This window comes from Equus caballus, chromosome 12 (assembly GCF_041296265.1).
Source record: "Equus caballus isolate H_3958 breed thoroughbred chromosome 12, TB-T2T, whole genome shotgun sequence".
In the NCBI taxonomy this organism is placed as follows: domain Eukaryota; kingdom Metazoa; phylum Chordata; class Mammalia; order Perissodactyla; family Equidae; genus Equus; species Equus caballus.
This window is the reverse complement of record NC_091695.1, coordinates 45740043-45809015: the sequence shown is the minus strand read 5'-3', so window position 1 is coordinate 45809015 and position 68973 is coordinate 45740043. Positions and strand designations below refer to the sequence as shown.

General features: G+C 56.1%; 2 protein-coding genes across 5 annotated transcripts; one reads left to right on the top strand and one right to left on the bottom strand.

Moving 5' to 3' along the window:
• Positions 1 to 8090: 8090 nt before the first annotated feature.
• On the top strand, positions 8091 to 16483 carry LTO1 (LTO1 maturation factor of ABCE1). 4 transcript variants are annotated; one of them, XR_011423743.1, is made up of 6 exons: positions 8101 to 8282; positions 9613 to 9718; positions 11310 to 11380; positions 13287 to 13559; positions 14347 to 14464; positions 14765 to 16483. XR_011423743.1 is itself a non-coding variant. In XM_023654620.2 (6 exons), the coding sequence occupies exons 1-6, from the start codon at positions 8233 to 8235 to the stop codon at positions 14831 to 14833; spliced, it is 507 nt and encodes a 168-aa protein (XP_023510388.2). In that variant the 5' UTR covers positions 8106 to 8232; the 3' UTR covers positions 14834 to 16483. The 4 variants fall into 4 exon arrangements, 2 of the variants coding, with proteins under 2 accessions (XP_023510390.2, XP_023510388.2); XR_011423744.1 differs by having other exon boundaries at positions 8106 to 8282; positions 13287 to 13471; XM_023654620.2 differs by having other exon boundaries at positions 8106 to 8282; positions 13287 to 13379.
• Positions 16484 to 25279: 8796 nt separating this feature from the next.
• Positions 25280 to 38304, bottom strand: CCND1 (cyclin D1). The gene is made up of 5 exons (XM_023654619.2): positions 37603 to 38304; positions 35807 to 36022; positions 35101 to 35260; positions 31202 to 31350; positions 25280 to 28560 (listed from the first exon to the last, which is right to left on the bottom strand). The coding sequence occupies exons 1-5, from the start codon at positions 37798 to 37800 to the stop codon at positions 28396 to 28398; spliced, it is 888 nt and encodes a 295-aa protein (XP_023510387.1). The 5' UTR covers positions 37801 to 38304; the 3' UTR covers positions 25280 to 28395.
• Between the last annotated feature and the right edge of the window lie 30669 nt (positions 38305 to 68973).

The following is a 68973-nucleotide window of genomic DNA, read 5'->3' as shown; positions in this document are numbered from 1 at the left end:
GTTCATATTTTCTTTTAAACCTTTATTGACTTGGAAAATCCCCATTCTGGAGACACCGCTGCCCCCACCCGTAGTGAACTCTGCATCAGTGGGAAACAGCCCTTCCTGGGTTAGGCCCCGAGAGGGCAGGTGTACTGTTAGCGCAGCACAGCCTGGCCCGAGCTGCCCAATAAGTGGGGGATGCAGTGGAAAGTCAGTCTCCCCTCGGCGGTCCGGGCCCCTCCGCGGAGGCACTGTGATCAGATCTGTGTGCCGCTTTCCCCAAATACTCTCTGCCTCTCTGGAAGCGTGTGTGCCTCTCCTGAGGCCAGCCGAGGGTTCGGGAATTCTGGGGGGTTGCCACCTTCTCTCCTTCGTGCATCTGGAAGCATGGGCTCTACCCCTGTGGACCCCAGAGCAGAGTCAGGAAGATGAGCGATTGGGAGCTGAGGGGCTGGGGCCACACGGTCTGACCCAAATTTCAGAGCTTGTCCCAGAGGACACGGGCCTATCCCATTCAGCCCGCCGCCGGGGCGCTGCTGCCCTGGTGGTGGGTAGGGCAGAGGCACACCCCTGCTGGCTGGGGCCCTTCTGTAGGGGCAGGTGCTCCCAGGAGTCCTGCTCTCGTCACTGGTCATGGCACCAGGCCCCCACTCCCACTCCAGGTCTCCTGTGCCTTGGTTGTGGGGAGCTCCTGAGGAGGCAGGTAGAAAAGCGCCCTCCCAGGCAGGCTCCCAGAGCACCTCCTTTAGGGGAAGGAGCAGAGGGGAATCAGCCCGAAGGCCGGGGTGGCTCTCAGCCCTGGGATGCTCTGCCCCGCGCCCCAGCGGGTCAAACTTGGATTCAAAGCCGAAAAAATGCCTCTTTTCCCAATTGCGGTTTCATTTATTTATGATGAATATAGAAGGAGAGGAAGGTTTATTTCCTGGAAGTGAGCTGCCCTTTAGTGACTTCCTTTTAAGAATTTGAAGTTGAGCTTTTATTTTCTTAATTGTGAAAAGCATCATGCTAGAAAAAAAAGTCACAAAACCCAGAAACGTATAAAGGAGAAAATAAAGATTACTCACAGCGGCATCCATACCATCCCTCCAGAGACGAGTGCTCTAACCATGGAGGCTTAGTTAATCCACATTCCGACAGGGACCCTATCCTTGCAGACCTTTTCTTTTTGGTGAGGAAGATTGGCCCTGAGCTAACTTTTGTTGCCAATCTTCCTCCTCTTCCCACTCCCACCTCCCCAAAGCCCCAGTACATAGTTGTATATTCTGGTGGTAGGTCCTTCTGGGACGCTGCCACAGCATGGCTTGATGAGCGGTGTGTGGGTCCGTGCCCGAGATCCGAACCGATGAACCCTGGGCCGCCAAAGCGGAGCGCTTGAACTTAACCACTTCGCCACTGGCGGCCCCCTTGCAGACTATTTTTAAACATATATCAGGGGGCTGGCCCTGTGGCCGAGTGGTTAAGTTCGCGCGCTCCGCTGCAGGCGGCCCAGTGTTTCGTTGGTTCGAATCCTGGGCGCGGACATGGCACTGCTCATCAGACCACGCTGAGGCAGCGTCCCGCATGCCACAACTAGAAGGACCCACAACGAAGAATATACAACTATGTACTGGGGGGCTTTGGGGAGAAAAAGGGAAAAAACAAAATCTTTAAAAAAAAAAAAAACATATATCAGAACCCTTTGCTTTGTTTGCAGGTTGCTTCTCAACCACCGTAGGAACAAATGCCATAGTTTGTTTTCAACCTGCTTTTTCAATCCTCGTGCAATGGATGCGTTCCAGGTTAACAGCTATAGATCGACGTGTCGCGTTTGGTTTGGTTAGTTTTGGAGGCTGCCTGGTATTTTGCTGGAGATATATAAACAAATTTTAAGTCACTTCCAAGAAGCGAACACTTTTCAACCCACCTTCCTTCTTTGTTTTCTGCCTTGGCTATAGTGACCCGGTTCTCTCTGAAGTGGTGCGAGGACACGTGAAACGTTTCTATCCTTTAAAGTGTGCTGTGTTTCTTAATATGGTGGCTTCCTGGGAATTGACTATATCATCTCGTTTATAGCTTTTGTTATAAATTCAAAGTTTAATAATAGTATTTTGAAACCACTGAATAAATATCCTCAAGGCAGCTTTCAGAGAAACTAAAGATTGAAGCTTAGAAAGCTCTGTACCTTTGGAAACCTTTTTAGACAGTTTTCGTTGTGCCTGTAGAAATTTATCGTTTCGTATTCCATTCAATTAAGTGGAGAAATTTCAGTTCATAAGATGTACACAAACAAACAACGCAATTGTTTTATGAAAAACTGCCAAAACAGGGGCCAGAGCGGTGGCGCAGTGGTTAAGTTCGCACATTCCACTTTGGTGGCCCGGGGTTCGCCGGTTTGGATCCCGGGTGCAGACATGGCACCGCTTGGCAAGCCATGCTGTGGCAGGCATCCCACATATAAAGTAGAGGAAGATGGGCACGGATGTTAGCTCAGGGCTAATCCTCCTCAAAAAAACCCCACAAAGGGCCAGCCCGGTGGCGCAGCGGTTAAGTGCGCACGGTCCGCTTCGGCGGCCCTGGTTTTGCCAGTTTGGATCCCGGATTCGGACACGGCACTGCGTGGCACACCATGCCGTGGCAGGTGTCCCACATATAAAGTGGAGGAAGGGGCCTGCCCGGTGGCTCAGCGGTTTAGTGCCCACGGTCTGCTTCGGCGGCCCGGGTTTCGCCGGTTCAGATCCCGGATTCAGACACAGCACCGGGTGGCACCCCATGCTGTGGTAGGCGTCCCACATATAAAGTAGAGGAAGACGGGCACGGATGCTAGCTCAGGGCCAGGATTCCTCAGCAAAAAAGAGGAGGATTGGTGGCAGATGTTAGCTCAGGGCTAATCTTCCTCAAAAAAACCCCACAAGGGGTCTGCCCGGTGGTGCAGCGGTTGAGTGTGCACTTTCTGCTTCGGCGGCCCGGGGTTCACTGGTTTGGATCCCGGGTGCGGACATGGCACTGCTTGGTAAACCATGCTGTGGCAGGTGTCCCACATATAAAGTGGAGGAAGGGGCCTGCCCAGTGGCTCACCGGTTTAGCGCCCACGGTCCGCTTCGGCGGCCCGGGTTTCGCCGTTCAGATCCCGGATTCGGACACGGCACCGCATGGCACACCATGCTGTGGTAGGCGTCCCACATATAAAGTAGAGGAAGATGGGCACGGATGTTAGCTCAGGGCCAGACTTCCTCAGCAAAAAAGAGGAGGGTTGGTGGCAGATGTTAGCTCAGGGCTAATCTTCCTCAAAAAAAACCCCACAAGGGGTCTGCCTGGTGGCGCAGCGGTTAAGTACGCACTTTCTGCTTCGGCGGCCCGGGGTTCACTGGTTTGGATCCTGGGTGCGGACATGGCACTGCTTGGTAAACCTTGCTGTGGCAGGCGTCCCACGTATAAAGTGGAGGAAGGGGCCTGCCCGGTGGCTCCGCGGTTTAGCGCCCACGGTCCGCTTCGGTGGCCCGGGTTTCGCCAGTTCGGATCCTGGATTTGGACACGGCACCGTGTGGCACACCATGCTGTGGTAGGCGTCCCACGTAGAAAGTAGAGGAAGATGGGCACGGATGTGAGCTCAGGGCCAGGCTTCCTCAGCAAAAAGAGGAGGATTGGTGGCAGATGTTGGCTCAGGACTAATCTTCCTCAAAAAAAAGAAAACAAACCCCACAAAAAACCTGACATAACAAAGGGAACGGCCACGTGACTTAGTGGTTAATTTCTGTGCATTCTGCTTCAGCAGCCTGGGGGTTGCAGGTTTGGAACCCGGGCGCGGACTTACCTTACACCACTTGTCAGCCATGCTGTGGCAGGCATCGCACATACATAGCAGAGGAAGATTGGCACAGATGATAGCTCAGGGCCAAAAAAAAAAAAAAAAAAAAAGAGGATGATTGGCAATGGATATTAGCTCAGGGCAAATCTTCCTCATCAAAAAAAAACAAAAACAAAAAAAACCCCTGACATAAGAAGGAGACATATTAATTCAAATTTTTCCTACCTACTTTTTATGATTTCATTTGCTAAAATGGACACTAAATTTGAAACTTATATAAGGACTTTGAAATAAAAAATGTTTGCACTTCAAAACTCTGCCATGTCTACTTTCAAGGCCCTATTCTTAAAGTCTAGTCCTTATTTGAAAAAGAAGCAATTTGCAAATACAATATTGAAAATCCAAGATGTCATAATCAGAGTTTTACCCTTTAATGTTAAGACAATCTGGGTTCAAAACAGCCCTTATGGAACAAATGGGGGGAAATCTCCTCAAAGCTTTATTTTCAAACTAATAGTTGGAATCAAGTGTTGATTTTTTTTTTTTTAAAGATTGGCACCTGAGCTAATAACTCTTGCCAATCTTCTTCTTCTTTTTTTAATTCTTCTCCCCAAAGCCCCCCAGTACAGACTTGTAGATTCTAGTTGTGGGTCTCTCTGGTTGTGCGAGAGTGTTGACTTTTGTCGCACATATAATCTTTCAGTGCTTTGCACAATGTTTTAAAGTTTGAAATTAAAGACTTGTGCTCTTCTGGACAAGTTTTTATGTTCATGGGTTTTGTCCCGTAATTGGTCTTTTTTCCATGCCCAAAGGTATAGCTTATTTAGCCGATAAAGTTTCTGGTCAAAGAATGTATTTTATATATGTAATAATACGACAAGAGTTCCCTTATTTGGGACGTGTCTGTAATATAATGTCAAGTGGGTGGGGGGGGGTGAAGATTTAAAATTGTACATATATTAACTTTTTCTTTTTGAGGAAGACTGGCCCTGAGCTAACATCCGTGCCCATCTTCCTCCACTTTATATGTGGGACGCCTGCCACAGCATGGAGTGTCAAGCGGTGCCATGTCCGCACCCGCGATCTGAACCAGCAAAGCCCGGGCTGCAGAAGTGGAACGTGCGCGCATAACTGCTGTGCCGCCGGGCCGGCCCCACTATTAACATTACTTTTACGTGAAAACTCAAAGTAAAAAAATGTAACAAAGATTGGTGGCCACAGTGGTGGGAGAGCAAATTTCTTCGCTTGCTTGTTTTTTCCTTTTTCCTACATTTCAAATGTTTTGCGATATCGTTTGCTTATTAAAACAAAAAAAGCTAAAAATGAAAAGACGTTTTAAGCACAAAATAATACAAAGTCTACTATTTCATCTTCCAAAAAATGTATGTTATTGGGCCTCTTAATGCTTATGAGTAACTCACGCTCATTGTGCAAACATGGAAAACTCAGAAAAAATAGAAGAGAGGAAATTTAAAAACGACTGCAATTCTGAAATCTAGATATAGTCCCCGTTAGGATTTTGGTGTACTTACTTTCATTCTTTTTAAAAGAATAATTGTTTAGTGTAATAGGATTTGGAGTATATGTAGAGTTTTCTTCTTTTTCCTTAAACGTTTTCCGTGATGTTACTCTTGTCTCGAATATTATTTTTTGTGATTGCTTAAGAGTCTTCAGCGTGAATATCCTATGATATATGTGTCATCATTCTACCCTCTCTCGTTGTAAGCTGCTTTCTCCTTCGGGCTTTTACGGATGATCCTGCATTGACTATCATCGTACAAAAAACTGTCACTTTTCTCTGATTATTTCCTTGAGATGAAGTCCCAGAAGTGAAACGACTAGGTCAAAGTGTAAAAACATTTAAAATGCCCTTTCTGTCTCTCCAAACTGCCTGACCAAAAGGTAGCTTTAATTTATGCATCTGTGGGCCATCGTAGGATCTTTTCATTCTAAAAGAGAAGTTTTTGGTTTTTTTTTTTTTACTATTTTAAGATAAAAAATGCATGTCGTTCTTTCAATTAGCATTCTTTTGATTACTAGGAAGGCTGCTGCTCTTTTCTGTGAATTATGTATTCAAGACCTTGGCCTATTATTTTTTCTGTTAGGGTGCATTTATTTCTTATCCATTTTAATAAGTTCCTAATAAACCAGAAATATTGTTCCTTTAGTTATAATATTTATGACAAATCTATCCTGAGATCGTTCTTTGGCTTTTCATTTTGTTTATTACCATTGTTGGCATGCACGCGTTTTCACCTAGTGAAATATATTGGTTTTCCCTTTGCGATTTCTTCCAGGGCTTTTCCTGTGTTAAAAATGCATCTCCAGGGCCGGCCGGGTGGTGCAGCGGTTAAGTGCGCACGTTCCACTTCGGCGGCCCAGAGTTCACCAGTTCCGATCCCGGGTGCGGACATGGCACCACTTGGCAAGCCATGCTGTGGCAGGCGTCCCACGTATAAAGTAGAGGAAGATGGGCACGGATGTTAGCTCAGGGCCAGTCTTCCTCAAAAAAAAAAAAAAATGCATCTCCATACTCACCTGAATGTTCCACCTACATTATTAAACGCCCTTTTATTATGTCTTTAATTTGTCTGGAACTATTTTAACGAATGGTGTGAAATATAAATGGAATTTGACTTTTCCCAAACAGCCAATTCTTTCTTTATACTGATTGACTGGTATTGCTTTTCCCCATTAATTTGGGGTTCTTCTTTTTATCATGTGAGAAGGTTTTACATTTAGCAGAGTCCCCTTCTGGGCCATTCTACTGTCATGCATCCGTCTATTCTTGAACCAACATTTCACTATATTTTTATTGAAACTTCATCTTTTCAGATCAGTATGGCAAGTTCTCCGTATCATCCTCTTTTTCAAAAACATCTTAGTTATTCTTATCAATTTAGTCATCTAGATGACATTTAGGATTTTGAGACATAACCCCAGATCGCGTGGAATTTTATTGGTATCACATTGGTCCCCACCCAGGGCCACGGCAGAGCTGTAGTTTACTCTAAGTAGATCCTGCTTCAATCTTATTATTTCTAAGAAGTTTATTGTGACTGTCGTGCTGTGGATTTCCCTAGTCATCCCTGCTCTCGGGCCACTACTATAACTATTGTTAGAATAACAGAAAGTAAGTGATTTTTTTTTTTTTTTTTGCTCTTTATCTTGTATGTAGCTACTTGCTTAGCTTTACCACCAATTCTGAGAGTGTCTTAAATACTTATTTTGGGGTTTCTGGACGGGCCAGAAACCTACAAACATGGATGCCTTGCTCTCTTCTTTTTGACAGTTACACTTCTGGCTCCTGTTTCATGCTTTATTGCGTTGGTTAGGCGTTGCAGAGAATGCTCGATGAGCATGTGATAAAGGCATTCTTGTCTGACTCCTGATTTTAACGGGAACGCTTCTGGTACTTCCCATCTATGTCCCACTGTCGCTGATGGTTGAAGGACCTTTTGAAAAACCATATTCAGAAAGTGTCTCTCATGGAAATGACAAAAGGCAGGACCCAAACCGGATGCTGTTTTTAAAAAAGGGGGTGATGCCTCCAGCTGGGGTGGGAGCGCCAGTTGTTCCTCATTACACACCCCACCCTTCCGCAGTCGTGGATTCTTGACTCTGCACGAATTATGAATTACGCTGCTTTTGCTTTTAAAAGCAACAGCAAGAATAAAAACACAAAAACTTTTATTTCCAATTTTCAAATAACTCTAAAGTGTCCAGAACGGATGCCAACGTTTTCTGCCGCCTTTCGGAGCAGGTGGGAAGGCGACCAGGCTGTCCCCGTCACCTGCTCCTCTTTGGGATTCCCAGGGGTCGGCTCAGCCTCCCGGTCCTGGAACAGGGGCCCGCGGTCCCGGGACCGCCGCTAACGTGGATTTGGGGGCATCTGGGGCTGGGTTCTGAAGCCCAAGGTCGTCCTTGGAGGGTGGCCCCTGCAGTGGATCGGGGTCAGCGAGCGCGGGGACGGCCAGCCTGCCTGTCCTGTCTCCACCGGGCAATTGCCCTTTCTGGAGGTTTCTCCCCCCAAAACCCCACGGGCAGAGCCTCCTGATGCGTCGATTCTCTGCTAACTTTTCCAGTCTCTTCCCCGGTTCCTTCCCAGCCGCTTTTGGCAATCCGGTTTCCCCTGCTTGAATTTTAAGAAATGTAAATATGGGTCGCCCCCCTCCTCCCCGCGACCTCCAGGAGGAGGACGTCACCGCGGGGGCCGCTCGGCCCATTGCCGAGCCGCGAGGGGGTTGGGGGACCAGCCCAGCTCCGCGCATGCGCCCTGGCCCCGCCCGTCGGCGCCGGCTGGACCCTCTCGCCTGCCGTCGTTTCCCGGCCTGCCCCGCGCGGCCGGCCCCGGAAGTGGGCCTCGCCTCCTCGGGAGCCGTGCGTCTGTGCCTGAGCCCAGCAGGTTGGCCACGGCGGCGCAGGGTGGCGGAGCCCTAGGGGTCGGGGCTGGCCGTGCTGCCGCCATGGCCGGGAGTCAGGACATGTTCGACGCCATCGTGATGGCGGATGATAGGTGAGTGGCGGGGCTGGGCCGGGACCCGGACCTCCGCCGGGTCGGGTCCGCGCTCGGCGGCTGGGCCGGGGCGGCGTCCCGTGGGCGTGGGCGTTGGGGGAGCGCCCTGTGGCGGCGGGCGCGTGTGGCGCCGAGATGCTCCTGCGTCTCCTTCACTCCTCGGTCCCTCCGGACCCGCCTCCCCCGTCCGGGGCTGCTCCGAGCATCTGCTCGGCTCGATGACTGCCTTTCTCCAGGTCCGCCCCGTCCTCGGATGGGACAGACCCTTGCCATCTGGGCGCTGCCCCTTTTCCTTGTTCCTGAGCAGTGGGACATACGGCAGCATTCAGGGACACGCTGATAAATGTGTCAGACGTCCTCCCTCCCTCCGGAGCCCCTGGGGAGTCCCTGGGGCTGTAACGGGGACGGGGGAGGAGCAGGGAGTTGCTTTGTGGCTGTCCTCCAGCGCCCGGCCCACTTGAGACCTCAGTAGATGTCAGTTAAGAAAGAGCGAGCGCTTAACCATCAGTCGCTGACATGTGTCTGGAGTTTCCTGTGAATCTGACATTGTGCTGAGCGTTGTAACCCCATCATCTAGTTTAGCCCCTCATGTCAAGTGGATCCTGTTCTTCACCCGGGCTCACAGTGGAGGAGGAAGGAAGGTCGCTCTCCGGGGTCACAGGGCCAATAAGCGGGAGCTGTACACTCTGCCTCCTTGGGGGCTCCGCACACTCCTTTCGTCTTAGGTGACTGCGGGTTAAGGTGATGGCGCGTCCGCTGTTGAGCCCTCGAAGTCAGAGCCTCGGTTGTACCGCAGGAACCACAGTCATTGTGCATTTGTGGTCATCTGCTGGCGTTCCCCTCTGCTGGTCTCCTGAGATGTGATGGCAGCCTTGTGTATATCGCACTTTTTTGAAGCAGTTGACCAAGTCGTGTGGCTTTACAGACTCCCAGAACTCTGACTCGCTAACAGACTAGACTCACCTAGGAGATTTGGAAAACTAGATTCCTCGGCCTTACTCCACGGTTACTGCCGGGGGCCGAGGCTCTTGAATTTGTACCTTTGAAATTTCCCGTTGGGTTTCCGGTATTCTGCCAGGTGTAGGAGTTGCTATTTTAGCCCACACTCCTCACTGTGAAAGAGGCAAATGGGACTTCAACAGCTACAGCGACTGGCCAGAGGAGAGACGTAGGAAGGGGTAGGAACCTAGGTTTTCTGATTCAGGTGGTGTGCTTCCTCCACTGTGCTGTGCCTTGTCTTGCTCGGTCTGGGTAATATGAGAGAGAAAAGATTTTCCAGGAAACGTACTTGTTCTCTTGTGTATTTGATCCTGCTTCTTCTCTGGCACAGGTTCCATGGGGAAGGGTATCAGGAAGGCTATGAAGAAGGCAGTACTTTGGGTATAATTGAAGGAAGACAGCACGGCACGTTACACGGAGCTAAAATTGGATCTGAGGTAAGCGGGAACCCCCATTAAGAAATGAATCCTTTTCATTTATAATTTATAGTTTACTTTGATGATCAGTGTGATGGAACCAGAACTCCAGGCCTCTTAAAATGGCAGTAGACTAGAGAGGATGCTGGTGGGGAGACATTGTTAGCACGGGATGGCCAGAGCACATTGCTGTAGAGACAGTGAAGTTCTTCTGGCCGGAGAATGAGAAGACAGGTCCTCAGTCACCTTGGTTTACATTGGCGCGTCATGGTGCTGCCTCGTGTCCTAGGCCAGCTGAATCCTCCTGCAAAGAATGGGGGCCCCGTGTCATGGGAAGACCTTCCATTTCCATTTCCATTGAAATCCTACAAAATTTAGAATTTTCCTTCTCTTCTGCCCTTCGTCCTAGATGGGCTCTTGCCTAGGGATAATGGGCCCTAAGTGGCCGAGTCTGAGGCAGTCATGACTGTATGAGATGCCTGTGGTTGCAAAGTGAATCACCACAAAACAGATGGGCCGAAGACAGCAAACATGCGGCTGCGGAGGATCGAGAGTCCAGGAGCAGCTGAGCTGGGTGCTTCTGGCCGGGGCCTCACGATGTGGGGTCGGGCCGTCAGCCAGGGCTGCAGTCATTTGAAGGCTCGACTGGGGCTGGAGGACCTGCTTCTAAGGGGGCTCCCGCACACGACTGTTGTTCTTGCCGTGTGGGCCTGTCCGCACGACTGCTTGAGTGTCGTTGTGACACCGGAGCCTGTGAGCCAAGACAGCAAGGCTGCAGTGACGTTCGTTGTCTGTTATGCCTGCCTCAGAAGTGTGCGCTGCCTCATCCTCTGTGTTCTTCTGGTTACACAGGCCATCCCGACACAGTTGGAGGGGACCCACAAGGGCATGGCTATTGGGTGGGGGCAGTGGGACCATCTTGGAGGCTGGCTATGCCATTGATGACTTGACCTCCAAACTTTTTTTTAGTGCTTTTTTTTTTTTTTTAAGATTTTATTTTTCCTTTTTCTCCCCAAAGCCCCCTGGTACATAGTTGTGTGTTTTTAGTTGTGGGTCCTTCTAGTTGTGGCATGGGGGATGCCGCCTCAGCATGGCTTGATGAGCGGTGCCACATCTGCGCCCAGGATCTGAACCGGTGAAACCCCGGGCTGCGGAAGTGGAGGGCGCGAACTTAACCACTCGGCCATGGGGTCGGCCCCCACCAGTGCTTTTTGATGAGGAAGATTGGTCCCGAGCTAACATCTGTTGCCAATCTTCCTTTTTTTTTTTTCCTTCCCCAAAGCCCCGGTACATAGTTGTATATTGTAGCTGTAAGTCCTTCCAGTTCTTCTATATGGGACACCGCCTCAGCATGGCCTCATGAGTGGTGCTAGGTCTCTGCCCAGGATCTGAACTGGGGGTCCCTGGGCTGCCGCAGCAGAGTGCACTTAACCACCATGCCACCGGGCCGACCCTTGACCTAACTTCTGTAGCCTGATGCGCAACAGCGTCTTCCAGAACAGCAATATGAGAAGCGCCACGGCCCTTCCTCTTGTGTTGAGAGCGGCATGGTTACATCAAGTATAGCGTGTTGCTTGTTAATCTCCCTCTCAAACGTTTTGTACGTTCACAGATCGGGTGCTACCAAGGTTTTGCGTTTGCTTGGAGATGTCTCCTGCACACTTGTGCCGCTGAGAAGGACAGGTAACGTTTGAGACGTCTTCCTCTTTCAGTGTGTGGGCCAGGAGTTCTGGTTCCCTAGCTTACTGTGACCGTGGCCGGTTAACGTCTCAGCCACCCCGTCTGTAAAATGAGAACATCATCAGGCCAGACTCACACGCCGTTCTGAGATATACAGAAAATAGCTCAAAAGCGTGGGCACGTGTTTGCTGTTTGATGAGCACCGGTTGCTATTCCTTCTTGGGTTCTCGGGTCCCACTGCCTTTTCCCTGGAGGCCTTAGAGCGCCGAGTGGCGCTTAGATGCCCTGGCAGCAAAATAGTGTTGCAATTGGCTATATCTTCTTGTTCATCTTTTCCGTAAGCTTCTGATAAGCATAGTGCAATGGTGTTGGTATGACTGGGGCTCAGGAATGGTGACTCGCTTGTTGCCAGTTTCGTTGTGTGTCCAGCCAGGTCTGTTAATGAGCTAGTGCGTTTAATGTGTTTCATGCCTGTCTGGTGCTTGGCTGTTTGTATTGTTTGTAGCCCTTAGAAACCGTTCTTACCGTGTGCCACCTGCTGAAGCCCCCGTGACCCCGGTGCCCCCGTCTTCGTTCTTAAGCTGGAAATGAACCCTTAAGTACAAGGCGCACGTGGTCTGGCCGTCCTGCTGCTCGGGGGAGCCAGACTCCGCTTCAGCTGGTACTCTGCGTCATTCTGGTGCCTGGTGGCTTTGCCCAGCCTGGGAGGGTGTGAGGAGACAGGGCAGGTGGCGTTCCCCTGTGCCTGGGGCTTATTTGAAGTATTTTGAATGTCTAGAATTCGGGCCACCCCTGTATTCTGAGGTCAGGAGCAGGATGCTTGCCGCTGAGCGCGGGTGCCTGGCGGTTCTCTGTGCCCCGCCTGGTCTGTGGTACTGGCCACGTCTGCGTGTTAGCTGGGAGCTGACCGGACTCGTGCGTTAGCCAGGGGCCCCAGGGCATTGTGCTCTGAGGACTCCGAGGGAGTGGCAGGGTGGGCCGTGATCTGGTTGGAACAGCAGTTGGCAGCCTGTGGTGCCACTGGGTGGCAGTCAAAGCTGAGCTTGCTCTCCACTCCCGTCCACAGAAGGGCGCGGAGAGGCACCTCCTCGGAGCCTCCCTCGTTCCCGACACCGAAGTGCGCTGGCTCCTGGAGGAGTGTCGTACTGTTCGCGGAGGGTCCCACCCCGGGGCTGCCGGCCTCGCCCCAGAGCAGAGTTCCCTGACTTCTTAGAGCCGTGCCCCGCTGTCAGGTGGAGGGGGCGCCGTGGCGGTGGGCCCGGGGCTGGCGGAAGGCCCACAGCGGTGCCCGAGGAGCTCTCAAACAGCCTGAGCGCCTTGGTCTGGGGGTGGTGGTTGCAGCTTTTTGGGCGTTGTAAGTCAATACGGTTTTTAGAAATGGTAGAAGGCTGATAGAGGATCTTATGCTTCGTGTTCCAACTGAGGATGCTAAGGGAGAAACGCCTGCCCTCTGCCCGTCAGTCAGTAAAGCACGGGGCTTTCCCACCCGAGGGGCCGCGAGAGCAGTGTCTCCGGCGAAGGGTGGGCTTCGTTTACATGGGGACGGAGCTTTCTGAGAAGCTCCGAGGCCTCCTGCCCCGTCAGCAGCCTGGTGACACCTCACGCAGACCAGCGTTTGTCCCGGGCTCCGCTCTGGGCTCTGCGTTGTCGTCTGCGTTCCGTGGGCCGTGAGCGGGTCGCACCCTCCTGACATGCACTGGCTTTGATGGGGTGGCGGGCTGGGTGTGTGGCTTCGCTAAGCAGCGGGGAGAAGTCACGACTTGCCGAGGTGACGAGGGCCGGTGTCTTGGTTTCCTGTTAGAAGACGGCCGTCTCCCACAAGCTGGCATCTGCCCGCCGTCCCTGGGAGCTGGGTGCTCTGTTGCGTTCCTGAGCGCGCTTCGACCTTCACCGTTCTGTATTTCCTCAGAGAGGCAGCCATCGCAGCTCCGATGAACCGATTTGCCCTTGGCAGACTTCCTCGTGTGACGGAGGGCAGCAGGGACTGGCAGGGGCTCAGGAGGTCCGCGTGCCTTGTTGCCGTTGAGTCCTTCTCGGGATGCGTTCTTCAGAAGTCCCCGTCATCCACCGTGCTCCCGACCCTCAGACGACCATGTGAGGGCTGGGGGAGGGTGCTCATCTGGCCACTTGTGGTCCATTGTCCAGATGTGCTCATGTAGGACTCGTTTTGCCCCCCGCCCAGGTGAGAGCCCCGGCCCCCAGGATCCGCTGGAAGCCAGGCGACTCACGTTTCTTGAGCGCCTAGTCCCTGAGAGGTTCTGGGCTTCCATGGCTTACTATCCTCTCGAGAGCCTGTGAGGTCCACGTTAACCCCCCTTTTCCAGACGAGGCCGCCAAGGCTCAGGGAGTGAAGTGACCCAGCGCCTCGGAGCGTCGCTCTGCAGGCTGCCTTCCCGCGGAGCCGCCTCGCCTCCCAGCAGGGCTCTGTGTCTTCCCGGGGCGGGGGGGGGGGGGGGGGGGGGTGGTGGGGGAGCTGAACTCCACCACCAGACGCTGCTGTCTGCCCTTTGTGGGGGCAGCGGGGGCCTGGCTGGTTTAGCTGCTGCTGAATTCCCAAAGGCTGTGAGCGTGAAGTTTCTCGATCCTGGAAAATCCCTGGATCCACAGCAGGCTCGGTCGTGCCCGGTGCCGTCCTTCTTGTCTGGCTCTGTCTGTTCCCACGGCTGTGACTGTGAGCAGCGCGGTCGGCGAGCTCGTTGCGGGCTGCCTGGGTGGCGCGGTCCACGGCCGGCCTGGAGGCGTGTCTGCAAGCTCCATGCGTGCTGGATGGCGGGCGGGGGGGTGTGGCGACAGCACGGTGCTCGGAGCCTGAATATCATCTGGTGTCACGAGAAAGTGAGTCGTGCGGCTCCTGGCCCCAGGCCTGCCGGCTTGCCCAGCGCCCTTACGTTAGCGATCGGCAGAGCTGCCACACAAGCCACGCCTGTTGTGTCCGAAGCACTCAGAGTCTTTATTTCTCTGTTTTACAGCAAAAAGATGAAGGTCTTAGAGTCGCTGATTGGCCTGATTGAGAAATTCCCCTACGACGACCCCACTTACGATAAGCTGCACGAGGACCTAGACAGGATTCGAGGGAAGTTTAAACAGGTTTGTCCCCCTGTGGCTCCTTGTGACGGGGTGCCTTTCCCACTTAGCTGGCGCGGCCCCGGGGGCTCGCTTTGCGACTCGTCTTGGGGCTGTGGGTGCATGCGAGTGGTCCGTAGGAGCAACCGTTTCTGTGTCTCGATGTAAGAAAACGGAAGGCGCTCTCGAGAAAAGCGCTAGACCCTCTCTGGGGCTGGTGGTGTAGACAGGAGAAGCCGCAGCTAGAGTGAGAGTTACGTTTTAGTTTGTGAGTAAAAATACACACGATTTTAAAAACCACCTTTTTTTCTTTTGTGTTTTCAGCTTTGTTCATTACTAAACGTTCAGCCGGACTTTAAAATTAGTGTGGAAGGTTCTGGACTTTCATTTTGAGGATGACAGATGAACAAAGACGAAACATCAAGGAACAGATGTCCATATGTTAAGCATTTAAAAATGCAATTAAAGGCAAAACAATGATGGGGTATTCATTGTCCTGTAGGGAGGGTTCAAGTCTGGCCGGTGAAAGGACATCTTTCCCCAAGTTCTGCCTGTGTCCCCTCGGTGCCCTCACGGGGCCCTCCATGCCAGCCGGGCCTTTGTCGGGCCCTGCCCGCTCTGCAGGCTGAAGGCGTCCCTGGCAGAGCCCTCGCGAGGCTGCTCACTCCTGGCGCAGAGTCCGTTGGCCTCAGCGCTCCCCCGCGGGGCGGGCCTGGCCGCTTCCGGACTGGGGTCGGCTCTGGTAGGGTTACCCGCCACGCCTGGACTCAGCGCTCAGAGGAAGTCTTGTGAAAAATGAGAGTGGTGGGATGGACATGGAACAAGTTAACCGAAAGCAGCGACGAGCACGGTGACAGTCAGTGAAGCTTAAGACGTGCCAGCTCTGTGTGACGTGCCTCCCGGGTTTCATTTAACCCCTTCAGTAGCCGGGGAGGGAGGTGCTATTCCTATTTGACAGATGAGGGGACCGAGACCCCCAGGGACTGTCCAGTCCAGGGACAGCGGGTGGCAGAGCTGGGTGCTCCCCCAGCGCCCGTCTCCACCGCCATCTTGTGCGCCCACTCTGGGATCCCTGCCTTCCGGTCCAGGCGGCATAGGTCGCCACTGTGCTCCCTGGAGTCTGGGGAGTCCACTGGCCAGTGACATGGGCATGTGGCTGAGAGGACGGGAGGCCAGCTGGTCCCAAGGAAGCCTGGACATGCTCTTTGCACTGTCTCTGGATGGGCGTGGGGCTTCACGGCATTAGAAACGGTCAAGGGGGAGCGTCTTAGACCAGAGGCTGACGTTAGGCCACCGTCGCGTGGGCACGGTCTCGGGAGCCTCACTGAGGGCTCTGCGTTCTCCGTTTGCGCTGAGTTCTCTGCTCTCCTGCCCCTGCTTGAACGGCCTGCGACGTGCATGTGAGGTCATTGGTGGAGCGGGGGTCTGTCCGTCTGTCCCTGAGCTGCGCGCCGCTCCGCCGCTTCACTCGTGACCGCACGTGTCCACGGCCTCGCGAGCGGGGCCCCGGGTGGCTGGCAGTCGGCGCACGCTGCTCCGTCTGAGGGAGCACGTCTGGAAGCGGCGACTGAGATTAACAAAGCGCTAGCCGTGAATCCAGCCTGGTTTTTAAAGTCATTTGAAAATGTCAGCACAAACTGTGCTTTACTGCACCAGCTGGCGGTCCCGAGAGCCACTGAGGAGACCGGAGGCTGGAGTCCCCGCGGGAGCCCCCAGGTGTGCCGAGGGAGAGAGCTGTCTGTGGTTGAGAGACAGACGTGGGCTTCTCCTAGCACACTGTTTCAGGTGTGCGTCCCACCCTGGGTGTCCTCGTCTGCAGCCCCTCATTCTCAGGGGGCCGTGTGCTGGTGCTCTGCCACAGACAGTGCCTGCGCTGCGGTGGCTCCAGGGGACCCGGAGGCCAACAGCGGCTCCCTGGGCCGGGGCACTGAGGGGCTTTCGTTGTTTTCCTTGGGGGTTTTTGTGTTTTCTGAGTTACCTGTTTTGATTATGTATTATTTTTATAATTGGAGAAAAAAATAAATAGCATATTTTCAAGCAAAAGGCTGTCTGGGACCATTTGTACTGTGGCACCCGGCCAACCCCTCCCCTCCTCTGGGCTTTGGGATCTAGGCGCATGGGCAGGCCTGCATTGGCCAGCGCACAGCTTTCCGTTGCCTTTCTGCCCGAGTTTCATTGACACGTGGAGAACCGGTTCCTGTGGGAGAACGGTTGCCCGTGGTGTTCAGGAAAGGGGCCGTTCCTGCTGACCCGGCCCGGCCACCTGTCGGCACTTACTGCGAATCTTTCCTGCCACAAATTCGCTGGCCCTCTCCCCATCTCCACCTCTCCAGGGCAGGTGGCATGAGCGGCAGGGAACCGCTCTTCCTCTCCCATCACACGGGCCAAGCTGCCTCACTGATCTTCTGCAGGGTGCCTGGACCCTGGACTTGACCTCTGCCCGCCCAGCTCCTTCTTGGAGGCCTTGACCCAGTTTCTGGGACTCCTCCGTCGCCCCCAACAGACCACTTGGCTTATCATAGCCGCACGGCCCACCTCCGCAGTCACCCCAGCCCTCACAAGCCATGCCATCGGCCGCGGTTGGTTCAGGAATGAGCACGGCTCCCCTCTGGCCAACAAGTGGGTAGCGGAAGCCTTCTGGGGGCCGCTGGGAAAGGGCACGTCACTCCTGAGAGAGAGGATCTGTTTGGGAAGTTGTGCCCTGGGGACGTGGCACCTGGAATTGCTACAGGCAGCTTGCAGCTCAGCTCCGATGGAGCCACACCTGGGTGCAGCCGGGCGGAGAGCTGGAGAGGACCGGCCCTGGGACGTCGTGGGCATCTGGGCCGGCTGGCCCCTGAGCCGCTGTGCTTGCGGCCTTCGTGTTGGGTGAGCTGACGAGTGTCCTGGTGCTGCAGGGCCCGTGGGGCTGGGCTTCCACTGTTTGTGGCGAAGGTCCCCTGCCTGCCCTCTCCCCCCGCCCATCTGATCGCATTGTGTCCCCCTTGTTCTCTCAGATAGTAACCCTTAGATGGCCCAGACTGGCCTTGAGTGCCAGAGCTCTTTGGGTGGGCTTTCCTCCCTTCCTGGTGGGCTCAGTCGGCTTACTCCTTGCTTCCTGTCGGAAACTCCCAGCGTATTTCATGCCGCATATGCTGCTGGGGCTGCCACGACCGGTACCAGGAGCCGGGCGCTGTAAACCACAGACGTTGATGGTCTCCCGGTCCTTGGACGGCCGAGATCCGGGGGTTGCAGGGCTGGTTCCTCCTGAGGCCTCTCTCCTTGGCGTGTAGATGCCGTGTCCTTCCTGTGTCCTCACACGGTCGTCCCTCTGCGTGTCTGTGTCCTCGTCTCCTCTTATAAGGGCCCCAGTCACAGTGGATCAGGCCCACCCCACCCTAGTGACCCCATTTTACCTTGATCACCTCTTTGAAGACCCCATCTCCAAGTACGGTCACATTCTGAGGAGCTGGGGGTCAGGACTCCAACGTAGGAATTTGGGGGACACACTTCAGCCCATACCGGCGACCCTGGCTGGCTGCCTGGACAGGCTGTGAACTGGGGACTGGGAGAGAAGACCGCCTTTTCACTTACAAGTCGAAGTCACGTCATTTTATTTGTCTAGAGTGTTGGCAGTGGGAATAAACAGACTCAGTCGTCCACTGAAACTTGCCACTTGGGAACTGCACGCCCCAAGGCGGCCAGCGAGAGATGCCCAGTCCCAGGCCACGTCGCCATCCTGGAGGAAGGCCGCGTTGTGCTTTGACTTATTTCACAGTCACCCATCGTCGTCTCCACCCGGTGGTGAGGAAAGAATGCAGAGATGTGAAGGAAGGGACAGGAAGTCTCACTGAGTGGCTGCCGGTGGCCGCCTCTACCTTCCTCGTGTCCCCAAGCTGTCCCCTAAGCCTCTGAAAGGGGCTGCCACCCCACTTCTCAGATGGAGGCCTGGGCGCCCAGTCGAGTCGAGTGACACGCCAATGGTTGTGATAAGTGCTGCCCTCGGGCCTGATGGGCGCCGCGGGCCTCCAGGGCTTTGCCTGTTACTGTCAGCCGGGTCGGAGCCCAGCTCTTCCGATCTCCGGGGGACCTGCTTCCGTGACCAGTCTTGCTTCCAGTGGCCTGAGGCAAAGACAGATGGATTTATGGAAAAGGGCCCTCGCTGGGTGCTGGCGGGGAGGCAGCGGACAAGTGGGCCCCAGTCCCCCAGCCCGCATTAGCACGGCTCACTGAGGGATGTCCGTGGCACTTGGGGAGGCAGCGATGGGGTGGGGGTGTCCAGCTCTGCCTGGGGAATAAAGGAATGAGAAGGTGGGCAGGGATGCCTTCCCGGAGGAGGTGACCTTCGCACTACTGGCTTTGTGAGCTTTCATTTGACCTCACCATGGAGAATTTCTCTTCACCCTACCTGAGAACACAGTGTAATTAACAGGCAAGGCCACCCGAATTTGCACAGTTGTTCCAGTCCTTAACGAACGACGCGAGGAACGGGTCTGCAACTCAGGACACTGAGGTCACCAAGCTAGGGTGATCGATCAGAGGAAAGTGGGTGCTGCGTTCAGTTCTCACAGGACACGAGTCCTACAGTTGAGGGACCGGGCCCTGAAAGGCTCGGTGGCGAGTCCACGACGTGACTCAGTGGCTGAGCCGGGGCTCTGCGGATGAATTCTCCGAGAAGGTGGGTCCCTCGTTGCTCGCGAACTTGGCCATCTCTCTCTCTTGTGGCTGGAGTGCTCCTCTCGCCGGGCACCGACACCCTGCTGCTCTGTCCCCAGCCGTGGCCACGTCTCCCTGGCGCCCTTTACCACATCAGCTGGGTCTTGGGGCGCCGGGCCTGAGGTTCTGTCTCCAGTGATACCGGGATGTGACCCTGTTTCCGTCCGCTCAGGAGTGGGGTGCACAGGGGAACCCGAGCGCCCGGTACCCGGCCCCTGGCCTGTCCACCAGGGGACGGCTGTGTCCGTCCTTTCTGCAAGGACTTGTTGGACATCTGCTGTCCCAGCGGGTGTGTGCCCCGAAAACAGTGGGGTGCTCGTCAACCTGCTCCGTAGCTTTGAGAGCTCAGACACGTCTGTTGTGGGTTGAATTGTGTCCCCCCAAAACGTAAGCTGAAGCCCGAGCCCCTGGTCCCTGTGACCGTGACCTTATTTGGAAGTAGGGTCCTCGCAGATGTCGCTCAGGTGTCAGTTCAGGTGGGCTGTACCAGGGTGGGCTAGGCCTTCCATCCACCATGACTGTGTCCTCATAAGAAGAGAAGGCAGCCCAGAGAGGGGAGGGCGCCGTGAAGACAGGCTCACAGAGTGAAGCTGGCCTTGCGAGGGCCGAGGCTGAGACGGGAGTGACGCAGCTACAAGCCGGGGGACGCGGGGAGCGCCAGCACCCAGTGGAGCTCGGAGAGGGCGGGCCCTGCCACCACCTTGCTGTCCATCTTCTAGCCTCCGGAGCTGGGAGAAGTGCCTGTTGTTTTCAGCCACCCTGGCTGTGGGCACTTGTTACGGCGGCCCCAGGACCCTCATACGAGGGCCTTTGCTTTGTCTGGGCTGTCGTTTGCCTGTCTGCAGAGGGTGGGCCCTGGACACACGAGTCCAGCCCCTTCCTGGCCTGACGTGTTGGGGGTGCTCCTTCAAGGGCCTTGCCTCAGCTCCCTGGTCTCGGCTGCTCTGAGGAGCAGCAGGTACCTACACCCCGGAAAGACACTCTTATCTCAAGGCGTGGGCGCCCCCTGGCCCCCTGCCCCGAGAGGCTGCTGCCTTCTGGGGGCTCTCCAGGCTCTGCACAAGGTCTGCCAGCGAAGCCTGGCTGGAACCTCTTCTCTGGTCTCTGCGCTTGCAGGGCCTCAGCCCCCATGTTTGTATCGCTAATGCATGTTAAATCTAGAAAGGAGAGAAAACATACATATGCTGTGGCAGTTAAGAATCTTTGAAAATCAAATGACAGGAAGCCCGTATCAAACTGTATCAAACAGTAAAGGTCTGTGATTGGCTCATGGAACAAAAGGGACTCACTTCAGGAGAGGCTTGATCCAGCTGCTTGTTCAGAGATCTGGTGCCTTCTCTCTGCTTCCTGCAGGACTGGCCTCATGCACAGGCTCCACCCCATGGCCTGCAGCCGCACAGGCTCACGTCTCAGCCACACTGTCCCCAGGAGTCCTGAGGAAGACTCCTGAAGCCCCAGAAAATGTCTCCCTGAGTCTGGTGGACTCTGTTGCAGTTCACATCCGCTCTTCCCGGGGTTGGCGGTGCTGTTAGGTTTGAGCCGGTCAGCCCCTGTCCTGGAGCCAGGGATGGGATCCGTTGCACCCAGGCTACAGAGCAGAGAACGGTGGTTCCCCCAGAGCAAAATCTGGGCGCCGTCAATACCAGGCGGGGGAGCTGGTGCTGGCACGAACACTGAGAACCATCCACTTCATGACCAAAGAGGGAACAAGGACGGCCTCAGTGCCACCACCTGGAGAATCTCGCTGGGCGTTCTGGGGCCTCCTTCCACACGTGGTTATGCGTGGCCTGGGGATGGTGCCTGAACTGGCGAGATGAGGCGAGGATGAGTTTACTGAGGGGTAACTGTGCCAGGCGCTAGGTGGTTCACACACACTGGCCATCTGGGCCGCGCAGCACCCAAAAGCATTCGCTGGGCAGAGGTCTCCTGAGCCCCGGTTCTGTGCTAGGCATTGTCACAGATACCGGGACACCCCGGAGAGCGGGCTGGAGAAGGCGCCTGCCCTCCCGCCCTCCCTCCCGAGCGTCCATTCTCGGAGACACTATTGTCCCCCATGACGGAAGGGTGGAGCCGCCAGCCTGAGTGTCAATCGCTGAGACCCCCCACCCCGGGGCTTCTGCTCCCCAACACGCGTGCCTAATGTGTGTACATACACGCGTGGGCTTTCTTTTTAAACCACAATGACAGATCACCTCAGCTGTCCGCTGCCAGCCCCACTCCAGGCCAGCCCACCAGGACACAGCCCTGACCGCAGGGGCTGCTGGCTTGAAGCTTTGGCCATGGGTGGACCTGCTCTCGCCCCCTGGGCCTCCCCCCAGAGCAGGAGTACACGCACTGGCCGTTGGGTGAAAATGGTCACACGAAGGCTCGTGCATTTTCTGCAAGCCCCGTTGGGGACCCCTCATGCCTTTCTTCTCTGCGAGGCAGCAACGCCAACTCCCAGGAGTGTGGGCTCCACTCCAGACACAAACCAGGCCACCAGACCTGGCTCTGGCAGTCCCAGCTGTGTGATCCTGGCTCAGTTATTTCACCTCTCTGGCCCCCGGTTTACTCATCTACAGCAGGGGCCGGAAAACTCCCACCCTCAGCCCAAATCCAGCCTGTGGTCCGTTTTGGCGAATGAGGCTTGACCGGGCACAGCCACGATCGTTCCTTTACTTGTCCCTGGCTGCTTTCACTTAATGGCAGAGTCGAGGAGGTGGACGGGGACAGCGTGGCCCGCGAAGCCTGAGACACTCGGGCCCCTTGTGGAAAGTCCGCCCACCCTTGGCCTAAGGGATGGGACACTTAGACTTGCGGGAACCTCGCTCCCAGGGCCTGCCTGCTGGCCTGTCATCAACTCTGTTGGGCGGGTTCAAAATTCAGAGAGGAGCTGTCCGTTGACACTCAGCACCATGCCCAGTGCCCAGGCCGTGCTCTGTGAACCCAAGCTCTTCTCCTCCTGTGGAGGGGAGGGAGGCCGCCCCCCGGCTCGAGGCCTGGGCTCCGGATTGGGAGTGAGGCTCCAGGCCAGACGGCTCTGCTCTTAAGGAGCCAGGCGCTCTCAGCTGCCAGAGCTGAGAACGAGGGTTCACGGGGCTCAGGGCCGCTGGGGCCCCTTCAGTGGAGGGCTTCGGATTTCTCTCCCCCGTCCTCCTTGTGTGCCCCCGTGAGTGGCGGTGACAATGCCTCCGGATGTGGGCCTCCAGGCTTGTGGCCCCGAGCTACCCGCCCACTGGCCGCCGCTATTGTCTGCTGGGCCAGCGGTGTGGCCGGGGCTGGGGGCCGGCGGCCCGGGGCTGGGGGACTGTGGGAACGGATTAGAGGCCCTGGGCTTGCTGCCCCTCTGCATAAACTCCTGATCAAAGACATTCCTGGGATGACAGAGCCCTGTGTGCGGGCGGGCGCCCCACGCCCCCCGCCGGCCCCCAGCACAGGCGCCCTCTGGGCCCCACCGCAGCGCCCACTGCTGGGATCGGCCTGGGCTGTGCCCAGTGTCCCCACCAAAGGCAGAGCCAGGCCACTTGGGCAGCGAGGCTCCCAGGAGGCCCTGGGTGGGACAGGCTCGAGGAGGAGCCTGGCCCTGCCACTGTGCCCACCTCTGCAGGGGTGGCTGCAGCACACCGGCTCTGGCCTCCACTTCTCCCTGCTGGCCCTTGGCGCACACCGCCGTGTCCTGCAGCCTCTGGGCCCTCCTCAGCATGACCGTGGGTGCGGCCTGGGCCCCTGGGGAGCCCCCTGCCCCCGACTCCGCACAGCATGGGGGCGGGTGGGGCTGTCCCTCTGCAGCTCACCAAGCAGCCTGTCGCTCAGCCCTGGGGACCAGCCTGCAGCCCCTTCCCTTCGGCTCCCGCTTCTCCACAGCTGCTGTTGGCCAGGCGGGGAACGGGACGAGAAGGATCAACGAGCCGTCTGTCCTCAAGGGCTTAGGGCCCCAAACAGGAAACACCCAGGGGTGACGATGCCAGGGCCTCCCTGAGCCCCCTGCCCGGGGCTGGGTGTGGACCGCCTGCGGAGGGTCTTCCGAGCCTGGAGGGAGAGCAGAGGGGAGGGCGGCTCAGGCGCAGGACAGGAGGCAGGCCGCAGTCTGCTGTGTCTGCAGTGCCCTGGGCAGAAAGTTCGGGGTTGGGGGCGTCTGAGGCTGGGGAGACAAGGGCCAGGTCCCAGGACCAGGAGCTGGAAGGAGCGAGAAGCCCCAGGAGGGTTTGGGCAGAGGCTGGGGGGCGCCTGGAACAGGGAGACAGGCTGGGAGGTGGGCAGGCCCCAGGGGAGTGGCGGGGCCGAGTGAGAGCAGGAGTTCAGCCTCCGAGAGGGGACAGAGGGACGCCGCTGGAAGGCTTTGTCCCGGAGGCCACGTGCACACACAGGCAGCTGGACCTCCAGCAAGGGACGGGGTCTCCACCCCATGAGGGGACACAGGTGCCCGAGGATGGTGTCACTGAGAGGAGGAGCCCCAGAGACCCCTCTCACGGGGGCTGCACAGGTGGGGAGACGGCGCCGGGAGGACTGGGGGTCCCTCTGTGCTTGGCCCAAACCCCGCGTACGGTTTTGCTTGTCCCATTCCAGCCCCGTCCCGCACCGCACTGCACAGGGCTCTGGCTCCCCCCGTCCGTGCCTCCCAATCTGCCCACCCGGTTAGCCTGCAGACCGGTCTCCCATCCTGAAGACATGAGAATCCACGGCATACCTCGCCCCCGTGGGCTCACGGCCCTGCCCCACATACGCAGAGTGGCTCTCTTCCCGCTTCCTTGGCAGATTCTTGCTCGAACCTGACATAGGCGGACTGTGACCCCTGCTCCCTGAAACCCTGCTCAAGAGAGCCCGAGGCCCTGGGGGTGTCAGAGCCACCACCAAGCCCCCCACTCTACGCATGTGGTCTGGGGAGACAGACCGTCGATGTCCCTGGGTCCCCAGGCTGAGCCACCATAATGGTGCAGACCTGGACTAGCCTTCAGGGCACCTCCTGCTCCGGCTACCCCTTGGTCCCCTGTGGTGCAGGACCCCCTTTTGGTGCACCCTGCAGGTCCCCGGGGCAGCCTGGCCTCAGCCCCCACACACCAGGTAGGGAGCTGCTGTGGGAAGGCAGCAATCCTGGCCCTTCCACACCCCACCGCCTCCCAGAAGCCCCGGTGCCCGTGGAGAACCAACGCAGCTGATCTCGGGGGGTCCCAGTGGAGCCCCCCGAGGAGGAACACCCTCCAGGACAGGGCTGGTACACAGCAGGCGCTTCTTAAAGGCCACAGTGAATTGACCCGAGAAGTAGTGACATCTTTGGCATGTGACCCAGGCTTCCTGTTGGCTCCCGGACACTCACCGAATTCTCTGACAGCCCAGGACCCATCAGGACCCTCGGGCTCTGGGGAGAGGCCCCGCAGAGCCAGGACCAGGGACCGCGGCCCTCCCATCGCACTCCTCGCTCTCCAACTCCCCAGGGTTGGAAAAAGGCCGGTCATGTGTTGCTGAAGCCCAGAGAGAGACGTCCCAGGTGTCCACTAGGCCTCCCAAGTCGCCAGGTCCACGCAATAGGCCCCTGCCCCATGGCCCAAGCACTCGCTTTGCTCTCCCCGAGCCTGGGGTGCCTCAGGACCATGATTCACCCAGAGCAAACAGCGGTTTGCACCAGAAGAGGGTTCCCGAATGCCGGCTTGCTTTCTTTCCGTCTGCAAATAACGTGGGAGGGTGAGCTGGCAGAACGTGGGCTGGAAGGCAGCTCTGACAAGCAGGTGCCGTCACATTGCTGGGGCCAGAAGCTGCTGTCCTCGGTGGCTGGAGCCACCTGCAAAGGCATCCCCAGACTTTCCTCAGGGTCCCACCCACCGCATGTCCCCCTGGTCTGGATTTCCTCCTGGCTGGGAGAGTGTCACGTACTCCTCCTCATCCCCAGCGGCTGTTTGGCAATGTTAGGAGACATTTCTGGTTGTCACCACTGGGGATGGTCCCATCATTGGGTGATTAGAGGCCCGGGATGCAGCTTCACACCCACAGTGTCCAGGACAGACCCCCATGACAGAGGAGGATCCGGCCCTGCCCGTCAGCGGTGCCCAGGCGGGACCCCCTGCCTGCCTGCCACCCCCAGCCCAGGCACAGCAGCTTGGGCCCCATCCCTCAGCTCCAGGCCCCACGCCCCTGGCTCCCTACCCGCCCCACAAAACAAGCAGGCAGGCACCAGGGTTTTACCAATTTTATTTCTAGACTTTTCACGTTTGTCTTTTGTCTTCTGCTGGAAACGTGCCGGTTACATGTCTGTGCTGGGAAATGCCGCGGCGTGCAACCAGAAACACACACAGACCCCAAGTGCCCGCCCACCAGAGACCCTCACAGACTTGCTGGTCACAGGACAGACTCCGCTGTGCTCCCGGACCTGTCACCGGCCTTTGGCCTTTCAGCACACAATGTCCACCCCCCCACTAGGACAGACCGACCCTCAAGGACCCCTGTTTGGTTCAGACACACAGATGCCGCAGCCGGAATGGTTGAGGTAAGCGGAAGCAGTGCTCCTGCAGGGCGGGGCGGGTCCTGGGCCTGCAGTGGCCTCGGCACAGGGGCTGCCCCCGCTGGCGCCGGGCCGCACATGGCACAAATCCTTTTGGTTCGTCAGCGTGCGAGGCGGCTCCTGGGCGCACAGCACCGCTAGCTTCATTGAGATCTGAAGTCTCGAAATGAGCATGAGGCTGTAATGAACAGAAGAGAACACGAGCACACAGAACAGAATCAACGCACCAGAAACTCGAACGAATTCAGAAGCTACTTCAGTCATCCCTGAATGACCGAGTCCCACAGCACAGCACCACGGTGGCACGTCAAGACATACTTGTTACAATAATAATAATAATTATTATAATGCAACTTTCATAGCTACACGCAAAGAACGATATAGCGGTAAAAACTACTATGATGGTAAGTCCCAGGACAGGTGGGGAGTCCAGCATAACAGGCGCAGGGCAAAGGAGACGGACACGGCCTGGTCCCCAGAGACGCCAGGGGGGCTGCGGGAAGGCCCCGGCAGCCCATCCCCACCAGGCCGGTTTTGGGATCTCGTCCGCGTGTCTGTTTGCCGAAGCAGGAGGCCACAGGTCAGACAGAGCCTGACTACCGGGTCCACACATGGCTAAGTGAAGCATGAGGTATTGTGAAACAAGAACCTTTTTGGAATAGAGCAGTAATCACATTTAGTCAAAACTGATCACATAAAAAAAAAAAAAAATCTACCAAAAAAAAAAAAAAAAGAGAGGCATCTGTCATACATTTTTCTATGAGAAAATTAAAATGAGAACATGGCAGTATATGACATTGTAAAAAAACAATAACTGATCCTCCAATAGCAGCAACACAATATGAAAGAGACAGAGAGAAGCGATGTCAGTCTGTTTCCAAACCGTGCCGGGAAGTCATCGGTGGCCGCGCATCAGAAAGCGGAGCCGCAGCCTGTCCCCTCGCCTGGTCCCGCCGCCTCCCCTCCCCTCCGCACCTCCTTCCTCACATCCTCCCCTTCAACACTCCCCACATCACAATTGCAAAAAGGAACGTAGCCAAGATGTGCAAAGTGTCTATCGGTGGCTAAAATTTTCTTCAAAGGAGAGGGCAGGGCATAAGAAACTCTGGGGAACTGAACTCATTTCAAGGCCCCTAATTTTCTGGGTTAACTCCCAGGGCCCTTAGATCGGACCACGCTGGGAAAACGCCCGACAGGCCGAATCAGCCAAATCAACGTGATTTTTGGGCTTTTTCTTGGGATTTTTTTTTTTTTCCTTTCCTAGAAAAGGATCTAACTTTTATAAACGGTACGAAACCTGCAACATAAAAGGCAGAAAGGGGTGTGTGTATGTGTGTGTGTGTGTGTTTAAATCAAGGGGGGGATTGCATTACTTTATAAATCATACTGGCCTTACGAACATCCTCTGCAATAAATATTCTTTTTAGCCTTAACTATAAATTATATACTTTAGTGTTTAAAAACCTTCCTAACCCTTATGCTACGAGCTCTCTACTTTAAGGCCCCTACTTGCAAACACCAGTTGGCACCAAAGGGTCCCAAACTTCAACTTCTCTACGGAAAAAGAAACACATCTTCCTGGCAGAGTGGGGCTACTTTCCTTCCTCCTCCTGACCGGACCCTGGCCTTCAGAACACGCCCCTTTCGCGAACACCACAGTGACATGCACTTGCCTTGCCATCCTGTCGGAACACAAGTCCGTGAATATTCCCAAACCATTCCATTGAGAAACCGCGCCCCAACCCCCCCCCCCCACCCCGACACACAGCCCGAACAGAGATCGTGCCTCGAACTACTGGACCAAAAGTGCTTTGAAATGGAATGGTTTTAGAATATCGAGAAGGAAAACCAACCAAAGGAGCTGTGAATTTCACCTGGACGGGAGCAGGCCGCCAGGTCTGTGGGGTGCCAAGCAAGCACCGCCTCAACAGGCAACTACAAAATTAGGAAGATTACAAAAATAGAATATATTAGGTCGCTACCGCGGTTTCCCTTCCCAGGAGCGGAGACGCCAGGAGTCCGGAGGGTTGGCCGTCCGGCGCCCGACAAACCACGCACGTGGCCGGTCCACAGGCAGAAAGGATTTAGCAGTTTTCGATGGTGAACTCTATGCTACTCTAACCGAGGTTACGCCAGCCACGGACAAGGTGGAGAGGTTACACGCCTACCTACGGGATAAAATAAACACACACAATGACATAAAGTGACTACATGCACGAGGAAGCGAGATACAGGATGCCGAGTCGCCTTAAAGCCTTGCTCCTCCGGAAAAGCACAAGGATACGTTTTCCTACCTAAGACGCTCTTCTACCTTAAAAATGCTTTGTTGACTTTCTTCTCTATTTTTTTTTAAAGGTTTTATGCTTTTTTTTGTCTTAAACACAGAAAGAATTAAATCTGATCCTCCCCTGCAGACTCGTTCCTTGTGTTAATAGCTTGTCCTTACAACTCAGAGACACAAACACGTTAATATAAAAACTAGTTGATTATGGGGTACAAAATCCTCTATTTTTATAGCACAGCCCTCCTCCCTCCCGGCTTAGGGTTATGCAAATACTATTTTTTTTTTTCCCCTCTCCTTTTTTTGTTTTTTTGTTTTTTTTTCTAAAGACAGTTTTTCGGGTACTTTTTTTTTTCTTTTGCTTAAGTCAGAGACGGAAGGGAGAAAGAGCAAAGGAGAAAACTGACACAGGGAGAAGGGGGCCTTCCCTCCTGGTCTCGACCGTCCGGAGAGGAGCGGTCCGTCAGGGCAGCACCTGGGGCCGGCCCCTGCTCGCCGCGGGCGCCCTCAAATGTTCACGTCCCGCACGTCGGTGGGCGTGCAGGCCAGGTCCACCTCCTCCTCCTCCTCCTCCTCCTCCGCGGCCTTGGGGTCCAGGTTCTGCTGCTGGGCCTGGCGCAGGCTGGACTCCAGCAGGGCCTCGATCTGCTCCTGGCAGGCCCGCAGGCAGTCCTGGGCAAGACAGACAGACAGACAGACGTCCTCAGAAGGGGCCTACGGTGAGGGGCCCACCCCCAGACCCCAGGACTTGGCTTCTCTAAGAGCCACGCTCATCGAAAACGCCGCCTCCCCCCGACCTGCGGAAGGAAGACGCTGTGGGAGCTGCTGACCCAAACCCTAGGATCAACGGGCTCGGGCCCCGTGTGGCCACCGGCTGCCCCCACACCAACCAGGCAGCGGTGACCCCACTCAGGACTGAAGGCCTTGCAGGCCACAGGGCTGCTGTCTGTCTGCTGTGGATGCAGACAGATGTGCCCGCCCCAGCCTGCCCCAGGCCCCTGGCTGGAATCTGTCCTCCACTGGGCTCAGGCCTTGGCCCTCAGGTCCCATCGGCCCCAGGGATGCCCTCGGGGAATTCAGCCATTTGATCCAGGAGCCTGCTCTCCGACTTAACCTCTGCTCCCCGGCCCTCCGGTGAACCCAGCCTTCCGTGATGAATGGGTGTCAAGAACGTTAGGCTGCGCATGACTGAGGATGAATGTTGGGTGGCCCGGGGGGACCCGGACTCTTCATCCCCCTCCGTCCTCTCTCCATGGGGCCTGCGTCCCGGGCGGCGCTGTGGCCTCGGCAGCCACCACCCGCATGGTCAGTGGGGAAGAGGGATTGGAGCCCGGGGCATCTCCTGGCCTCACTGGGAGCAGATCTCCTGGCAGCTCCAAGGGGCGCCTCGTGCCTTCATGGCCTCACGGCCCCCAGGGTCTGAATACAGAGGTTGGTCCAGGTGCGGGAGCCATCCATCTCCGCTCCCCGCATGCCATAAGGGGGCTTCCTTCCTACAACTAGACTCTGGTCCAGCCTGGGAGACAGACCGCATCCTCCCCAAGGCCCACGGCAGAGGTGCCGGTGAACTGCCAACCAGGTGGGGTGGGAGTCGGGCATCCTCTGCCCACAAGGAGAGGAGCAGGCCCCGGGGTCTGCACAGCTCCAAGCTCTGTGCCCTTTTCGGTATTCCTCACGGCAGATTAGGAAGGCAGGGGCGCTGCCGACAGCCCCGGGTTACAGATGAGGAAACCGAGGCCCAGGAAGTCTGGTGTGGCCACCTCAGGCTTCCATCCAAACGCCGAACACCTAACACAGCCTCAGTTCCACTCCTGAGGCCTCATGGTGCCCCCGCCTCGTAGTCGCTCTTGACAGGCAACTCTGAGGGGCGACGGTTTCCTCGCCCCTGCATGGTGGAGCAGAGGGTGCAGGGAGGGCCTCCCCTCGGTTGCCACCGCCCTCGTCTCCTCCTCCCAGCAGCCCACTCAGCCTGTCCCATCCTGTGAAAAGCCGACTGGCGACTGAAGGCCAGCTCCAGAGAGGAGCAGACGCGGTTCACACCCCGGGCCCGGGGCCACAGGTCTTCTGCGCCTGAGCTCTGCTGCTACGGTTGGAAGCAGACAAACCATCAGCTGGTTTCTCCGGCGTCTGCCCACCAGTTGTGAGCATTTTGTGTCAGATCGACTTAAAATGATCACTAGTCACATAAGGGGCGCTGTAGCGATCCCCTGCAATGGCCTGTGGCGTTCCTAGCTGAGGCAGAACTAGGGCTGGCCAGGCCCCCAGCAGCGGGGCGAGGATGCTCCAGCCCCGGCAGCCGCCTGAGCCTATGACGTGCGCACTGAGAGCCAGAAGGGAGGCCCCCTCCGCCTCCAGGGGCTGCCTGTCTCAGGGCGAGAAGGATTCCTTCTTGGGGGCGGGGGAACGACACAAACAGGCCCGGCAGCCCAGCGACTGGTGATGGGCAGAGGACAGGCAGGGGCCTCTCTCACACCCGAGCCTCCCTCCCTGCCGGTGAGGTGGCACCCAACTGGGCCCCCAGACGCTCCAGGGTGGAGGCCCCCAAGGCAGCCCGAGCCGGATCTGGACTGGGGTCAAGGCGGTCACTCGCTCCCACACCACACACCAACGGGGGCCGACGGCTGACCCGCCAACCCCGCTGGTCTAATTTGGCAAATGCCACAAACCCTTGTAATTGTCATCTGAATTCTTTAGGGAAAGAAAAGAAGTAGGAGTAAAACAATGGCGTTTTTAAGAAGAAAGACACAGTCGCCTGCGTTCTAACTGCAGGAGCCTCTCAAAGACGGCCGTAAAAAAACAAGGTGGCCTCTGCCGCCCATTGTCCCGGCCGAGACCTCACAGGAGCCCTTCTAAAGCAGCCATTTATGGGCCCTCCACAATGTCCCCAGACAAAGCTCGACTGGGCCCCAGCTCCACACCCCATTAGGGCACGGATCATTGACCCGGACGCCTTGTCCTCCCTCTTCCTGCACAGCTCCCCGGGAGGGATTTATGACCCTTGCCTGTCCTGGGAGCCCCGGGGACGACAGCAGCCTGTGAGGACCGCCCCGCCAGTCAGCAGGTTCCGAGGTGCTTCTCCCACAGAGCCCCGGAGAGGTGGGTGAAGCTGGCACCGTCAGCCTGTGACCAGGTCCTTTGCCCCTGAACGCAGGCACCTGCTCCGGTCCCCCACATGGCCGTGGCCCCAGCCCCGTCCCCTTCTGGGGTCTTGGCACCAGCCACTGCATTTCCCATCAGTGAACTACAGCTTCAGACCCCCAGGTTCTAGATGCTTCTAGTACCCAGTGGGGGAGCGGCACACGTGATCACTTACCGGGTCACACTTGATCACTTTGGAGAGGAACCGTGTGAGGCGGTGGTAGGACAGGAAGCTGTTGGTGCTCCCCAGGTGCAGGCCTTGCACCGCGGCCACCACGCTCCCGGCAGCCACCATGGAGGGCGGGTTGGAAATGAACTTCACGTCTGCCACAGAGAGAGAGGGGTAAGGGGCCATGAGCGGGGCACACGTCAAGGATCCAGGCACCCCCCCAGTGCCAGCCACCTGTCGGGGGGCCTGTCCAACGCACAGCCGGCCTGGGTATGTGGATTGCGAGGGGCCGGTCACTCCAGCCTTGTCATCGCCCGGGCATGTACTGGCAGAGCAGGAGCTGGGCTTGGGGCTCGGCAGCGGGGAGCTTGGGGGTTCGCTTACAAACAGCCACAGAGCAAACCCAAAACAGCCCCCGGAGGAGACAGCAGAGGCCGCTGGGGAGGGGCCCAGGCGGCTCTCCTGTCCTTTCAGCCTTGTGAGCCCTGTGAACGTGTGGCTTATTCACAAAACCAAATGAAATAAAAGATGATGCAAGCCCCCGGGGTGGCAGGAGAGACGCGGCCTCTCCATTGCCCTGAGTGCCTGCACTGCCAGCCCGGGGCCTCACCTGCACAGGGGCCCAGGCCGCCCCCAGGGGCAAAGCCAACCCCCCCAGATTCTTTGAGGCGCCTACATCCACATGGGAGGATGAACCCAGGGCGGCCCACTGGCCTGCAGGAGCTCCCTGTGGTCAGATGCTCATCTCCACCTTATCTTCCTCCAAGCATGCCACGGGGGTGTGGCGGGACTCCATGACTTCACCCGCCAGTCTGCAGGCCACTCCGTCCCCAAACTACAGGAAAACTGCACGGGAGGGTGGGACGGGCCCCCACCGCGGGCCAGCTGGAGCTCCCCGATGGGGGGACGGCTGCATTTCCTCCTGAGGGATACCCGTAGGCTTGCCGCACACTCCTAAGATTAAGGACATCTAAGTGGCAATGTGGTACCCAGGCTGTCTTTTTGTTGCACCCAAGGAGAAACTGCGGGTGGAGAAGGCCACAAATTTCAGCATCTTAATCAGAGGCCCCTGAGCCCGGGGCCGGGCGCCTGTGGGGCCAAGTGTGGCATCTGTCAGCCCCCGTCGCCTCCTCTTGGGCCATTGAGCACCCAGGAACAGGGGGGCTCCGGCGAGCTGAATGGGAGGGGACTGAGCACAAAGGGAGTGGGGGCCCCAGGGGCTGGGGCGCATCCCCACAGCCCATCGGAGACTTCATCCCGAGAGAATAAACAACTTCGGCCTTGTTAAAGGGAGCGGGCGCCGTCGAGGGGGGCTGGGAAGAAAGGCAGCCACCCTGAAGGGGCGACAAAGCCAGCTTCTGGGCACTGTGACGGCTCAAAAGAGAAATCCCTAACGAGGCGCGCCACCTCGTCCCCCTCTAAATGGGAGCCATTCCACCCCGTCTGAGAGCCCACAGCCATGAATGGAGGGCTTTTCATTGAGGCCAATCAGGCCGGCACACAGAAGCCGGGCGGCCCGGCAACAGGCTCTGACCGGCTGGCCCTCGAGACCCGTCTACATGGGAGGGAACAATCGGGGCAGGCTGCTTCGGAAGCCCGTCTCCCCGCTGAAGTGCGTGTGTGCCTGTGTGTGTGTGTGTGTGTGGCTGGGGGCTTATGTTTAGATGAGGAGCAGTCCAGACTTCCACGTGGACGCTCCAAGGGTTGTCCCCATTCGCTGCCTGCTGGTAAGGAGCCCAGGGGGCCAAGGCGAGCGTGGTCATCGGAGCCATGTAGCCCTGCTGACCCCTGCTCAGGCCCACTCATTAAGCTCAATTACGTGCCAGCTTCAAACGGCAGTGGCAATTCCCCCACCTAGCTGCTGCAGCACAGGATAAGGTTCCAGTGTACCCGGCCGCACACGTGCTCAAGGCAAAGCAAGACCCGGCGCTGGGCGTGGGTGCCGTGCGCGCAGGCACAGGGAGAGTGCAGCACCCCCCCCCCCGCCCCCCTTAAATGGGCCCCTGACCACGTGGAGGGCAAAGACATCTTCCTGGGCTTCCGCCTGTAACTCTACCTCTCAAAAACGTCTGGTTTTGAGCTGCAATTATGCCACGCTCATCTCGAGAGAAATCCCCTTGGGACCAAGGGTACAGCTGAACCTCAGTTATGTTCCAACGGTGCAGGCATGGATCAGGACCCGTGGGGGGAGGTCGCTCCCCTCCTCTGGCCTGCCTGTCCCCCACGGGGCCCCACCCTGCAGTTCACGCATGTGAGAAGCTGGGTCACCCCCAGCCATCCCTCCACCTTCCCGGCAGGTGTGCCCTCAGGTATCTGAGCCCGGGCCACACCCCAAAAGCCAGGGGGGTTTGCTGTGCCCGGCGTGGTCCCGCACCCCAACCACAGCAGCTCGAGAGCCAGCACCCCAGCCCACGGGCAGCCCCAGCCCCAGGATCGCCTCCTCACTGCTGGCACCCCGCTTCCCAAGGTTCCTGGGAGAGGGGGAGCTCCGGGCTGCCCCAGCCGTCCTGGGGGAGTGTGTGCGAGAACGGCTCCTCGCATTATCTCCAGCAAACTTTGCCGTTTCTCTGAACCACTTTCAGCTCCATAAAAGGCCGCCTGGACGTCTCTGGAGGCCTCTCTCCTCGGAGGCGCCCCAGACAGAGAACGCCTCCCTGTCCGCTTACAGAGATGGCCCCCGGAGGCCGAGGGGACGGTGGTGGGAGGCTCCCCACCCCACCGAGGGCCAGCCCTGTGGGGCACAAACGCCTGGGGAGGGCGCCCCCATCCCTCAGATCCATCCAGCCCAACGATGTCCTTGGCATCTGCATCTGCCCTCCACCGCACGCTCGGAAGGACCCGGAGGAGGGTAGGCAGGCCAGCAAATCTTCTTGGCTCTCGCCTCACCCAGAAATGCCAGCCGCCAGAGCGCCCGGGCCTCAGGAGGGTGCAGTAAGATGCCAGGTCAGGGGGCTCTGCCCCTGGTGGGGACGGGGGGAAAGACACCGATCTCCCCCTTTGAGGCAATGTGGCCCTCAGGTCATCCAGGGTGAGCCCCAAACAGATGTAACAGCTGACGCCTGTCCAGGGGTGGAGGCGGCCCATAGCACATTTGGGTGGGATGGGGGCATGGAGCCCTGGTCAGGGTCTCCCGTTCGCCTGGGCCCAGCTCATGTGATCAGGGGAAAGGAAAGAAGAGGTCACAGTGGGTCAGGGGCAGGGCTGGGGGGAGGGGGGCCGTGCAACATGGTTGGGCTGTGTGTGTCTGTGTGTCCCCGCGTGCACTGCGTTCTGAGAGGCCGGCTGCCCCGAGGCTTGGGGCCAAGGCAGAGCCAGGGAGGGACCTCTAGGGACCAGCCAGAAGCGTGCTCAGGGGAGGGAGGGCTGGCCCCCTGCTGCCAACCACAGCAGCCCAACCCGAGGCTGCTCCACAGCCCCTCCCAGGACTCGGCTGAGCTGCGCGGACGGCGCCCCCGGCGGGGCCCCCGGGCTGCCGAGCTCCTCTGCCGCCCCCGCGCGCAGGCTCCGGCCGCCCCGGAGCACGTGGTGCAGGCCCCGCGCCGACCTCCCCGGCCCCGTGGGCGCCCCAGCAAGCGGCCAGCGTGGAGAGGCCAGCAGGGGGCGCCCGCAGCTCAGGCTCCTCCAGGACGCGGGGAAGGGCTGCGGGGGGCGGGGCAGAGGAGAGGCAGGCCGGGTGGCACAGACTGGCCCCAGCCTGGCCGGCCGCCCACCCCTCCATCTAGCACAAACAGACCCAGCCCTGGGCCCAGCAGAACCGGGAAAGAGGAGCGCTTCGGAGGGCAGGAGGGGCCCGGGGAGCATCTGCTCAGATGGGGAAACCGAGGCAGAGGACAGGAAGTTCCGTGGGGGGGGGGGGGGCCGGGGGGGCACCCAGGGAAGCCGGGGCAGCGCACGAGCCGCCCTACCTGTGGCACAGAGGGCGACGAAGGTCTGAGCGTGCTTGCGGATGACCTGCTTGTTGTCCTCGGCCACCGGCATTTTGGAGAGGAAGTGCTCGATGAAATCGTGCGGGGTCATGGCCGCCAGGTTCCACTTGAGCTTGTTCACCAGGAGCAGCTCCATTTGCTGCGGACATGGGGTGGACAAGCGTAAAGAGGCGCGCAGGGCGGCTCCTGGAGGCGGGGGTAGGGTGGGGGGAGAGTGGCACAGGGGCCTGGAGAGAAGGGACGGCGGATGTCGGGTTCTAGAAGTGGGGGACAGCACGCAATCCCAGGTGGAAAAAAGAGAAGATGCTGTTGGAAAACGCTCCTGCTCACAAGTTAAGCCCCGACTGTTCCCAAGTGGAGACAGAAAAAAAAAAAAGACCTCCCACGCCCGGAACGCACTGCAGGGTCGGTACCGCGCCGCCGCCGCTAGAGGACGCGCGCCGCCCACTTTTCAGCCGCGTCCCGGGCGCAGACGCGGTGGGAGTCCGAGCGACAGTGCGAGGTGGGGCAATGGGGACCGGGGGCGCTGGGGGTCCCACCGCCGTCTCCAGGGGGCCCCAGGCAGGGTGGCCACCCGCACTCAGGGATCGGGGTCTGTCAGCAGCCGGCCGGGTCCCCCTACCTCTGCACCTCCCCCACCCCCGGGGTCCCGCGGCTCGTGGGGCGTCGGGGGTCCCGCAGTTACCAGCAGCTCGTCGGGCCGGATGGAGTTGTCCGTGTAAATGCACAACTTCTCGGCCGTCAGGGGGATGGTCTCCTTCATCTTCGAGGCCACGAACATGCAGGTGGCCCCCAGCAGCTGCAGGCGGCTCTTTTTCACGGGCTCCAGCGACAGGAAGCGGTCCAGGTAGTTCATGGCCAGCGGGAAGACTTCCTCCTCGCACTTCTGCTCCTCGCAGACCTGCGGGGGCACCGGGGCCGTGACCGCCGCCGCCGCCGCGCGCGCGCGCGCGCCGGGCCCCCTCCGGCAGCGACCCTGCGCCCCCCCCACCTCGCGCGCGCCCCGGGCCGCGGGGTCCCCGAGCGCGCCGAGGGTCGGGGCAGGGGGCTGCAGACGCTTCCGGGGACGCGCCCCCTCCTTCGCATGTCCCCAATACCCACCCACCCCGAAACTGAAAGGGAAAGTCCCCGCGAGGCTGGCACGGCGGGGGCGGGAGCGGGCACGGCTGGGCTGTGTGCGCCGCGCGCGGGCTGCCCACCCCGGGACCCCGGCCCGCGTGGGGGCTCCGGGGCCCGCCTGGCCAGGAGTCGGCAAGAAACGGGGTGTGGGGCCGCGGGGCAGACCGCGGGGCCGGGCGCCGCGCTCCCTGCGCTGCGAGACACAAAGGTGGCGTCCCAGGCCGCCGCGCCGCATTTCCCCAGACGTCATCTTTTCAAAAAATATTTAAAAATATAAAAAAATTATCTGGGCACATAAAAAACCCATGAAAATGACCCTCGGACGGCCCTTTACCCAGTCCGGGGGTCTGGAACTCGTTGCAGGCTCCGGGAAGAGCCCCAGGAATTCAAACTCGGGGCCCCCCCCTCCCCTTGGGCGCGGGCGCCGCTTCTCTCTCGCAAGGGCACCACGCCGCACTTTGAAAAATTATTTTAAAATACTTGCGGGGCCCCCAGGCACCCACTGAAAGCCTGAAAACGTGACCCTGGCCCCCGGCTCGCTCCACACAGGTCCCCCAAGTGGAGACCCCTGCAGACAAGGGTCAATCCCTAGCGTCTTGGGGGCCACGCGACCTTGCAGCCCGGCGTGCTCTCTGGCCCAGGCTGGCGGTGCAGGGCGCCCCGGGACTCGCTGCTTGAACAAAGGGGCCCCACTTCCCGAGCGGGGTCCCCCCAAAACTGTCCGCGCTCCGGCCCCGCGCCCCTCCCGCCGGCTCCCGGCGGCCGCACGGCCCCTCGCGGCGGCCCCAGCGCCTCGCCGGCCGCTCCCCACCCCCACCCTGCCCCCAATTATTAATAAACACTTTTGCTTTGCAATAAAAGAACAAAGATGGCGCATAATACTGGCACGAGCGGCCCTTGCATACGTGTCCATGGATATTAATTTAAAAATCAAATCTATGCCCCCTCCCCCTGGAGCTGGCGGCTCAGCGGCCGCGCGGCCGGGAGAGAAGGCACAGCGGGGATCGCGCGCAGGCGGGGGCTGCGCGGTGGCGGCCCCAGAGGGGGCTCTAAGGGGCGCCCAGCCTGCTGGCCCGTACCCTCGAGCCAAATGGGGTGCCCCTGGCACTGGCTTTCCCCGAAGGGACCCCTCCCCGACCGCTCCCCGCCCCCCCCAGGAAAGAAAATTTCTAATGCCCCCCCCATCGTCGTTCAAAAAATACCCACGATATCTATGTATTTTGAAAATACGATTCCTAGCAACAGCCCGGCAAACCTCAAAGTTGGGGCGGGAGAGAAGGGAGGGAGATGAGTGGCAAAGAAATGTGGGTTTAAGCAACAAGTTGCAGGAAAGTCTTAAGAGAACCGCCCGAAGGCCCGCACCTCCAGCATCCAGGTGGCCACGATCTTCCTCATGGACGGGAGGATCTCCTTCTGCACACACTTGAAGTAGGACACCGAGGGCGCGCAGGTCTCCTCCGCCTTGAGCATGGCCCGCAGCACCCGGTCGTTGAGGAGGTTGGCATCGGGGTATGCCCGGCGGATGGTCTCCACCTCGCAGCACAGAAGCTGGTGTGCCATGGCTGGGGCTCTGCTGGGTGGCCTTGGGGCGGCGGTGGGCCCGGGGCTCGGTCTGGGCTCGGCTCTAGCTGCTGCTGCCCCGCGCTCCCTCGAGCTCTTCTGCCCCTCGCCGGAGCGCGCGGCCGCTGCTGCTCGCTGCTACTGCGCCGACAGCCCTCTGGAGGCTCCAGAACTTTGCAACTTCCAACAAAACTCCCCTGTAGTCCGTGTGACGTTACTGTTGTTAAGCAGAGATCAAAGCCGGGCAGAGAATGGGAGCGGGGGTGGGGGGGCGGGGGCGGGAGCAGGGGGAGGGGGCGCGGGCGCCGAGCGCGGGGAGCGGCGAGGGGCAGAGCCCAAAAGGCATCCCGGAGGCGCCGCGCCTGCCCCGCGGCGGAGTTGCCCCCGAAGCCCGGTTTTCATAGAAATGCAAATCGCCCCAAGGCTGCTTGTCTCCCCGCTGGGGAACAGGGGTGCAGGGGGGGCCCCGTCCTCCCCGACTGGGTCCCCTGGGATTTTGGGAGTGGGGTGGAGGTGCGTCTGCAGAGGGGCACGACTAGGAGGGCGGGCAGGCCACACGCAAGATGGGGGAGACCGCATGGAGGGGGGACTCTGGGGTTCGGCGACACCCTATATCCGAGCCGGGAGAATGGGCGCATTTCCGACAATGCCACGAGGGCACCCACGGGCGGAGAGGCCGCCCAGGAATCTCAGCCTTTACATCTTCTTTCATTTTCATTAACACGTGTAAATTTCAGGAACCATTAACATTCAGGGACGCGGGGCACATCCCACACTCCTCGCGGAGCCTTCATTCCGGCGCACGGGGGGTCGTTGCAAATGCCCAGGGGGGAACCCTAAACGTTTAAAGGGATTTCAACCTAGCATGCGCTCGCTCAAAAAATAAAATAAAATAAAATAAAATAAATGCCCGAAAATTCCAGCAGCAGCCCAAGATGGTGGCCAGCATTTCCTTCATCCTGTCTTCCTCGCCGGGGGGTTCTGCGGGCTGTTCTCCCACCTTAGCCAGTCCATTCTTGCGGGGGGTCTCCAAATCACCCCCCCCCCCACGTCCCGCCAATTTAACAGCTGGAAAAACACCACCGAATGCATGACTGCAAAACAGTGGTCTCTGTCCTGTCTCCTTTTAAAATTAAAGAATAAGTTAAATCGCTGGAAATATTAGTCGCCTCTCTGCCAGGGAGAAGACCACCGGAAGCTTCTTAATTGGTTTTATTAGGGGTGTGGACATCTCATCACCTTTGGTATATGCCCTGGGGCTGCATTCATGAGCTTGAAGGGGACGGCAGGAGCTGGCAAAAATTAGAACAATTATTAAGTTAAAGAAATGGGTGTATTGATCTGATGATTTTTAACAAAATGTATATATGTTCGTGGTTTTATAAGAGGGTCCCCAATAGTATCGCAAACTTCAATGACATACAAAAGAACACATAAAGGTTTTTTTTTTTAATTAAAGATTGTCTCTTTGGGGCTTTTTTTTTTAATAAAAACACATTTTACCCAGTCTTCAAGTTCTTTTTTTTTTTTTTTTACAGTTTTTACACTATCTGCCCCAAATTAAGCAAACTGTTCATTTACTTCCCTCTGAATATAGTTTTGTGTCATCAAACTACCGTATCTCCTAACAGTGAAGACGCAAAGAAAACGGATAAAAGGGCCCCCTCCCCTTCGCAAGGGCACACGCAGCAAGATAAGACTCTCCGCCCTTTCGGGGCCGATTGTTCCCGCGCCCCCTCCCCCGCCGGGAATTAGGGTTACTAATATTCCGGGTCCGGGAGGGTAATTACCCCCGGCTCATGCCTCGGAAGCGGTGGGTGGCCCGAGCAGGGAGCGCCCACCGCCGTGTCCCCCTCCCCGGGCACCCACTCTCGCGTTGGCCGGGGGCACGGCGGAGCCTCGGAGCATCAGCCCGCGCACGAGGGCGGCCGGGCGGCTTTTTCATTCATAAAATCCCGACCGGGCGGCCGCCCCGATGATTTATGGGGCCGCGCGCTATCGCCTGGCGGCTCCTGTCCCGGGGGGCGAGGGGGCCCGAGCCCCGCGTGCGCCCTGGCCTGGCCCGAGGCGGGCGGGCGACAGCGAGGGGCAGCGGGGCATAAAGAGGCTCGCCCACTCCGCCAAAAGGGGCTCCCGGTCCAGGAGGGAGCTCCCCCCAACCCGGGCGCAGGACGGAGGAAACTGGAATTAGCATGAGCCAATGGGGGCGCGGCGCTGTTACTAGGCGGACCGGGCAGATCTCGACGAGGAACTTCGTTGATTTCCCCGCTCAGGGACAGGCGCAAAAGTGCAAGCCCAGCCGGCGAGCGTGAAGAGCCGTCCAGGAACCCGCGGGGGAGGCGCTGGAATTTGGGGCCCGGCAGGGAGCGCCAGCCGCCCAGCCCCCCACCCCGGGGAGCCCAGATCTGCGTGCCCCGGAGTCCCCCGATGCGGCCGACAGTCCCGGGCCCTCGAGGGTGACTGCTTCCAGGAGACGAAATAAAATTTTTAATTTTTTTCCAAGAGAAAAGCAACTTTTAAAAACTTTCCTGTTGCAGTTTTAATTTGGCGCTGCCTTTAAAAAACCCCACCACGATGCAGGAACTGCGAATTCTGGGCTCATTTAAAGTGCTCTGCGCTTATTTCTTGGTGACCATTTGGAGACAAAAGGCTAGTGGCACAATCGGGAGGGAAACCACTTTGGTTGGAAAGAAAATCCAAAAGTAACTTGTCACCTTCCCGTTTTCCTCGCCCCCTGGCCCCCCACCGGGGTGACCGCGGCCGGGTCGGATCGTCGGCCCGGAGAGGGCGAATTCCGCGGCAGGAGCGTTTGCCACCGTCCCTGGCTGTGGGAACCTTCATTCAAGGCGGGGGAAGGGGAGCGCGTTCATTCAGGAACCGGCGCGCCGCGGCGCCGACTCCCGGACGCAGCGCGGCTGCGCGCTGCCCCGCGAGGGGCTTTGGGGAGGGGGTGCAGGCCTCAGAGGAGACCTTCCACCAGCATTGACCTCTAACACCCGCCGTCCCTCGAGAGGACCCGGGCGGCGGGCGGGCGGGCGGGCGCACCCAGGTGGGGTCACCTGCAGCCGCATACCTGGCGGCGACTTGAAAGGAGTTGGCTCCCGCTCCACGAGCTTTTCTTTGTTAAGCCCTTAAGTAGCCATGGAAAACGCTTCCGAATGTGGGCCGCGGGGTTCCGGGGCGCTTGGGTTCCCCTTCCCCCACACTTCTTGCTTTGGGGGCGCGCATGGAGGTTCACGTGCAGCGGTGGCTCCGCCTGGGCTGCGCGGTGCCGATCCCCCGCGCCCCAAAGCTGCGGGACGCCCTGGGGCGAACTCTGGCCCCGGCGCCCACCCGCGACAGCCACACGCTGGGAAGAGGGGCAGCCGCACCTCCCACCGCCCCAAGCCACGGACGTGCGTTTCCGCCTCTGATCAGTTAATTTCAGCCACACACAGACTGTCCCCCTTTCGCGTGCCTCAGTCCCGGGTGGGCAGGCTGCGAGGACGGGACACCCCTCCCCCAGCTCTGAAGGCCGTGGGCGAGGTGTGTGCCGGAGTTAAAAAGCAAACCCCAAGGAGTGGGGAAAGGGGGCGGGTTGACTCCCAGCGCCTCTGGGATCCAAGGGAAAAGGTGAACGCTTGGGGGCGAAAGGTTCTAATTCCTTGACCTCCGCCCTCAAAACGCATCGCCTGGGGCCCTGAGCAATAGGAAACCCCAAAGTCCACCAGGAATTTCCTGGCCTCTTGGCTCAGGCCCCCGGCCCGTCTCTGACCAAGTGTCACGGAGTGGGCGCCCAGATTGAAAAGATAACCACCTCCGACCGAGGCAAAGAAATCGGGCGGTAGGTGGGGGTAATGACCCAGGAGGCCTTGCCCCTCCCGCTTCTCCCGTGGCCAAGCGGGGCCGCGGCCTGCACGAGGCTCAGCAGACTCCCGCTCCGGACGAGGGCGCAGGGCGCGGTTGCGGAGACTAGCGGGGCCTCGGAAACCTGCGGCGGCGGCTCTCGGGAGCCGGACCTCCCCGGAGGAGGACCCGCGCTAAGATCCTCGTCGGCTCCGCGGCGCCCCCCGCCCCGCCCGGGAAGAGCTCCACGCCCCATCCCTCGCCTCCAGGATTTGTCACTCGCCCCCAATCCCTGCCCTTTCCTGGAGACTGTCTGCGGGGAGGACCCACGTGCTCGTGCTTCTTTGTGCCCCTGAAACGCCCGAAAGCGTTTCCATCCTTCGCCTTGGCCCTGCGGGTGGGTGGAGGGACGGCCGGGGTCTTTATTATGGGGAACCTCTGAGTTCTGGAGCTCGGACGCTTGCCAGGAGGGGAGGGGGAAGGGAAACATTTTTTCCAGGTGCGAGGAGAGGGGCTGCCTCCTTAACGCCCTGCACCCCTCTCCTTGGGTCCCTCGGCCTCGCGCCGTCGGGGCTGGTGGCAGGACACGGGTGTGGACCCACCGAGGAGTTCTGGGCGCGCGGGGTCCGAGGGGCCGATGGGCGGCGCTCCATCCCCAAGCCACGCCCGGGTGCTTGTGCGGGGCTCAACCTGCCCCTGCGAGCCCGGGGCTGGGGTGCGGCCCGCGGGGGCGGGAGCGCGCGCCGCGGGAGCCCGGGCCTTGGCTCCGGAGCAGCGCGGGGCCGCGCCGCACATTCCGCGCATTCCCGCCGGGCCTCGGTTCCGCCGCCACGTGGTTGCTCTGCGCGCCGCGTGTACCGTAAGGCTTGGAGAAGGCGCGCACCCGCGGTTCCAGAGCGCGTGCAGACCTCCCAGGGCGCAGAACGCGGACCGCGCGTGGTCCAGCCGCTGCGCCCGACCTGTGCGCTCCAGGGACATAGATGGGGGTTGCTTTTTTGCGGAAAACGGAGAGTTGTACTGCTGGCGTAATACTGTAGTGATTATTGTAAAGAGGGCAGGAAGGGTGCTTAGGCCCCGCTGGTATCCGTAATAGGGGGGCTGTCCATCTGAGGAACGTGACTGAACCCGACCGGTGACCGTTCTGCCTTCGCAGCAGTGACAGAGCGCAGAAGAAGAGCCGCAGCATCTGATAACTTTCTTCTCCTTTTCTTTAAGATTCGACATCAGTTGGAAGCACAGTCCAGTGTACTGTGCGACTGGCAAACAGAATCGTGGAGGGGCTTAGTACAAAGGAAAAAGGCTGTAAACTGCCTATAACTTTTTTTTTTTAAGGCCCGATGGTCCTTTTTCTGAGAATCAGTTCCAGATAAAGGATTTAGCACATCATTGCATCCTGAGCAGCTGACATTAACCAACAGGGTGCCCGCCTCTGCTCATGGCACCCAGTGGGCCTCTGCACCCCTGGCTAGGCTGTGGTCCCCCAGGCTTGGGTGGGTCAGAGGACTTCTGAAAACCCTCTTGACACTGCCACCTCTCTGAGTCCCGTCTGGACAGAGGGCTTTCCTGCAGTCACATGGAGAGGGGAGAAAAGTCTGCTGGAAACACACCCCCAGCCGCCATCAGCACCAGTCCCCCTGGTCCAGGGGACGTCTGCCCCTCTGCTCTGAACCCAGTCTCCCACAGGTCTGGAGAAAAAGCATTCCCTGGTACCCATCCTCACCTCCTCACTTCTCCTGCAAGGTATCCCCCCTCCAGACGCCCGCCACCGTGCAAAACTAGTCGCTGTCATGCGCTTAACTTTCAAAACAGTCCCCAGCGTAGAAACGTATTTAGCGGGTGGGGAAACTGAGGCACGCATCACTCCATTGGCCACCGTGATGGCCTGACTATCAGAGTCCACACTCTGACGTATCACGATCCTCCTCCCTTGGTGTCGTGAACACTGTCAGAACAAACTCAGGGTCCTTCCAAGCTGATAAGGGTCATCTACCTTTTCAAGAAATTCACGCAAAACCAAGCCACTTCCTTTTCAAGATGCCAGGAAGTTTGCAAATGTATTTGTGTGACTGCACGAGCATGTCACCCATACCTTTATCTGCCAGCTGCTGTGTGACCTTGGGCAAATCTGTCCCCATCTTTCACATGGGGTATCACTGTGCCCCTCGCGGGGCCGTGGAGATTAATTAAGGTGATTCCTGTGAAGTAGTGAGCAGAGGCCCTGGCATGTGTCAAGGCCTGTGAAATTTATCCGTTCATGTATTTGTTTTCGTGCAGCATGAAGGCCGGGCGCTGCATGCTGTATGTGGAATTAATTAAACAGCTCAGTTTATATTCAGAAAGAGGATTTGAAAAATGACTTTATAGTCTATAAACTTGCTTTTAATTGCTGACTTCTCCTGAGCTGTCTGTGGACATGAGATTTCAATCCTAGAACATAATTTTCAATAAAAAATGTTAAGTGCATAAACCTTGCCTTCTTCCTTCTCACCCTGCAAAAGGAGTAAAAAAGTTGATTTCAAAAGGAAGCACTTTAATGAAAGGCACAAGAGTCAACACGAGGGTGAGGGACGGAAGTGAAGGCAGGGTTTCTGCTGGGTGGAAGATGGCCAGGAGCCAGAGGCCCTACCCGGTCTCTGGGTGGAGGGGCCCGGTGCTTGTCGCCTGGTGGCGTAGAAGGAGCCGCTCTCTGCTCGAGAGGAAGAGGAGGCAGTCCCAGGTGACACTGGCCAAAGGTGTGGGTCAGTGGCACGGCTGGAAGCAAAGGCAGTCGGGAAGCAAAGAGGCACGGGCAGTCGGGAAGCCGCACGTCCAGGACACAGCCTGCCCTCAGGGTCTTGCTGCAGTGAAGGGAGGGGAGGGCTGGGGAGAAGCTGGTTCAAACATTTAACTACACTTGGCGCCTCTCCGGGAGAGAGGGCTCCAGAACCTGCCGGTCTGGAGGGCACCCCCTCTGCCCTCAGGACTCTGGGCATCCCTTCTCCATTGCCCCTTTGGACCAAGTGGTCTGGTCACCTTCAAACCCAAAGACGGAGCTGGGAGCACCAGCTGGAAAGCTTTCTGGCAAAATGCAACGTTAGTGCTGGCAGCTGGGCCAACAGGCTAACACTCCGACGGGGCGGGTGAGCCCAGTGGTCATCCCTGTGACGTGAGCCTCAGCCCGTCTGTGACCTCGGGGAGTCGGGTGGTGTATGAGTTTCCCAGGGCTCCCGTAACAAAAGGAGCTCAACCCGGGGCGCTTAAGACAACAGAAACGGATTGTCTCCTGGTTCTGGAGGCCGGAGTCCCACATCAAGGTGTCACAGGGCTGTGCCCCTTCTGCAGGCTTTATGGAGCACCCTTCTCTGCCTCTTCTGGCTTCTGGGGGCTCCGGTGTCCCTGGGCTTATGGCAGCATCTGTCATCTGGTGTCTGCCTCCATCTTCCCATGGCCTTCTCTGCTAGGACATGGTTCGACTCAGGCCTTGTTAGATGGCTCCGGGCCGGGGGACAGCACCAAATGTGACTGGGTTATTGTCTCTGACCTCCGGGGCCTTCCTCCTGCAGACCTTAGAAATAATGCATCGGGACATTTTTTTAAATGAGAGTTCACGGCCCAATCAGCAGGTGGCTTCTGCAGGTGACCGCTGTCCCGGCCTCGCTCACGCCTTTGCAGGGGTAGACGGAAGTCATGAGTATAAGTGCAATTAGAATTCTGAGGAAGCGTAAAGAGCAAGGTGTCACCCTAGAATGAGGAGGGGTGGAAACTGAACCGGCAAACAGGGAGGAGAGAATGTTCTAGATGTTTGGACAGCAGGAGCGAAAACTCTGAAGGGAGGAAGGGCTGGGTAGGCACTTGGCTGAGAAGCAGAGTCTCTGAACTCCTTCCACGTTTTTCACCGGCAGGAAAGCAGTGTGCGGGGAGCATGGCCTCCGGGACCAAGAGATTCTTGTCCCAGCTCCGCCACCTTCCATCGTGTGGCCGGGCACACGGCGGGTGCTGCAAAGACCCACAATACAGCCCACGCTCTGAAAACCGCAGGCACGAAATGGAGCCCCTTCATTAAGTCGTAACCAACTGGTCTCCCGGTTTTTTGACATCAGAGGCTTACGGAACTGCCAACGAGACCAACGGGAGATCAGTGGGCGGTCATGCCGAGCTGAGAGCCTTCCAGCCAGAGCGGGAATTGCTGGCTCGTCCTGGGCGACTGTGCTGTTTCCTGGGCGCTTTCTGAGCGACTGGAAACGGTAGGTCTCGCGGTCTCCTCCGTAGCTTCCCGGGTCGGGATGACAACCGCAGAAGGGAGCCAGCGAGGGTCAGGACGGGCGGAGAGCAGGGTGGGGGCCCAGGGTGAGCTCAGAGCGGCTCTCTGGGAAGACAGACGAATCTGGGCTGTTCCAGAAGGAGCCCTGGGAAGGCTCTCCCCACCCTCTCGGGCCTCACCCACTTCTTGCCCCTTGCCTTGGGTTCCTGGCTGATGTGGCCAAGCTCGGAAATCCACCCACCAGCGAATTCCCATGCAGGTTTCTAGGTAATAGAAAGAAGCTGGTTGGAAAGAAGAGATGAAAGATAAGGATGGTATGGAGGAGGAAGGTGGGACTGCACGCAGGGCAGGAGGGGGAGAAGGGAGGGAGTCAAAGGCCAGGAGGGTGGGCAGGTGGGGAGGGCGCGAGCAGGAAGGAAAGTCATGTGCCCCGCTGGGAAGCAGCACCTCTTCATGCAACCAGGCTGCTCCCAGGGCGAAGAGGATGACGAGGATAACTTGGGAGCTGCTCACCAGGCTCTCCCACCCGCACAGCATCTGCACAGGTAGCATCTAATTCATCTTCACGGCAACCTCCGAGGACAGTCGCTCGTCCCCATTCCACAGGTGAAAAAAAATCGAGGCTCACAGGGTCATTCATCTCTGGCAGAGCTGGCATGCCTTCTGGCTCTGTCTCACTCTAAAACCTGGGGGAAAAGGTGAACAAGGGAGCACCTGGAAATTGCGAGGTTCACCTTTTTGTTTTCAACAGCTTTATGGAGATATAATTTACACACCACAAAGTTCACCCATTTAAAGTGTCAATGGTTTGGGCCGGCCCGGTGGCGCAGTGGTTAAGTTCGCACGTTCCGCTTCTCGGCGGCCCGGGGTTCGCCGGTTCGGAACCCGGGTGCGGACATGGCACCGCTTGGCAAAAGCCATGCTGTGGTAGGCGTCCCATGTATAAAGTAGAGGAAGATGGGCACGATGTTAGCTCAGGGCCAGTCTTCCTCAGCAAAAAGAGGAGGACTGGGAGTAGTTAGCTAAGGGCTAATCTTCCTCAAAAAAAAAAAAAAGCGTCAATGGTTTGCAGTATATTCACAGAGCTGTGCAACCATCACCAAAATCTAAATTTAGAACATGTTTGTCATCCTCGAAAGAAACCCCGACCCATTAGCAGTCACTTTTACTCTATTCTTTCCTCTCAGCTCCAGGAAACCAGTTGTTTCCCGTCTGTATGGATTGACCTATTTTTGGACACTTCATGTAAGTGAAATCCTATGATATGTGGCCTTTTGTGTCTGGCTTCTTTCATTTAGCATCACCTTTTCAAGCTTCATCCATGTTGTAGCACATCTCGAGGCTCCGTTCCTTTTCATGGCTGAATAATATTCCACTGTATGGATGTACCACATTCTATTTATTCATCTGGGTCGCTTCCATATTTTGGCTTTAGAATGACGCTGCTAGGAGCATTCGTGGGCACGTTTTTGTGTGGACGTGTTTTCATTTCTCTTGTGTAGCTGGGTTCATCTTTAGTACATGCTCAGGCTGAGGGTAGATCCTGGGGGTTTAGCTCTCTGGGACCCAGGAGAGACCTGGACACGTCTAAGTGCCTCTTCAGCCACTGTGCACTGCCTGCCTTGCCCTCCTTTTCTCTTCTTCCTCTTGTCCTCTTTCTCTTTCATCTTCTCGCCTGCTCCATCCACAGGGAGGTCATAAAGTCTGGATCATAAGCAGTTATGTGTAAGGAATGTTTTTTGCCTTGACCCTAAGGAACTCGATGAGACCGACACATTGCCCTAATTAGGTCAATGCACTGTGCAGAGCGAGGTGAGGGTGGGGCCTTCCCAGCAACCCTGGCACAGCCAGCGGGGGTGCGTCAGCTCTGACTTTCACCCAAATAAACCTGCACCTTTAGCATCCCAGAAGCAATCTGGGGGTTCGGCCTGTAAACAGAGAAGATAATCTCAGATCTGCTCCAGACTTTTTCCCCTCCCTCCCGCGTCTCTGCGCCTGGGCCTGCAGCTGACTCACCCTGGAGCGGGGCGCTGATCATGGCACGCCCTCTCTGGTTAGGGAGTCGGGGGTGCCGGCCCTGTGGCCCCCTGATTTGTCTTCTCAGCCCAAGCTGCCCCAGAGCAGGCGATGATGAGCTGAACTGCGAGCCAGTGGTGGACAGGAGCAGAGGAGGTAGAAAATTCCTTCTGGTGTAGGACTGGCGTGGCGTCCAGGTTCAGGGGCAGAAATGGCTGAGATCACAGGACTTTTGGGGTCATAGGAAAGATTTTTTTTCCTTCCTGCTATATTCCCTTACGTGCTTTCAATGTAGCGTGTTCTCTTATGAGCAAATATTATTTTATATTGAGAAAAAAGAATCCAACAAGAAACAACTCCGAAGATATCCGGGTGCTTTCCAGGCCCCCAGACCCCCCTGGCTGTCCTTGGAACACCTGTGCCAGGCCCCCTGGGGCTCGTCAGGCCGTAGCCGTATGGGGTTCTCTCCGTCAGGGAGGAGCAGCCTGGCCCCAGCCCCAGCGACCAGCTCAGGAGGATCCTAAATTCTCACGAGACCTCCCTTCCAGCAGACGAAGGAGGGGAGGTTGGTGTTTTAGGTAGAGCTGAAGTGGTCCCGGGGCAGACGCTGCTTGTACATGCAAAGCCAGGCCTTCGCATCACTGGGTGGGGACACTCAGGAGCAGAGGAGGTCCCCTGAGACACAGAGCATGGGCTAAAAGCAGGAGGAAGCGCAAAGAGGAAGCGACAGAAGCAGACTGACACGCACATGCTCCCTCCTCTGCGGCCAGCGGGGCTGGTGCTCAGTGAGAACAGTGGGGGCGGCTGTCTTTTCCTTAATAGGGTCTTTGACTACGTGCTCTCTGAGAATTCATGTGGTCCTTGGGAGAAGCACTTGTGCTTGATCCAGCAGCTACCTGCTGTCTACCGGGACAAATAAAGACACCTAGAAGGAGGTTAGGCTTAGAAAGTCTCCTATGCCTGGACTCCTGGAGAGGTGTTGTGTGGACAGAATCACATGAGGAGAGACCCTGCTTGGGGGAAGGTTGTGTGGCAGATACCACTCAGTGTCCTCTCATGTCCATTCCCCTTATTTTTAACTGGGCACCTACTACTCAGCTAAAGACTACATTTCCCAGCCTCCCTTGCAGCTGAGGCCGGCCATGTGACTAAGTCCTAGCCAATAGGCTCTGAGTGGAAGTGATGAGTCAAACTTCTGGATTGAGACATTGAAAGGCAAAGGCATAGGGCAAGGTTGCGGGATACAGGGTTGCTATACAAAAGGCAATCACGCTTACGTATGTGCCAGCAACGCAGAATTTTGAAATTCAAAACAATATTGTTTACATTAGCACCCCCCCAACCCCCAAAAATGAAATGCTTAGATATAAATCTAACAAAATATGTACAGGCATCCTTCCGAGATATGGCAGGTTTGGTTCCAGACTACCATGGTCAAGCGAATATTGAAGTAAAGTGAGTCACTGGAATTTTTGGGTTTCCCGGTGCGTATAAAAGTTGTGTTTACACTATACTGTAGTCTATTAAGCGTGCGATAGCATTATGTCTATAAAAACAGTGTGCACACCTTAATTAAAAAGTATATTATTGCTAAAAAGTGCTAACCATCATCTGAGGCTTCAGCGAGTCCTTTTGCTGGTGGGAGGTCTTGTAAAAAAAAACTCAGTATGTGAGAAGTGCCATAAAAGGAGATTTTCCTGTACGAGATCTATGTGAGAAGAACCACAAAACTCTGATGGACAAAAATCCAAAAGGGACAAAATCAATGGAGAGATGGTCCACGTTCATGGATAGGAGGACTCAATATTGTCACGATGTCGGTTCTTCCCAACTTGATCTGTCGGGTTCAAAGCAATCCCCATCAAAACCCCAGCAAGTTATTTTGTGCCTACGGACGAGCCGGTTCTAAAGTTTCTATGGAGAGGCAGGAGACCAGAAAAGCCAACGCAGTAAGAAAGGAGAAGGGCAAAGATGGAGGACTGACACTGCCCAACTTCGAGACTCAGCATAAAGCTGCAGAGTAGAGACGCTATTGTGGATAAGGTGTTGGCTGCTACTATAATCGTCGCCCAGCTTGGACCTTGGACTGTGACACTGGTCTGTATGTCACTGCTTCCGTTTCCCACCCATCCTGCGTGCCACCCCTGAGGATTCTGTCTCATGGTCACGTTCCATGCTCAGGGACCTCGGTGGCTCCCTAAGGCCCCCTGAAGACATTCTACAATCACTAGACGTTCCAAGACCCTCTTTGCTCAAGTCAGCTTCTCCTTCCTTATCTCCCCCGCCTCTCTAGAAACCCCCCACACCCACCACTCCCCTACTTCTGCCCTTGGCCTTCAGGCGCCTCCAGCTGCAGGTGCCTCTCACACGGCCCAGGACACACACCTTGCTTTGCGTAAGTCTGTGACCACCCCGTGCCCTCCCACCACCATCCTGGCCTCCCCAGGAGCTCCGGAAGGAAGCGATCCCAGGCTGGCCCCCCCCAGGAAAGACTTCTCTTTGGAAATCCTTGGAGTTTGGAAAACTCTCCCTGAGTTTTGCCGCAGAGGAGGGACGTAGGGCTGTAGGGGGTCTGTCAGCCAAGGCGGCTCTTCGGAAATCATGAAAACACAGAGAGAGGTCGTGGCCTTCGAGCTCCTCACGGTCAGAGCCCCCAGGCTGACGCATGAGGGCTGCACGGCAGCCAAACTCGCCGGGGGACCTTGCGAGATGGCGGTTGTGCTGCGTCTTCAGCTGGGGGCATTTTGTTGTTGTTGCTGTTCTGTTTGTCGTGGAACGCTGACTTGCAGTGCCCAAAACCTCCTCAAAAGAATAGGAACAGGAAAATTAGAGGGAGACGGCCGGGGAACTTTGCAAAATTGGAAAAATGAGTGTGCTCCCTGGTGCGGAGCACGTTGGCCCGTCCCCTTGGCCCTGATTAAGGGGAATTGGTGTCTGTGGGGGCGTGCAGCAAGAGGCCTCTGATTGGGAGACGATTTTGTGGCTTTGGCCTGTAATTTGGATTCGGGGGATCACGCACAGTTAATGTGATAAACTTGCAAACCTCCGCTGGTGACCAGAAGTGGAGGACGGCCCCCACAGGCAGCCATCAAAGCCGGCCCGGCAAAAGCTCGACCCCTGAGGCCGGGGACAGGCCAGGAGCCCTTTGACGGCTGGTTTTGGAATTTGGAAATGCAAGTGATTGCTCTTGTTTACCACCTAGTTCTCAGCGCACTCTGCTATCCAGTTCCACTTCTGCAAGACGTCGGTGAGATTATTCATGTCCTGGACGATGGACTTTTCGATGCGGATGGGAACCACATTCACCCTGTCCCGGGGCCTTCACACTGTAGGGGCTTTGCGCAGATGTGTGGGACCAAGGAGCGGAGGCACGAATGGAACGAGGGGTTGAAAGACATGATTTTGCCTTGAAGAGGGGTGGCCTGCAGGCCATTCCAGGTCGAGGGTTTGCCCCAAGAGATCTTCCTGATGCCCAGGGTCATTTGATTGTCACCAGGAACACACAGGTTCCTTTTGCCTAGTGACCCCTTCTGTATATTTCTCTTGCTTTCTTAATGCCCAAGATCAGGCTACTGAGAAGACAAACTCTAAGTGTGTGTGTGTGTTTTAAATGTTGTGGGAAAATTGGGAGGGATGGGGCGGAAGTGGTTGGACGGGATGGGGCGGAGATGGAGCGAGGGATGAGGGTGGGGTGGGAGACGGAGCGGACTGGGGGCTTCAACACCCACGGCGTGGCGTCCCACCCTCCCCCTGTCCCAGCGGGGTTCCCCTGGACCCGCATTTGTCACCACCGCCCTTGCGGACGTGTGCTATACGTTGCGTCCATATAATCTTTGATGCCCTGGTTTTATATTTATCTTTCTTTGGTTCGACTCCCCACCACGTGACCACAGTGGGGTGAATCCCGCCTTTCCCTGCACCTGGCGGGGAGGAGATGGGAAACTTTCCAACAAGAATGCTTGCTGGGAAACCGGAGGCAAACAGAATAAGACCTGAATGAGCCTGCACAGGGCTCATTTCTGATGCCAGCTCGAAATGAGATCTAATCGGGGGTCAGTTAGCGAGCAGACACCGCGATGGGGACCCCGGCTTCTGCTTCTTCCCCTTTCTAAAGGTTAACGAAGATACTGCAGACGGCCAGCACCCGGCGTCCTTGCTGGTCTGCCTCCAGCAGGCATGTGACTCTTGATAACATCTCTGGACTCGATGATAATGGGGTCCAGTCGGTTTTCCCAATGAGCCCTGAGCAATGGCAACTGGGGAAGCAGGACTCTAGCGATGAGCCACGGGGCTCTATTTCTGTTCGGCTTTGCTCAGTGACTTCCAGAAGACGTGAGAAGAGCCTGCCCATCCACCTGACAGACAAGAGGGAATTTATGCTCAAAGGATTCTTATTAAATACAGCGGAATTGGGTAAAATTTCCAATACTGGGGTAAACTCAGGTTGTTCCAAAATTTTCACTTTTACAGATAACGTTCTTGTGCAAAATGCTTCTCTTATTCTGAATCTGATTTCCAGCAGCCTGGTGCTCTCTGAGATGTTAATAAAGTTACCATGAGAAGATTCTGAGGTCAAATTAATTGGGTAAATGCTACACGCTCTTCGAGAGTCACAGTGTACATTTGCATGTAAAGATACTGATAAGTCCTGCAGCACAGAGATACACTGGTTTGTGAACAGAACACCCTTTTTGTGTCGTATCTATTGGCATCCTTTGTCAGGGTTCCAGACATTTTACCTGGGGAACACTGCCTCAGAACATATTTTCCAAAGTGATATAAAAGAATATAAATAGTTTGTCTTTTTTTCTCACTAAGACAAAAAGGGCTAGTGAAAAAACTTTGCATTTTTCCATGTGACAATTTGTTGTCTGAATTTTCTGGTGTCTAAGTTGTGTCTTCCTCTTCGTCTCTGATCCCTTATGAAGTTGAAACTGGGTATTGATCTTGTATCTTTTATAGCAATACTTTATGGACGTGGAGAGTTAACTCTGTATTTGTGTTTATCGCATATTTTCCCAATGCTGTCGCTCTTTTTACAAATTTTATCATGCATGCGCTTACGTGAGAGGTTTAATTTTTGTTTATTTATTTACTCAAACTCCTCCAGCTTGTCTCCAAAGAGATGTTTCTGTTTCTTGAGGTAGAATTTGTTTCTTTGACATGGATAGGAAAACATGCTCTTCTGTTTTCTTCTAGCTTGTTAAAAAGAATCTGACAAAACCCACAGGCGTCTTCTTATGATACGAGTAGTACAAGTTTATCATGGAAAATAAAAATAAGGGGGAAAAAGCACCTGCAATTTCACTACCCAGATAGCATTGGTAACGTCTTCTGTCCATCTTTTCACACTTTTCTTGGTGTTTATATACAAGTTAAAGACTTTTTTAACTTTAATTAAAATTAATTAAATTAATTAAAATTTAAAGTGTGCACCCCCATGCATACGTGTGTATGTAGACATATACACACGTGTGCATGCACACACATGCACAGGTGCACACATGCATGGACACACACACTTTTCTCCCTCTATGGTTCTTCTCTCTTCACCAGGAATTTTGGAATTTCACAATCAATTTATTGAATTCTGGGGCTGGCCCCGTGGCCTGGTGGTTAAGGTCATGCGCTCCGCTTTGGCGGCCCAGGGTTTCGCTTGTTCGGATCCTGGCCACGGACATGGCATCGCTCGTCAGGCCATGCTGAGGCCGCGTCCCACATACCACAACCAGAGGAACCCACAGCTAGAGTCTACAACTTTGTACCGGGGGGATTTGGGGAGAAGAAGAAGGAAAAAAAAGAAAAAGAAGAAGGTTGGCAACAGATGTTAGTAGCTCAGGTGCCAATCTTTAAAAAAAAAATTATCACATTCTGAAACATACCAATAAAAAGCCCTTCGGCCTTTACTAAATTGGATGGTGTGTAGGAAAACCAGCTCTCGAGAGAGAGACAAACCCTGATTGGTGGCTTTTGCTGGTTTCTGTGGTGTGAATACTCCCTCCGTGCCTGATTCCCAGCTCTCTGTCAGTTAACAAACGGCCTACAAGGTTTTTGAATATTTAACACTCGGCTCTTGCCCTCGACTGGGACGGCTCCCCATCCTCCTGTTTCTTCTTCCTAACGGGAGCCGGCTAACGTTCTGTTTCCTGTCTGCCTTTATTTCTCCTTTTAGCGTCTTATTATGGCCTCTGAGGAAGTGTTTTGCGTCCCCGAGTAAACGAATACTCAATTATTTGATTTTTTAACTGCTATTGAAATCTTTTATTTTACACGCATTTTCTAGCTGCGTGACATTCGTATAAGACACAGTTGATAAAACATTTTTTTTTGTTATGCACCCTATCTTCCAGAATTAATTGACTCCTCCTTTTGGTTGGTTTCCTAGGTTTATAATGATGACTAAAACAAAACTGATATTTTTATGTTTTCTATTCCTACATTAATATGTTATTTCTTTTTCTTACTAGATAGTTTTCACCAATATTTCTAGTTTTCTATTAAAATAGGAGCGGTCACTGGACAGGACCCATTGCGAGATGATTCTGATTTTTCACGCTAATGACTTATTACCTGAGAGCTATTGGCTTTTGGTTTTAAATCCACAATCTTTATTACATGTAGAATGAAACCTGTAATATGAGTTTTTAGATAGTGCAATTTTTCAAATGCCTCCTTGATGTCTATTGAGATAATTAAATGAGCTTTTACCATGTCTCATGCTAATATGTTAAATCACTTTCCTGCTTTATTGACACCAACTTATTCTTGAGATTAACCCTGCTTGGTTGCTGTAGACACTTTTTTTATTTTGAGGAAGATTAGCCCTGAGCTAACATCTGCTGCCAATCCTCCTCTTTTTTGCTGAGGAAGACTGGCCCTGAGCTAACATCCATGCCCATCTTCCTCTACTTTATATGTGGGACGCCTACCACAGCATGGCATGCCAAGCAGTGCCATGTCCGCACCCGGGATCCGAACCGGTGAACCCTGGGCTGCCAAGAAGCGGAACGTGCACACTTAGCTGCTGTGCCACTGGGCTGGCCCTGACACTTTTTTTTTTAAGTGCTGACAGTCTCTGCTTGTATTTGGAATTTCGAAAATAAACATTTTGTTTAGGAATAATCTTTGAGAGCACAGAGAGTTCCCCTATAGTCCTCAGGCCATTTCCTCTATTGCTAACGTCACACACAACCAGGCACGTTGGTCAAAGCTCAGAAGCTGACACCGGCACATTACGGTTCGTTAAGCTCCAGGCTTCAGTGGATTTTGCTGGTTTCCTTATGTGTTTGGATTTCTGAGTCTCTGTCGACGATTGAGGCTTGCCTATGTTTTCACTGTTCTTTTCAGTTTGACTCAAAACTCTGTTGTGTCATACCTCTATACTGCACCCCACTTTTATATATTTTTGTAACCGTTTATTGAATGTGAGCCTTATTTAGTCCCTGAAGGAGATGAATTTTCCATGCTTCGGGCAGGTGGGTAAATACACGTGGAAGGTTAACGGATTGTGATGATGATCTGTGTTCTTGCTGTTCTAGAAGAATCCAAAGGAATATGAGCTATCTTTCCCTTCCCTACCTCTTCTCCCAGCGGGCGAGCAAATCCTTGAGATGGGGAGGCCGGGGCTTCTCGCACCCCCAGGGGTGGGTTAATTCACTCTGGTTTCAGGAATGGTTGGAATGGCTCAAGGGCCGGGAGAGGCCCAGGGTTTGCGTCATGGGCCAGAGCTGCAGGCTGCTGGTGCTGGTAGGCAAGGCGGGACTTCATTTAAAGGGGAGGCATTCCCAGAGTGGGAAAGATCCTTGCCCTCTTCCCGCACGGCGCCCAGAATAGTGGGAACTCCTCTGAGAGTGTGGGCCCTGAATGCCGGGCTCAGGGATTGAGAAGAGTGAGTTTGGGGGCGGGGGGGCTCAGCAAAGCATCCCTGTGACCGCACTTGGCGTGGCAGGATGCAGCTCTGCCTTCAAATGGCCAGCGAGGGCAGCTCAGAGCCGATCCAGATGGCCCCGAGACCAGGGGCCTCTCTCCCATGCCGGAATCATGTAAACCTCCCAAACTCTTGTGTGACACGCGTAATGCTAACTTACACGTCCCCAGATGGTCCTTGAATCTTGTCTTTCTTCTGTTGATGCCCATTCCCTCGGCAACTCGTCCAGGCTCAGGGATGTAAATGCCGTCTCGCTGCCGACCACTCTCAGGTGGATCAGTCCAGCCTGGACCCCTCCCGGGATCCCCACGGTCATTTATGGGGCCGCTATTTGACATCTGCCCTCTGGTCACCCAGTCCACCTTCCAGACTTAACATTTCCGGGGCATTTCAAATGTGTCCACGGCTCCGGACCCCACTTCTCCCCGCACCTCCTCACCTGCCGCATTCCCGTCTCTGCGGATGGAAGCTCCCTTCCTCCAGCGGCTCAAGCCCCAAAGCTTACGGTCATCCCTGACTCAAGGTTTCCCCTCCCACCGCACATCCAGTCCCTCAGCAAGGCCTTCCAGCCTTACCTTCCAAATACGTCTAGGCTCCGACGACACTTCAGCATCCCCCTGTTCATTTTCTTGTCTGAGCTGCCGTCATCTCTCACCTGGATTGTCTCCAGGCCCCTCTAGCCGGGTCCCCTTTTCCAAAGGACAACAGTGATATCTGTGAAAACAAAATCATCACCAGCCTCAGTGGCTGGAAACAATGAAGGCGTCTTCCTTGTTCCTCCTGGCACCCGCTGGGAGTCAGCAAGGGGCTTGGCTCACGGTGGTCCCTCAGGGACCCAGGCACCGGCCGTCTCAGACGATGCAGGTCACTGTGCCAGAGGGGCACAGGCCTGGCTAAGTGTGCTCTAGCTCTGAAAGTGTCCCTTCAGAAGGACGTCACCTTTGCTGACATTTCACTGCCTTCCAGTGGGGACACGGTGCAATCCTGTGATGTATCTGGAAGGTGGCAGAGCTGCAACATTCGTGGCTGGCCCAGTGCCCCCTGCAGCCCCACCGAACAGTTCCCCATTTCACTCAGAGAAAACCCAAAGTCCTTTCAGTGCCCCCCAGGTCCTGCACCATCTCACATCTCCCCACTTCGCCTCCCCGCTCTCTCTGCCCTGCTCGCCTACAGTTTCTCCCTGCTCTCTCTGCCGCAGCCCCATGGGCCTGTTTGCTGGTCCTCTGACACATGAGACATGCCTCTGCCTCAGGGCCTTTGCACTGGCTGTTCCCCCCAGCTGTCTGCTCTCTTGTGGACTTTAACTCTTCAAAGGTGATGTCCTCAGCGTGGCCTTCCCTGCCCCACTATGTGATGCTGCCTCGCGCCCCCCACCCGGCCCCGCTGCCTTCTTGTCTCTTCCGTATGTATTGCTTTTTCACAGGCTCTGCAATTCACTTGTTTATGGTCTGCATTGTCTAGACTCTTCCACACGGATGTGGGACCCCCGAAGCAGGGCCTGGGCTGGTTGGGGCCACCTCACCCACTCTGCATCCCCCAACAGCGCCCGGCTCCTCCCGGAACCGTGGCCGGCTCGCCGAAGCCACTCGCCGCTTATTTGTTGAATGGACGAAGGCACCGAGCACTCAGGATGCATCAGGTATTTTAATAAGTGTTACAGTTTACCTGCATTTCTAAGAAGGACCCCCCTCCTTGAATATTACTCCTGAGACTGAATTTCTTGCATCTGTAGGTTCAAAGGTAGATTGAATTCGCTTGAATTAAAGAATAAAGAATGTGTGACCCAGAAAGGGTTGCAGGGGAGCAGCTGGGTGCTTCTAAGAGTGTCGGCGGGGAGAGTCAGGAGACAGGGAGGGAAAAGCCGGGCGGGGCCGAGGAGAGGGCCCCCCCGGGCTGGGCCCCTGCCTCTCGGCTTCATTTAGTGGCTGGTCCTCAGGACGGATGGAGATTTTAAAGTTCAAGAGCTGAGCGGTCAGATGGACAGATTTGCTAGAAGGATAAACGTGGTGGGGACCGTGTGGAGGACGGGCGTGACTTGAGGCAGGAGGGTCAGTTCGGGGCCCTCTCCGGCCGGCGCTCAGAGGTCAGCAGCCGCCCAGTGACTCTGCACTCAGAGATGCATTTTAGACCTTGGCGATGTCTCCACTTTGCCTGCTGAAGGCACCGGGAGGGCATAAACCCCGTTAATGTCAATGTTCTTTGGGACAAGAATGGCTGGCGTGGAAACTGGGCCTGTCTGGGTTTTTTGCATCCTATGGTGCCTGTAAGGAGGGAAGACAAGACAGTCCGTGGGTCACAGTGGCAGGACTCTGCCCACACCCACGGACTTCTGTTGGGACCATCGCTCATCAAGGACAGAAGAAGGGGTGAAGGCCCTGCCTCCCGTGGGGCCGCCCCCAGGGAGGGCAGGCCGGGAGGGGTGACACCAGCACACGGGCCAACATCCCGGGGAGACTGATGGCAACCACTTTCCAGCTTCCTTGGCCTGCTCCCCTTAAAACCAAGTGGACCAAGTTTCAGTGTGGCCACCCCGCAGCAGAAGCTGAGAGGACCCACTGGCCGGGGCTGAGGGGGCTCTCATCGCATTGAGCGTTCAGCATATGGTTTTTGGGGGTGACACAGACATTCAGTCCACAGCTCTCCTCTCAGTCTCAAACAGCTCATTGCTACAAATGGGTTTTTCCTCACTCCATGTCCTCATTTTTGGGTTAAGGGTAGGGGGCAGATGTGGAGATGGGCCACTGAGCCCATCATGAGGGCTAACCGTGTGAGGTCCTCCAGCAGAGTTCTGGATCCCTCGGGAATTTGGTTATCGGTAAATAACTTCTGCAGCCCCGAATTAAGGACCCTTAGGGTCGAATCGCGGGAGCCGTCCTTTGGGATCTGAGCTTGTCCCTCTGTAAACTGGGTGATGGAGGTTCCCCAAATGCGGGGAAAAATTGTGGTTCGGGAACTGAAAATAATGTGGTTAACAGTAATTTAGAAGGCTTTTCACTGAGCAAGGTTTAAAACAAGAAAAAAAGAAAGAAAGAAGAAACAGCTCGTAAAAATTTGTTTTAAAAACCTCCACGGAAGCCGGGCTTTCAGAAGCGACCGTCGTTTCTAACTTAATTCAGTAAAATTTTTATTAACTTAATTAGTTTTTTCCCCCCTCTCTTGTTTTTGCACTCAATAAAAACATCTAAACAACTTTTTCAAACTCCCAAATCGAGCCTTTTATCTTCACGGGGCAAATTCCACCTGCCAATTTGCAAATGGGCTTGTTTTGGTCAACAGACCGCAGCATTCTCTCCTCAGCAAAGTTTCCATTTGCAGCGGGGCCAGGCCAGCAGCAGGCCCTCAACCCTGACCTCCGGAAGAGGCGCAGTCACAACTCAAACTTGCGTTGCTTTTTTTTAATTGGTTGAGGGTGCGTGTAGGGGGAGAGGGGAGCACAGACGCAGCATGCTTCTTTTGGGTCGTATCTTATAGCTTTTACAGCTTTGAAGCTTTCAAGGTATGGAGACCTTACCTGAGAATGGCAGGTCCATTCTTGGGGATCCCGCTCCGCCCGGGCCTGTGAGCTCAGAGGGGCCGGTATGTGTCTGCTGCCCCCTCTCGCCTTGCTCAGGGCCCCGTCTGATGCCCCTGCCCCTCTCCCGTCTCTTCTATGCCCTCTGCTAACTGCCCCCAGCGATCTGGGTCAGGCACTCACCTGAGAGCTGCCGAGCATCTTTCTGCATCCTGCGGTGGGCTGGGTTGGGTACCACCTCCTTTTCCTCACCTGGAGCTTCCAACCAGATGGAGACTCGACTCGTATACAGCCCGTCACAAACAAGGAGCAATGATCAGAGATGGAGGAGGGGGTGCTTAGGTTTCGGGGCATGGGGAGGTCCCCTCAAGTGCAGGTAAGAGCTCCCCAGGGGGAAGCAGAAGGGTGACTTTATGGAGTGGGGAGGCCAGAGTGGAGAAGGTTGGATGCCAGCAGGGGAGCTTGGGGTTTATTTCCAGGATGCCGAGGGGATGCTCATGCCCATGGAGGGCAGACTTCCTAGGGGTGGACAAGGAAGGCAGGATGTCCTTTTGGGGATGGGGAGGGATTCTGACTCTGCGAGAGAGTGCCAGGCTCCCAGCCCGGGTTGGCCGCCTCTCGAGTCCACCTGGGAGATGGTACCCCCTCAAACGGTAAACTGAGAAGCCCCTTAAGGAGGTGGGTGTCTCATTCATTCTGTGTCCTTCTCTGGGGGCAAATGTCCTTTGCGTGTCAAGCTGGACTCTGTTAGCCACTGTCAATTAAAAGGACCGCACATCCCAACACGCCATTCTCATGATGCTAAAGGAAGTCAAAGCTGTGTCCTGTGGACGCATCTTTCTGCTTCGGGGTGTCTGTCTGGCTGATAAAGGAGTTCGTTCTGAGTGCCAAAGCCTGTGGAACGCTGACGCTGGTTTTGGCACCACAGCCTGCTAATTATGATGGCAGCCAGACATCTATTTCCCAACGCATGAAGAGCGACATGGTCCTTCGGGGTCAGGGCTTCCTAACCCGGGGTCCGTGAACTCAGAGGGGAAAAAATTTATATTTTCACCAATCGTCCACTGCAATTGGGCATTTTGAAGGGACAAAAGAAGCTGCAGTGGAAGTGGCAGAGTGAGTGGCTTTGCCACCGGTGGAAATCACAGATGTTTTCAAACCACATCATGGTTGGTGCAGAAATCTTGAAATCTTGTTTTCATTGATCTACCTTTCAAAATCATGGAAGTTTCCAGACCTGCTGCTGTGTTTATTTTGTATGTCGGTAAAGCAGGGCAGTTTCTATATCACAAATTTATTTTTTTAAAAAATGTTTGGTTAACTGATTTTGGGGCCATTTGTTTCCTTTGTAATCCTATCCATTTTATGTTTTGCATTGATAAGTATTATTCTGAGAAGAGGTCCCCGGACTTTAATAGTCTGCCCCAAAGTCCACATCCCAGGAAAGGCTCAGAGCTCCCCACCCTTGGTCATCTTTTCGTTCCTGAGGAAACTCAGCCCTGAAATCAGAAGCGTTCCAGAAGATTCCATGTGGGTGTGATCTGTGGAGGACGTGGTCACTGGACTGAACACAAAATTGAAAAACCTCACAGAGAAATTGTGGAGGGCCCACGCATCCAGGGACATGCCCCAGGCCATCTGCTCACGGCCGACGGGACAGGCTCCCCCGGGCTTCCTCAGCTCTGTGCCTCGTCCACTCCAGTACCCCATCCTCTCCTGCCCGTCAAATTTTTCATATCCTTCAAAGCCCTGCTGGGCCTCGCCTCCTCCAGGAAGCCTGCCTGGACCCACGGAGACCATGGCAACCTACCCTCACTGCCCGGGCCCACGATCCTATGCAGACATGACGCCAAAAACCCTCATCTCTTAACCAGGGCTCCTGAGATGTCATTTTTGGTTCTGTCAGAGCCTCATTGCATCCCCACACAGCTGCGAGCCCTGGAGGAAGGCGCCCTGCTTGGGGTCCTAGGGCCAACCCCTCTGCCGGCAGGGCGCAGGAGCGCCTCGGTGATGTGTTCATAAAATGACTGCCCATCGTCAGGCCGTGCAGAGCCCAAGGCCCCTGGCCCAGTCCTGAGCCTCCTGACTCGGGGTGCTTGGGGTGCTCTGCGAGTGCGGGAGAGACGGAAACAGCTGTCCTGCAAACACTGGAGAGTGGACTGTGTTCAGCTCCCAGCAGCTCTGCCATCTTCTCCCCTGTTTGGGGGTGTTGCCTTGCCCCCCAGCCTTGCTCAGCATCCTCGAGCCTGTCACGTTGGGGTTTCAATCTGAGTGTGAAGTGCCACGTCCCGCTGTGAACCGAATCCGGGGACCAAGCCCTGAGTCCCCACTCCTGAGCCCCCCAGACCCCTGCAGCCCCCTAGACCCCCTGAGGCCCCCCAGACCCCCGTGCCTTTCCATCCATGAACCAAACCTTCAGCCAAGGGGTTCCCTGGCCAAACCGGGCTTTTCTCGGCCCACAGCCACATCATCTGGTGGTCAGCGTTCCTCCTGGGCCAGCATGGAGCAGAAATGAGGTGGGGGGCTGGGATCTGAAGAGCTGGCTTTGAACCCAAACCCTACCCCTTTGGAGCTGTGCTGGGCCATCTCTCTGAGCCCCGCTTCTCCAGCAGCGGCAGTGGCCTCAGGCCGGCGACCCTGCAGGCTCTGAGCCCCGAGGGCCGGACTTAGCACCGGTGCACGGGTCTCACCCCATTCTCCTCTCCCGTGAGGGCTCCCCAGCCGGGCTGGCGGCCTGGGACCACCAGGAGCCTACCTCCAGGAAGGGACCCGGGACCCTGGCTTCGTGAGGGAGATGTGACACGGAGCCAAGCAGAGTGGCTCTGCTCCCGGAGGGGGGCCGTGCAGCCGGCTCCTTACTCTCTGTTCCCTTCTGGGACGGTGGGCCGAGAACTCACAGCTCCCCTCCTGTCTCAGAGGTCCGAATATTTTTCTCATCAAAATGTTCATTTTCAGCAAATCGTACCGTCAAAGAGGAAAATCCCACAGGAAGCCGAAGATGAAGAAGTCAACGAAAAGCTGTGTTGACGCTCGAGACAGACACTGCCTGGAACGGCGGCCTCCCTGCCTTGGAGGCTGGAGTGCGGATCTGGGGCGCTCGTGTGGGATCTCAGACCCAGACGGATCCACGCACTTAACAGGCGTTTTCCCTCAAACCACCTTGAACCTCACTGACCCCACCTGAAGAATAAAGGGGGCCCGTTCGGGCTGGTGGTCCCAGATTCTCAGAACAAAATTGGGGGCATGGTTCAGCGGGCAGTGCAAGAGTTCTGGAATTAGGTTGACTCCAGCGTGAATTTCAGAACTTCCAGTGGATTCCAGCATGTTTTTAGATCTCAGGGTTTTTCCTAAAATACGGGCAGCATGTTGTCGGACAATGTTAATTTCCCCCCTTTGCTTAAGCAGAAAGTCAAGTGCACGGTGCGTTGGAGGGCTGGCCGGGTGTGGACTCCCGTCGTGAAATCAATGGCCACATGGCCATGTGGGCTCCGAGTGCTTGGTCATCCCTCAGGGGCAGGGCGCTGAGGCAGAGAGGAGAAGGGTGCTGACCCCAAACTCCTTCACCTCATTCTGCCCCTAAACTTTGGTCCCTGACTTTAAAATCCAGGCAACTCCCTTAGTTCATCGCTTGGTGGTTAAGATATGACCGCTGTCCCGGTTTGTCCTTTTAGCCAGCGGAGGTTCATTGATTGAAGGGGCTGGACTGGGCGCCCTCCCTTGCCCTCGCTCGCTGGTGCTCACTTGTCAATCAAGTCCTTGCAGGTGAGCCCGTGTTTCCAGCTTTGCTAAGAGCATCCGGCTAAGGTGCTTCCTGTGAGAGCAGCCCCCGAGAGAAGAGCCCCAGGGTGGGGTTTTGGTGTTGGACCACTCAGCAGTCGGATGGCAACGAGGACCCCACTCCCGGAGGTAACCCAGACACTCATGATCCCGGAACACAACTGCCACGGCTGTCACCTGTGGTACCCGGCACGAGGTGCACAAGGAGAGCAAGGCACGGGTCTGTGCGGGCTGTGGCCCTTGAGTCGTGTGGAGTACCCTGCCTTTTGTTCAATGGCCCCGGCAGCCCTGGAAAAGGAAGTGACAGGCTAAGAGGGGCCAACAGTCCACTCAGGTCACGCCATGGAAGCCGGAGGTCCCCTGGTGGCACTGAGGGACGTCCACCTCTTGTAGGGCAGATGGTATTGAAGACAAGCCCCAGGGTCTGACGTGAGAGAGGCAGGGCTGCAAAGGAGACGGGATGCACGGCCCTGAGAGACACGCTTGGTCTGGGCCTGAGAGTGTCCTGAGAAGAAGAGAGTAGGATGCGGAGAGGCAGGATTGGGCATGGAGGTGGGGGGCCTGCAAACTCCTGCACCCCCAGATTCCCCAGAGCCCTCTGCATCAGCAGAAGGAGTCTCCCAACCCCGACAGAGGAGTGAGGGCGTCTTTGCCGAGAGATGCCACAAGGCCTCCGTCAAGGACTCGACACGCGTCCTTCCTAACATGTAACCCCAGCGCCCCTCGATATGTCTACACTGAGGCCAGTAAGGCTGGAGCCAGCAGTGTCAGCCCTCAGCCCGGCCTGGGTGGAGCGGGACAGTCCCTCCTCTGGGAGGAAAGGGCTGTGGAGTGAGGAGGGCGGGAGCTGGTCCCTGGGCGCCGACGGGAACTGGGGAAATAGACATGGTGGTGGATCTGGCTCAGTTCACACCCAGACCCCATTAATTCATTAATTAGTTAACTAATTAATTAAAAGGGAAGTTGAGTCCCCTTGAGGAAGGAACCTGTAATGTCACTGCCAGTTTGTGTAGTAAGTCTTTCCCTGATTGTTCCCCGAAGTGAGCTGTGGCTGTCTGCCAGGGTCCCCATGCCCTGAGGGAGGGGAGTGCACAGACCTTCCAGGATTGTTGGATGTGGGGTCTGATACCGGGAGACCTGGAACTCCGTCATTGTCCGCTGGTTACAGTAGGGCCTGTGGGAGCCAGGCCAGAAGTGGGGTTCCTGCCCACGTCCATCTCACGGTGGATCCAAGGACTCGCCCTGCGGTCATTTTCCTGGTCCCTTATCGTGTAAGTGGGGTAGTTATCCTTCAGAGCTGGCAGGACCCTGGCTTTGACCCCCAGACTTGTGGAAAAAGAGCCATTCCCGGGAAGAGCCAAGTGGAAGCCCATGAAACCGCCCCCTCCCGGCTAAGACAGTAAGTCAGAAGCAATACCAAGACCAGGAGGAAGAGATTTAGGACCACAAGAAACTTCAGGAGACGGGGGTGCTGCCTTGTCACATGCCTGTTCAACTCACCTGTCTGGCCCCTGCAAAAACCAGGCGGATCATGGGGCTGGCCCAGTGGCGCAGCGGTTAAGTTCGCACGTTCCACTTCGGCGGCCTGGGGTTCGCCAGTTGGGATCCCGGGTGTGGACCTACCCACTGCTTGTCAGGCCATGCTGTGGCAGCATCCCACGTATAAAGTAGAGGAAGATGGGCACGGATGTTAGCTCAGGGCCAGTCTTCCTCAGCAAAAAAGAGGAGGATTAGTGGCAGATGTTAGCTCAGGGCTAATCTTCCTCAAAACAAAAAACCCAAACCAGGCAGATCCTGGTGCATGATGCTGTTGTAAATTTAACCGCTAGTCTAGCTGCCATGCCGGGTGTGGTGCATTAACCGGAGCATATTGACAAGCCACTGCCATTGGATGTGGCTGTTTACCCACTTATTTACCACTTCCAACGCTCTTCATTCCTTCCTGTGGATTCTTGGTTCCAACTGGTATAACTTCAGCCTGGAAAACATCCTTGTAGGATAGATCTGCTGGTGACAGATTTTCTCAGGTGTTATTGATCAAAAAACGTCTTTGCGTCAACTCTCTTGTGTTTGAAGGATATTGTCCCTGGATGTAGTATATCCAGATATATCAGGTATATTATTCTGAGTCGATGCATCTTTTCTCTCAACCCTTTGGTATCCCTTTCCACTATTTTCTGATCTCGATAGTTTCTGATGAGACATTGGCCCTTGTTGGTAGGTTTGTTCCCCTGTGTGTGCTGTGCTTTTTTCCCCAGCTGCTGTCAAAATTTTATCTTATCTTTAGTTTTCAGTAGTTTTACTATGATTTGCACACGTGTGGTTATTGATTCTTTTGGTTTTGTTTTGTAATTATCTTGTTTGGAGTTCACTGGGTTTCTTGGATCTGGAAGCTGTTTTTCCCCCCCATTATATGAAAATCATCAACATTGGGACATTTTTCACTCTAGTTCTTCAAATTTTTTCTTCCTCATTTTCGCTCTCTTTTCCTTCTGGAACTGCAATTACACATGCTCCCGGCCATTTGGTTTTGTTCCTTCGGTCTGTGACAGGTCTGTTAATTCTCTTTTAATTTCTTTTGATCATTTCCTTTTTTAGATTGGTTAGTTTCTACTGCTCTGTCTTCAGATCATTTCTTCTGTCATTTCTAATCTTCTTTTAAGTAAATCCACTTACTTTTTTCCTTTGCTGTGCTGGTTTGGAGTTCTAGAATTTCCATTCACTTCTCTTTTCAAGTTCTGATTTCCCTGTGGAGACTCCCCATCCATTCACTCATTGGGACCATATTTTTCTTTCAGTCCTTGAACATATTTATTGTAACAGCTTTAAAAATCTAGATCTGCTAAGTCCTACACTGGGCCATCCCAGGGTCAGTTTCGACTGACTGTTTTTTTTCTTGAGTATGAGTCACGTTTTCCTGATGCTTTGCATGTCTAGGATCTTTTTCTGTTATGTGAAGCTGCAGATTGCATACGACGTGGCATGTGACACATTATAGAGTTTGGGGATTCTGATATTTACCTCTGAACGTTGCTGGTCTTTGTTCCAGTGGGCGGATGGATTCCTGACTGAGAACTTGAACTTGAATAGACTTGGATCTGGTATTTCCCAAGCCCCTTGAAGGTGTCTTGACTCATCCTCAAATTCTCCCTTCCAGCCACATCAAAGGCCCTTGTTGAGACTTGGTTTAAGTCTCTGTTGGAGAGAGTGTAGACTAGACCTCACTCTAGGGTATGGTCTTCTGAGGCATGACTTTTCTGATGTCTCTTAAGTGAAACCTCTCCTTTCCCGCTGGCCTGGACCTCCAATATGTCTCAGCACCATTTCGCCTCTCAACCCCAAAGCAGCTGCTCTCAGCTAGTCCTTGCATCATCTCTCCCTGCCTCCACACAGCCCCACCCTGGGTCAAAGACTTGCAGGTTAACACTGCACAAATGTCTGAGGCGCCCCTGCCTGGCACAGCTCCCACCTCTCCGGTGCCCTGCCCCCGGATTCAAGTTGCTTTGGCAGTCTCTCCAGCTCGAGAGGATTGCCAGACCCTGCTCTGCTCCAGCCCCTCGCACCAGAGTCAGGAATTTTCCCTCGGCAGAGGGCCAGGGAGAGCAGTGGGCTCACCACATGAGTGCCCCCTCTCTCGGGCTCACAGGCTCGGCTGCCTGTCGTCCAATGCCAGACACCATTGCTTCATACTTTCCCCCCAATTTTCGAGTTGTTTATGGCGAGAAGGTTGCTCTGCTACTTATTTCTCCCTCTTGGAGCCAGAAACGGAAGTTGGATGAGATGTATCTGTTGATAGAGTGAAAGTGTTCTCCTCCAGCCCCTTGAGTGAGGAGGATGAAAAGCAATCTGTCATTATCTGGGAAGGACAGCAGGACGCATTCACCGTCTTGGGCCAGATCTGGGTTAATGCCCCCGTTCTCCAAAGAAGTCGCCTCACAGGGGACCACAGCTGTCTTGATGTTCTGCAGATCGTGCTGGTATGTAAGACTGGTGACATGTGCTAACTGGACGTGGTGAGCAGGGAGAGGCAGGTCCCTGAGCAGCCCCACTAAGGCACGTGACGCTCAGAAAGTGGGCGACGAACTCACGAAAATGTGAGAGCGTGCGTATCCGTGAAGGGATGACGGACCTGGGGTCTGGGACACGCTGGGACAGCCCCTCTGAGGCAAGAGCGATTTGTGACCCATCCTCACCGTCTTCCTGCTTAGCTCAATGTCTTTGGATTTTGGGGGCGACATAGATCTCACTGGGAAATCCTGTTTTAACCCGTTTATTGGGTGGTTTGAAAGGCTTTCTGTTTTAAGAGGGACCCAGGGGAAGAGAGGGCTCTGTGGCAGGTTGAGACTGCCCTGGGGACCTGTGATTCAACAGGCATGATGGTGTTGAAGGTCCCCAGAGGTGGAGGGTGCAGAAAGCCACTTTAAGAGCGTCTCAACACGGACCTGTGGAGCTCTGGAGCAAAATGTGCTTTTTACAACGGGAACTACTTGCCATTTGAAAAAGAGCTCAGGGCACGCTGTTAGACTCCAGCAGAGGTCAAACGCCTGGCCGTGGGATACCAAGTGACTATGCAATTGGAGCTGTCCCGGTATGTGGGAGGTGGGGTGTAAGCAGGTCTGGAAGGAATGAGTACGTGACATGAACGGATTCCTAGACTCTCAGGTGGCCTGCCTCCAGTGCACCTTTCCTCTCCCTCAACTCACATCTAGCATCTGAGAAGGATGTGCTCTGCAGACAACTGATGGAAGAGGAAAGAACTCACACCCGGCTCACAGCAGGGCGGGCGTGATGCGTTGGTGCTGGCTGACCACCGACTTCTTTTACGTTTTGTCCCTGCTGAGGAGTAGCCCTGAAAGAGAGTGGGGTGGCGACATCTTCGGGCAGCGCCCCTGGTCATCCAGTTTGCATGGAAAGAGAAGTGCCCTGGAGCGAGACTATACGGGGACTCCTGGACGTGGACAAACGGCTTGGCTGACTGGACAGGGGCCTGGAAGGAACAAAATTAGAAGATTAGGGGCAGGATAGTCTAGAGAAAAGGCGTGGAGATGGATCTGTGGGAGTGGGCAAGAAGTGTGTGGATCTTTAGTGCCCACCAGAGGGCCTGTCCCATAGAGCAAGCTCTCAGTGACCAGAGCGGTGGCACGACTTGTCCCGGGGGATGACAGCCAGTCTTTCTCCAGCCACTCCAACATTAGTGCCGGGTGCCCACCCTTTCAGCAGCAGAGACAAACGATGAATAAGGCCCCCTCCCTTAGTGGTAAGCTGATTCCATTGGATCCCATCTAATGTGGTGGGGACAGCAGTTTGTCACTTGGAGTTGACACTGCTCTGGATACGGGTTTGCCTTCTCTGCTCACAGCGTTCTGCCGGCATCCACCAAAGGGCTTCCAGACTCTTTCACCAAGGTGTTACCGGATGGGTTGGAGCAAGAACTCACGTCACGGCCAGGGAGAGTCAACGCCGAGCACACCATCCTGAGATCTACTGGTCTGATGATGTACTCCTACCAGCCAGAAGCAGGTAGCCTGAAAGCATGCTGGGGTATCCTGTTTAAGACTCAGCTAAGGGGACAACACCCGGCAGAATCGGGGACCCTGTCTTCCTTCCATTCAACCTGTGTGGTGAATGTGCCCAACCAACGGCCATTACATGGTGCTGTGTCCTCAAAAGTTGGGACGCATGGATTCAAGAGCAGAAGGTGGAAGCAGGAGTGACACCTATGGTCACCATACCCACCTGCCAACATTGCTCGCGGTGTACACTGCACGTGCCTCTTGCTTCCTGCCTCCGGGCTTCTCTGAGGACCGCTGTGTGCTGGGCACTCGCGAACCAGGATCTGGAAGTGCTAGGAAGTCAAGATTTTGTGGGCGGACTTTC

What these genes read in the sequence shown, in the direction of transcription:
- LTO1 (XM_023654620.2), top strand. Translation starts at nt 8,233, where the DNA reads ATGGCCGGGAGTCAGGACATGTTCGACGCCATCGTGATGGCGGATGAT. An exon ending in GAGCTAAAATTGGATCTGAG is followed by an intron (nt 9,719 to 11,309) that starts GTAAGCGGGAAC and finishes GTACGTTCACAG; the next exon opens with ATCGGGTGCTACCAAGGTTT. An exon ending in TGTGCCGCTGAGAAGGACAG is followed by an intron (nt 11,381 to 13,286) that starts GTAACGTTTGAG and finishes GTATTTCCTCAG; the next exon opens with AGAGGCAGCCATCGCAGCTC.
- CCND1 (XM_023654619.2), bottom strand. Translation starts at nt 37,800, where the DNA reads ATGGCACACCAGCTTCTGTGCTGCGAGGTGGAGACCATCCGCCGGGCA. An exon ending in TGGCCACCTGGATGCTGGAG is followed by an intron (nt 36,023 to 37,602) that starts GTGCGGGCCTTC and finishes GTGCCCCCGCAG; the next exon opens with GTCTGCGAGGAGCAGAAGTG. An exon ending in AAGTGATCAAGTGTGACCCG is followed by an intron (nt 28,561 to 31,201) that starts GTAAGTGATCAC and finishes TGTCTTGCCCAG; the next exon opens with GACTGCCTGCGGGCCTGCCA.